Source organism: Andrographis paniculata, unplaced genomic scaffold, assembly GCF_009805555.1.
Source record: "Andrographis paniculata isolate CXL003 unplaced genomic scaffold, ASM980555v1 Contig51END, whole genome shotgun sequence".
NCBI lineage: Eukaryota > Viridiplantae > Streptophyta > Magnoliopsida > Lamiales > Acanthaceae > Andrographis > Andrographis paniculata.
In genome coordinates this window covers 2,705,001-2,763,346 of record NW_026137586.1, presented here as the reverse complement: position 1 = coordinate 2,763,346, position 58,346 = coordinate 2,705,001, and the positions used below count along the sequence as shown (strand labels likewise).

The window sequence follows — 58,346 nt, the reverse complement described above, 5'->3', positions numbered from 1 at the left end:
AAATTAGTCTCTAATTAAATATAACAAACATATCTGCATTTTACATGACACAAAAGTGTGAAAACAACATCCAAAAGTTACAGAAAATTCATGGAACACTCTTTAATATTTTTCGTAAAAAAAAAAGAGTGTATAAATTTAAAAAATCATATAAAATCCATTTGTCTTTCAAATAACTCATATAATATGTCAAAATGAAAATGCGAAAAATAAAAATATAGTTTTTAAAAAATAATTCCATAGTTTAAATAATTGCAATAACTTAAAATAATGTACACATGTTATAAAATTGAATTTTAAGAATAAAGAAAAAAAAAATTGTATGAAAACTTACTTCAAAATCACCTTAAACTTAAGTGGGAGGGAAGGTTCCGTGGCTAGGGTTTCCTAAGAGTGTTTATGGAATGAAATGAATGTTAAATATAAGTGAGAAAGAGATTTTATATTTACAAGTCGAGTTAAAATTGTATTAGCGTTATTTTAAAAATGTATTTAAATATACAATAGACATTTAACTACTATTTGGCTTATAACTCTTTCGTTTGAATACGAATCGACTTACAATTTGTGGCGTTGGAAAACTAACTTAAAAACTTATTCAATAACATAAATTTTAATGAAAATCATATACGAATTCAAAATTCTAGTTTGAAATTGGCGTATTGATAATAACAATTTTAAGATATTTAATTAACAAAACATCTAATATGTCAACTCGATTATGGATCGGACATTACACAGACACACATAGTAAGTTCGTAGTTCTGACTTGATAACTGTGAAGCAGCTCGTAAGTGAATGCGTCACCGGTCAATTACGAGTCATAGTATCACAGTTGGCACACATTGGATGACAAAAACGATATCGCAGCCGTTCCGGTTGAAAATATTACAGCCCACGGTCATGCATAACAATATCTTGCTCATCGTCACTCAAACTATTTATGGATGATATTTTCTTGCAAGATGCAATGTTACACAAAAAAATTAATATCAAATTTATTGAAAAGAATACATATTTTTTTTATATTAAAATTAGATTTATATTTAAAATATTACATCAATATTTATTTATATTATATCAAATTAAAAAAAAATGGTTCAAATTTTAACCAAAATAAATTATATTTTGAACATTTATTTTTACGCTTTGGTTAAGGTGATGATTTTCCCAAAAAGTACATACTAAATATCCATATAGCATTGATACTCTATTTAGTATATATTATGTTCTATATTGTTGTTAATTTGCCAGTTAGCATCAATTTAAGAGTTCATAAAACACTGATCAAGAATTTCGAAAGCATCGATCAAAAGTTTATAAACACATCTTTTAAATATATTATTTGCTATTTAAACTTTTGATTAGTGCTACATGAACTATGCTATATGAAAAAGAATCACATCAATACCGTGATGACAGCCTTATTTCTAGTATTTATAAAAAATTTGTTGTTAAAATCTTTAGATTTAAAATTAGTTTTTATTTTAAATATTGTATTAAAAATATTTTTTGTTTAAAATATATTTTCAATAATTATTTATATTTTTTTCTGTCTCTTAAATTGTGTGTGTTTTTTTTTTTTTAATTTGTCTATTAAAAATTATTACTATCATTTTTTTATTTAGTAAAAGAATACTTTTTATATAAATTTTTTACTATAAATAAAATAAATAAATAAAAATATCAATAAAAATGTTCATACATTAAAATTGATGCCTAAATATTTTGAGCACAAATGTGAGAAAAGAAATGAGTATTGAATTAAATATTCATATCTTTAAATATTTATAGACTTTTATTTTTTTGTCCTTTCCAAGAATGGTAAGTTAGGCATCATGAGTTAAATTAAATTAATTTTTTTTTTATGACACGGGAATCCGCAATCGCTATCCGAAAGTGCAAACTGGATAAACTCCGATCGAACCTAATATCCTGCAATTCAGATACGACAAACTATACTTAACAGATAATCTAGGGGATCGAGAATTTGAACCCATAAACTCGCTGTATCAAGTTCAACCCCACATACTGGACTAAATTTGATTATAGATCTCGTGCTTGAATTTAAGCAGCTGTTTTGTCACAGAATCACCGAAGATGGCGATGTAGGAATGTATCCATTTATAAATATAAAATATTAATTAATTATGAAAGCGACGAAGTAAGCCCTAACATCAGCGGCAGAATGAACCCTAACAAATTCCTGTCAACTCTCAATCTGTGAGAGCCATTAAATTAAAATTAAAGGTTAAAAAAAGAGAGGTTAAAGATAGATAACCAGTAAAATCAACAATGGCGTCGGGCTATTGTTTAGAGAGAGAGAGAGAGAGAGTCTGAGAGTGAGAGGCTCCCACCTTAAATCACCACCCCCACCCTCCACACTTAAATAGCTAAAAAGGGGAAAACTTCATCCTTTACCCATCTTCAAGCTTCAATCGAACTGAACTGAACTGCTAAACTTTCTGGTCTGCGTTTTTCAATGGATGTTCCCTTTACAAGCTTAATTATATAAAGTTGGAGTAAGATTAAAGCTACTCTTACTCACTCTGCCTGCCTGCCTGCCTGCACCATTCTGCTCTGTTCTTCCTTCATTGGGATCATCTCATTTCATTTCTGAGTAAGATTTTTGTACCTTTTGGATCTTTTCTTACTTTACTTTTGTCGATGCTTTGCTTACTAACAACGTTTTCTTTTTAATTTTTTGTATTTATTTATAGATTTACACATTGCAGGTTTACTTGTGAGTAGAGAGAGAGAGAGAGAGAGAGAGAGAGAGAGAGAGAGTATATGTTAGAAAAACAGGAGGTGAGTAATCGATCTATATAAAACGAACTGCACAGATTTTGTTGATTTGACCTATGTTGTTAGAATCCATGGAGTGAGTTTTGATTTAAGGTTTTTGGAACAGATTTGAATTGCAAAAAGTTTGGGGGCTGAAAAATGAAGAACATACATTTGAGTGGTTATTTGGCTGCCGTAGTTATATTAGGCATTTTAGTCGATGCCGAAATATATATGGTGACACTCGAAGGCGAACCCGTTGTAAGCTATAAAGGTGGAGTTGATGGCTTCGAAGCCACGGCCGTAGACTTCGAATCCGATGATGTGAAGATTGATGCCTCAAGGTGCTCTTAATGCATTTTTATAACTAACTTTTCGGAAAGATATATTTTTCTTCGATGCTATCGTTGTTTTTTACAATGTCGATGATCTGCGGTCGTGATTGTGATGGTTAATGTTTGTGAATTGGTGCTCGAAATATTACAGATTGGAACTATTGAAGATTGCTCCTTTGATATATGGTTGTGTATTTTTAAGGATCTTGTTAAAATATATTTAGAAAATATATACTACCTCCGACTCCATCTCCGTTGGCTCTAACGGTCTTGTTAATATTTTAATATTAATTATTATATGAAAACATAGTACAAATTAAGAGAAAATGACAAAAATACTTATATTAGTGTTTTATAATGATTTATACGATACTATAAATATTGAAATAGAGAATTTCAGTTTCTTATCCAGACAGTCTGATTCTTGTTAGTCTAGATTGAATTTGGAAGTTCTGAGTTTTTACTTAAAATAATATTTGATGTGATGTTTTGTGAGAATAAAGAGTCGGAAAATATAGAGTTTAAAGCTTTCTTCCGTGTGGTTTGATCGCAGCGAATTGGTCGTGTCCTACGCTCGCCATCTAGAGAAGAAACACGACATGTTTCTAGATATGTTGTTCGAACAGGGGACGTACAAAAAGCTTTACAGCTATCGGCATCTCATCAATGGATTCGCAGTTCATGTCTCCCCCGAGCAGGTCGCGGACATTCTTTTCATTGTACATTACACCTCATGTCCAACTTATTTCGGCGTATTTTCTTACAGTTTGTTCTTTTAGGCAGAAGTGCTTGGTCGAGCGCCGGGCGTGAAGTCTGTCGATCGAGATTATAAAGTGCAGAAACTCACAACCCACACGCCGCAATTCTTGGGGCTCCCGACTGGAGCATGGCTCACTGGAGGCGGATTCGACAGGGCCGGAGAGGATATTGTTATAGGCTTTATCGACTCTGGAATTTATCCTCATCACCCTAGCTTTGCGTCGCATACAGCCGATACTTACGAACCTCTTCCGAAATACAGAGGTAAGTGTGAGGTCGACCCGAACACGAAACGAGACTTCTGCAACGGGAAGATCATCGGAGCTCAGCATTTTGCAGCTGCTGCTAAAGCTTCGGGTGCTTTTAATCCCGACATTGATTTCGATTCGCCACTCGATGGGGACGGACATGGAAGGTTCGAGTTATTGTATTAATGTATCAATAGCAATTTTCTACAGAATCGAGACTAATTATAGAGATGTCGTTTTACCAGCCATACGGCGGCTATTGCAGCTGGAAACAACGGAATTCCAGTGAGGATGCACGGGATTGAATTTGGCAGAGCCAGCGGAATGGCGCCGCGAGCGAGGTCAGTCAACTCTTTTGTGATAATCCGTCGAATTGTTGATCGTGAATTATCATTTCGTTTCATAGGATTGCCGTGTACAAGGCCTTGTACAGATTATTCGGTGGTTTTGTTTCGGATGTCGTCGCTGCGATAGATCAGGTGCTCTATTTTTGCGAATAAATGAATATTACTACGTCGTATTCGACATTAACATTGTGTAAAATCCACGACAGGCAGTTCACGACGGTGTGGATATTTTGAACCTCTCGGTTGGTCCCAACAGTCCTCCGTCGACTACAAAGACAACATATCTAAACCCCTTCGACGCGACCCTCCTTTCGGCTGTAAAAGCCGGAGTTTTTGTTGTGCAAGCAGCCGGGAACGGAGGGCCTTTTCCAAAAACGTTGGTGTCTTACAGCCCGTGGATAGTAACCGTCGCTGCTGCAGTCGATGATCGTAGGTACAAGAATCATCTCACGTTAGGGAACGGAAAGATCTTGTCCGGAATCAGTTTGTCTCGTAAGTTTCGAAAAAAACTTCTACGCGGCACTATTTATGGAACGTAGATTTTTACGATCGAAAATCTTTGTGCAGCTGCGACGCACGCCAATCGGACGTTCACCCTAGTGGCAGCGAACGATGCGTTGCTCGATTCCTCGGCAATGAAGCGCAGTCCTTCCGACTGCCAACGTCCCGAAATCTTGAACCGAAATTTGGTAGAGGGGAACATTCTTCTCTGTGGCTATTCTTTTAATTTTGTCTCCGGCACGGCGTCGATCAAGAGAGTATCGGAGACTGCTAAGGCTCTTGGCGCGGTTGGCTTTGTCCTAGCAGTCGAAAACGCTTCTCCCGGGGCAAAATTCGATCCGGTGCCTGTCGGGATTCCCGGGATCCTCCTCGCCGATGTCAGCAAGTCGACGGTAACTACTTGTAGCTCTCGATTTATGGCGAAAATATGAAAGTTTCAAAAACGGAAACCTTACAATTCTTGTATATGCAATCGACTTTTTAGGAACTTATCGATTACTACAATCGCTCCACGGCACGCGATTGGACGGGGAGAGTAAAGAGCTTCAAATCAGTCGGGAAGATCGGCGAATGCTTGAGGCCGGTGCTCCATAACTCCGCGCCACAAGTAGCGTTATTCTCCGCTCGAGGGCCTAATATCCAAGACTACAGTTTTCAAGACGCAGATATCTTGAAACCCGACATCCTCGCGCCGGGCTCGCTAATTTGGGCCGCTTGGACTCCTAACGGAACGGACGAGCCAAATTACATTGGTAAAGAGTTCATCGTGCACCATTTTCGTACGTTTTGCCGTAACTTAATGTATATACTTAGGTACTTGTCGATGAAGCAGGCGAAGGCTTCGCAATGATCTCCGGAACGAGCATGGCGGCACCTCATGTAGCCGGAATCGCAGCCCTTTTGAAGCAAAAGCACCCGCGATGGAGCCCCGCAGCTATCAAGTCGGCTTTGATGACTACGTCGATAACTCTCGACCGGGCGGAGCAACCTGTTGAGGCTCAACAATATCTTGAATCCGAGACCATGTCTCTTGTCCGGGCGACGCCTTTTGATTATGGAAGTGGGCATATCAACCCCGGCGCAGCTCTCGATCCGGGATTGGTTTTTGACGCCGGTGAGTTATTTATTGAATGAGTTCCGTGCTTCTGTTTAACTTGTTGGCAAAAATTCCATTACTCTCTTATGATTTCGAAACTCAGCGTAAATCCTCATTTTACTTTAAAAAGTTGCATGACGCCCTCTTATATTTTCAAAAATATTGCATGAAACCTCCTGCCATGCAAAACATATAGATAGGATATCATCTTTGCATCATTTCATGGTGATGGGATTTCATGCAACGTTTTTGAAAGTATAAGAGGGTGCCATGTAATTTTTAAAGTACAATAAGACTTTTACGCTGAATTTCGAAACCACAGGAGAGTTATGAGCAATTTAACTTAATTTGTTTGATTGTTTTTCGTTCGATTCTTAGGATACGAAGACTACATCGGGTTCTTGTGCGCAACCCCCGGGATCGATCCACGCGAGGTGAGAAAATTTGCGCATGCTCCGTGCAACTACACGCTAGGCCATCCGTCGAATCTCAACGTCCCCTCGATCGCAATATCGCATCTCGCGGGCACCCGGACGGTGACGAGGACTGTGACGAACGTCGCTGCAGAAGAAACTTATGTTGTGAGTGCGAAAATGGCGCCGGAAATAGCCATTGAGACGAATCCTCCGGCGCTGACTCTGAGAGCGGAAGCTTCCGGGAAGATTTCGGTGACTCTGACGGTGAGGTCCGTCACCGGAAGCTACAGCTTCGGGGAGGTTTTGCTGAAAGGCAGTCGAGGCCACAAGGTTAGAATTCCTGTTGTCGCCATGGGCTATGATCGATGATCAATCATAAGGTTCTGTTGGGTTGGGTTCATAAATATGCAATACGGTACAATACTATACCATACAATACAATACACAATAATCGATTGGATACAGCAATATGATAGAAATTTTTTGAATTTTTGGATTTTTTTGAATTTTTTGGGGGAGTAATTAATGTATGTCTGAATTAAGCAGTGCTGAGTCGGAAAAGATATAATAATGGCCTTTTTTTTTTTTAAGTATTTTTTATGCCGGGAAAATATATTTTTTCAAAACAAAATTAATATATAACACATACTTATTATTTTTATATTATTTACATAATTTTATATACTTTACATAAAAAAAAATAAAAATGTATATATCTCTTCAAACTATTTCATCAAACAAACACACTCGTAGTTTCCTAGCTATTTTGGCACAATTAAGTACAAATTTAGTTATACATTGTAAAATATCAATGTGAGAATCATTATGAGGAAATATTCAATATCATTGTTGTTAAACCTCCTCGTACTATATTTTTGTTCGTTTTCGAACAAATTCAATAAAAGTATAACTAATTAAATATTCATCCCAATTTTGGATTTAAATTTTTGAAAGATTTTGAAGTCAGGATTTTGAAATTATGTTTGGTTGAGAGTTTGGATTTGTATAATTATGTTGAAAAATATTTTATTTGAACTAATATTATAATTTAATTTTAATAATACTAAATGTCCTATCAATTTTAAATATTGCATCAATATTTCAATTTTATCAATAAAATAATAACTTAAAATAATATTTTTTAAAATTTTAACACAATTTTTCATATCATATATAAAAAAATCAATCCATCTACGCGAATGATACTACTAAATACTAACAAAAAAATGTTAATAAAATGAAAGAAGTATTTTATATTTGAAATACAAAAATAAAAAAGTAACTAATGGAGTGTTTCTTCGTGCTGGTTTAACCAAATTTACTGCGCAATTATTGTGTAAAACTCAGGTAGTTGTTGTATGGCGTGAGAGTAAGGTAGGATGTAGGACTGTAGAATTGCAGTGTTTCTTTTTTTATTATTATTTTTTTAATATATAAGATGATTTGCACGATGTAAAACTGTAACAAATTAATTATTTGATTGTTTTAATAGTTAGAATTTAATAAAAATATATATAATATATATTATTTTATAAAAAATAAAATTTTATATAATATAAATAAAAAAATAACAATTTATTTATAATTAAAAATTAATACTCAAACCACACTATTATTAATTTTGTAATTTTAATTTAATAAATATTTACATCATTATTTTTATTAACTATCACATGAATACACAACAAAATTCTCATAATCCAAACCAAACTTACAAATCAAAAGGAACACAAACTTATCATAAAATTTAAATTTCTATCCAAATTCAATCTCAATTTTCCCAGACTGCCTCAAAAAAATTACGCCCTAATGTTTCTTTAGTAAAATAGTTCCAAATAGAAGCTGTTGTATTGAGCTGTTAAACGAACCGAGCCGTTCGGGTCGATTCGATTCGGCTCGGTTAAAGCTCATCCGTGAACGTTAACGAGCCGAGCCGAACAATATAAACAGGCTCGTTTGGTTAACGAACGAGCCCGAACTTTGTTCGCGAATGTTCGTTTAAATAATATATTTATTATAAATATTATATATACATATAAAATTATAATTTATAAATAAATAAAATATTGATTTAAAATATATAAATAAAATAATTTTAAATTTTCTTTATAATTTATATATAAATTTTAAAAAAAATAAGACAAACGAGCTCGAACGAACTCGAACAAGCTTATTCGAGTCTAAATGAACCGAACACGACACGAGCTCAAACAACAAAAATTCTTAACGAGCTGAGCTCGAACACTACGAACGAGTTCGAAAGCTTAATGAACGAACACAAGCTTTGTATGCAAATATTAACGAACACTTAAAATTTGGCTCGGCTTAGCTCAGCTCGGATCGGTAACAGCTCTACTGTTGTAGTTTACACTGGGCCGGGCCGGGCCATTTTGTTATCATGCAATACAATAGATTCGACTTTACGGTTGGGGTTGGGGACCATTGAACCTTGAAGTATCATCATCCTTTGTGTATCTAAAACATAGATTTCTAAACCTTAACAACGCATACATGTACAAATGCTGAAAACTACTTGTCTAAACCTTTTATTTAATTATTTATTTTTAAGAAATATTAAGTATGTTTAACTGTAGTTTAAAATTGATTTGAAATAAGATGTTAAATTTAATTTTTTATTTAAATAATATTTTGATACGATGTTATGTAATATAAAATAATATATATATTTTCTAAAAAGCCTCCAAAATAAATAGTATTTATTTTAATTTAAAATTACGAAAAACATACTCAATTTAATTTATAAAACATGTTCTCCTTCATATAATAAAATAATAGTAATATTTTAAGTTTAGATCCTCTAGATATAAAATAAATATAACGATAATTTATTATTATTATTATTATTTATAATTCATCTATACATACCGGCAGATTTTCTCAAGCTTTAATATCTTATATTGACATATGATAAAAAAATATATTATTATGATTTATACAAATTAAAATATCATGCAATTTACTATTATTTTTTGTTGAGCTAGATTGAAGCTTGAAAACTTACTTTTTATTCGACGACTAAATAGTCTTTATATAGGCTGATATACAACTGAATACAAAAAATCAGCAACTAAACTGATATTATAATTACTGGAAAATAGGAACAAATAAGATACTCCTAAAAATTATCTAAACAAACTTAAGACTAATTTAACTTATTGAAATTGAACATACCACGTCTAAAATGCCTCCCCTTAAACTGATATTGTCAATTATCAGTTTAAACGAGAAAGTTCAATCTTCTGCATCTATCGAGCAAACACCGAGGAGCTTCCTTAACTTCTGAAATGAGGTAAATTTGAGAGGCCTAGTGAATAAGTCAGCTACTTGATCTTCACTTCTACAGAAAACAAGATCAATTACACCATCTTTTGTGAGGTCTCTCAAGAAATGGTACCTCACATCAATGTGTTTGCTTCTCCCGTGTAGAACGAGATTTCTTGATAGTTTGATGGCTGAATTATTATAACAAAAAATCATCGTTGCTTCTTGTTGTATGAACTGAAGTTGATCAAGAATCTTTCTCAACCAAATGGCTTGACAAGCACTTGATGTGACTGCCACAAATTCAGCTTCTGTCGTTGAAAGAGTAACTATGGGCTGCTTCTTTGATGCCCATGAGACAGCTGTTGACCCAAGCATAAAAACATATCATGAAGTGCTTTTTCGATCCTCAATATCCCCTGCAAAATTACTATATGTAAAACCCAACGACTTTGAGTTTTCTTCTTTTTTGTAATACAACCCATGAGATGTAGTCCCTTTTAAGTAGTGCAAAATACGTTTATCAGCCTGCAGGTGCTCTTCGGTAGGGCTCTCCATGTATCAACTAATGAAACTAAAACCATACATGATGTCCGGCCTCGTTGCTATTAAGTACATCAAACTCCACACAATTTGCTTATACATAGTGGAGTTTACTTTCCTTCCATCCGGATCTTTGGTGAGCTTTAATCCAATTTCAGTGGGTGTCGTAACCGGATTGCATTCCTTCAATTGAAACTTCTCTAAAATCTCTTGTACATATTTCTTTTGGCAAATGAAAGTTCCAGCAGCAGATTGTTGCACTTCAATGCCCAAAAAATAGTTCATCAATCCGAGATCGGTCATCTCAAATTCACATATCATGGATTGTTTGAATGTCTTCATCGTAACACCATCATTCCCTATGAAAATGAGATCATCTACATACAAGCATATGGAAAAAGATTTTCCGTCATGACCAACCTTAATAAACAAAGTATGTTCTTAAGGATACTTGGTAAAGCCTTCTTTCAAAAAATAAGCTTCGATTCTACCGTACCAAGCTCGAGGAGCTTGTCGTAATCCATACAACGCTTTCTTTAATTTGTATACTTTATGCTCATAATCAGATTTCACATATCGAGGGGGTTGATCAACAAAAACTTGTTCTTGGAGATCACCATGTAAAAAGGCGGACTTCACATCTAATTGATGAATCGGCCACGAATTCTGAGTTGCTAGTGCAATGATCAGCCGAATTGTGTCGAGTCTCGCAACCGGTGCGAACATCTCTTTGTAGTTCACTCCATATTCTTGCTTGTAACCTTTCGTCACCAAACGAGCCTTGTATTTGTTGATACCGCCATTTTTATTCTTTTTCGTCTTGTAGACCCATTTGACACCAATAGTGTTATGACCTTTAGGAAAATCTATCAATTCTTGAGTATTTTTCTTCTCAATTGCTTCAATTTGTGTATTCATGGCTTCTCTCCATTTTTCTTCTTTTACTACTTCATCAAAAGTTGTTGGATCACTATCCACAAACAAGGCATAATGGATTAATGGATCTTCACTTTGATCGATTCCAGACACCTCATAATATTGCATCCACGCTGGCCTTTGTCTATGGCAACAAGGACGTTCATTTGGTGTTGGAGCAGGCTCTGGATTGGGCTCTTGCACTACTGCATCAATGAGATCAGAATTAGTATTGATTAAATTCTGATATTGGTGCCCCTCCTTATTATCTTCAAAATCAGCTGCAATTGGTGTTGCATCTTGAACTTGATCATTCCAAGGGCAAAACTTATCTTCATCAAATACCATATCACGACTGATGATAACCTTCTTAGTCATCGGATTAAAGAGTTTGTATGCCTTTGAATGATCACTCACTCCAAGGAAAACATACTTTACCCCCCTTATCATCAAGCTTTGTTCTCTTTTGATCCGGGACATGGGCATATGCAATACACCTAAAAATTCTGAAATAATCTATTGTCGGCCTTTGTCTACTCCATGCTTCCTCCGGAGTCTTGTTTTGAATTGAAAACGTGGGACTTCTATTCAAAATATGAATGCTCCATTGCATTGCTTCCGGCAAGAACTCCTTTGGCACATTGCTTCTTCGTATGATACTTCGCACCATATTCAAGATAGTACGATTTTTCCTTTCACTTACCCCATTCTGTTGCGGAGAGTAGGATGCTGTAAGTTGTTTTTGTATACCATGTAGCTCACAAAAACCTACAAATTCTTGTGAGTTGTACTTGCCTCCCTGGTCACTGCGCAAAACCTTTATCGAGCTTTGAGCTTCATTTTCAACAAGGGCTTTAAAGCTTTTGAAGGCAACAAAAGCTTCTGACTTGTCTTGCAAGAAATAAACCCACGTCTTCCTACTAAAATCATCAATGAACGTTATAAAGTAACGTTTACCTCCATTAGATTTTGGATTAATGGGACCGCATAGATCAGAATGAACCAACTCCAACATACGCTTGGCCTGTCGAGATTTTCCCGTCGGGAAGCTATCACGTGATTGTTTCCCAACAATAAAATCTTCACATATTTCAGACGGAGGATTAAATTTAGGAAGACCAGCCACCATCTTCTTTTCTTGCAAAGTTTTTAGCCATCCAAAATTCAGATGTCCGAACCGAAAATGCCACAACCAAGCGGAATTAGTCAAATACGCAGTAAAACAACAAAAACTGACCTTTTGGAGATATAGAGGAAACATTCGGTTCTTTTTTATGCTAACTCTAGAAATCAAACCCAATTTGTTGTCTTGAATCTTGCATTCTCCATTCTTAATGAGAACTTCATAGCTCTTTTCTTGTAATTGTCCAATGCTCAGTAAATTGATCTTTAAATCTGGAACAAAAAGACCATCGGAAATTGTTTGAGTAGAATTTCCTTTAGTTTTAGTAACCACGATACGATTCATCGAGAATGGAGAAGGCTGACTTGTCTCCGCTCATATGATTGTTGCAACCAGTGTCTAAATACCACAAATCTTTATCGGTTTCTTCTTTGGCATGACAAACCATTAACAAAGATATTTCCTCCTCTATTTCAGTTGCTTCTGCAAAATTAGTCTTTTCCCCACGCAATTTGTTAAAATTCGTGTAACATTCGGAGCGATAATGCCCATACCTATGGCATCAAAAACATTCGATTTTGGATTTGTTGGCTGACTTGGAGCCTATTACACGCTGTCCTTGATCTCCACTTTGTGCATAATCAAAATTATGATTGTTCGGGATGTTGCGTTGGTAGAATCCTCTTCCTTGTCCTCTTTGATCTCTACTTTGTGCACAATCAAAATTATGATTATTCGAGCTGCCGCATTAGTGGAATCCTCTTCCTCGTTCTCGATCATCTCCCTCCTCTTGAAATGAAAGAATGATTGTTGGATGAAGCCTTCAAAGCGTGCTCCTCATTGTCTTGCAAATTCAGCTTCCGCTCATGGATCAACAATGAACCTTGCAATTCATCAATAGAGAGGGAATCAAGGTCTTTCGATTCTTCAATGGAACATACAAAATAATTGTATTTGGCCAGCATGGATCGAAAGATCTTCTCAACAATTGCAACATCCTCAAGTGTGTCTCCATGAATCCACATCTTCTCTGCGATTGCCATCGTTCTTGAAAAGTAATCTGAAACTCTCTCACCAAACTTCATGGGTAAAGTCTCGAATTCACCACAGAGAGCTTGAAGTTGCGCTCGCTTCGCCCTCAAATTTCCTTGATATTTCTTCTTCATGGAGTCCCAAATGTCCTTTGAAGTGTCATTCCTAAAGATCATTTGCAAGATCGAACAATCAATAGCTTGAAACAAATAATTTTAGCCTTCAGGTCTGTCAACTTCAATGCAGTTAGTTCTGTCTTCTCAGCATCTATCAAAGGAACTGTCGTTGCCGGTCCTACGATCCCGCTTTCGACAACTTGCCAATACTCCTTCGATCTTAAAAAATTCTCCATCAGCATGCTCCAATGATCGTAATGACCATCGAATCGAGGAATTGCCGGCTGCACAAAGTTATCGGTCGCCATTGCTGCTGCAACAGTTTCTTTCCCCCACGTATCTCACTTTAAAGAAAATACAAGCTTTGATACCAATGTTGAGCTAGATTGAAGCTTGAAAACTTAATTTTTATTCAACGACTAAATAGCCTTCATATAGGCTGATATGCAACGGAATACAAAAATCCAGCAACTAAACTGATATTGTGTAGGGATTGGATTTGTGACCGTGAGGTCATAGTTTCAAACCCCCGACGCCTCAGGTCACCTGACACACATGGTTCGCCTAGTGTGACTTTTCCGTTGGGCCTGGTTTGCAGGGTATTAGGTTCGGCCGGGGGTTTACCCAGTGCACACTTTCGGGTAGCGGCTGCGGGTTTCCACGTCATCCAAAAAATAAATAAATAAATAAATAGATATGTTAAAAGATATATTTGAAGATATATTATTTCGTTCATCTCAATTACTATGTTCATTTTTTTTTATCCGTCCAACTTATCTTGTCACTTTTTTTTTCAAAAAAAAATTATACACTTTAATTGCATTTTAATTTTTTTAATTTATGATTTTTTTAAAAAAATTTTAATTAGATTAATTAGTTATTTTAATCTTAATTATAATTATTAATATTGTTTGAATATTTGCGAAAAATAGAAATTGTATATTAAGTTAAAAAGAGAGTGCATATATATAGACATATATATGTGGGCCCCAAAAGACAATATATAAAAATATGCTAACACCCCCCTCAAACTCAAGGTGGTAAAGTAGAAACCAACATAAATTTGCTCAACAATGTGGAGAACCAGTCTGAGGAAGAAAAACTTGGTGAAGATATCCGCAGTCTGATCCTCGGAAGAGACAAAAGATAGATAAACAGTGCCTGCACGAACATGCTGACGAACAAAGTGACGATCATTCTCAATATGCTTGGTGCGCGCGTGAAAGACATCATTATGGGATATCTGAATTGCGCTCGTGTTGTCACAATAAAGGAAAGTGGAAGAAGACTGAGGAACTCCGAGATCAGAAAGAAGCTCACGAAGCCAAAGGAGCTCTGAATTCGAATCCGCAAGAGCACGTTACTCAAACTCTGCACTGGAGTGAGAAACGAGAGTCTGTTTCTTTCTGTGCCAAGAAACAAAGGAACTCCCAAGAAAAAAAAACAATAACCTGTGATAGAGCCACGATCAGTCGGATCACCTGCCTAATCAGCATCAAAGAAACTTGCAAGAACCAATGGAAAGTCATCAGAAAAATGAAGACCGTGTAGGAGTGTTCCCTTGACATAACGAAGGATGCTCACCACAGCAGCATAGTGAACTGTCCTGTGATTAGTCATGAACTGAACAACAACATGAACCGCATGAGCTATGTCAGGGTGAGTGACCGTCAAGTATATCAGGGATCCCACTAACTGCAGATAGTGGGAGGGATTCTCTACCGGAGTGCCGTCGAAATGAGCAAGTCGGCAGTTCCCCTCAAGAGGGGTGGATGCAATCTGGCTATCAGTCAGACCTGAACGAGATATAAGATCATATGCATATTTCTCCTAAGATAGATATATGCCATCTGGAGCGTCAGAAATCTCAATTCCGAGAAAATAGCGGAGCTGACCAAGACTCTTTATGTCAAAGTATCGATGAAGGTAGGTCTGTAGATTGGATATTCCAGAAGTATCGTCACCGGTAATAACCATGTCATCGACATAAAACAAGACAATGATGATCCCGGCAGAAGAACGACGAATAAATAGAGCAGAGTCATAGGGAGATGCAGAAAAGCCATACTGAAGGAACGCAACACTAAACTCGGCGAACCAAGCTCGGGGCGCTTGCTTCAATCCATAAAGGGCACGGCGCAGATGACATACCTTCCCTGAAAAATATGAGCCAGGTGGAGGGGTCATGTACACTTCCTCAGACAAATCTCTATGAAGAAACGCATTCTTCACATCCAACTGTAATAATTGCCAACGTCGAACAACGGCAACAAAAAGGAGACAACAGATAGATGTCAAACGAGCAACTGGAGCAAATGTCTCTCATAATCAATACCATACTCCTGCGAAAAAACCATGGCTACAAGGCGAGCCTTGTAGCGCTCAACAGAACCATCGGAGTGAGTTTTGATTTTGTAAACCCAATTGCAGCTAATGGGTTTCTTGCCACGAGGGAGATCGACGATATCCCACGTGCCGGTCTTCTCAATAGCCTGCAATTCCTCAGACATAGCGTCGCGCCACAAGGGATCACAGTTCACCTCATGAAAGGACTTGGGTTCATGGTGAGATAAAATGACAGAAAAACAAAGATAATCAAGTAGATGAGATGGAGGACGACTTACACGGGTGGATCGCCGATCAGTGGCGGTAGGAACTGAAATTTCTGGAGGGTGGGCCACAGGCTCAGGAGGCGCATGAGGGTTAATTGGTGGGGAATGATCAACATCAGACAGACCAGCAGGAACAGATGGTGGTTCGGGACCTGCAGGAGGATGAGAGGAATCCAGAACAGAAATAGAAGGGGGTTTGGGACCTGCAGAAGGATGAGAGGAATCCAGAACAAAGAACGGAGACTCTGACTCAAATGGAATGGAAAATTTAGACTCAGAGGAAAAGAACTTATGCTCCCAAAAAAGTAACATCCCGAGAGATACGTATACGATTCGACACAGAATCCCAACATCGCTAGCCTTTATGTTTTATCCCATACCCTAGAAAACAACACAAACGGGTGCGTGGTTCTAATTGGTTACGTTCATGAGGAGGAAGATGAACAAATCTGACACAACCAAAATGATGAATATGAGAGTAATCAGGTACCTGGTGGAAGAGCCTCTTAAAAGGTGTGGTATCCTGAAGGACAGGGGAAGGTAAACAGTCAATATTATAAACAGCAGTAAGAGCAGCCCCGCCCCAGAACCGATATGGACAATTGACAGATAATAGCATAGCTCGAACTGTATCTAAAATATGACGATGCTTGCGCTCTGCCCTACCATTTTGTTGAGATGTGTAGGGACAAGAACGCTGGACAAGAGTACCTTGGGTGGACAGAAAACTAAGAAAGGCAGACTCATTATATAAGAGGACATTGTCAGTGCGAAAAGTCTGAATAAGACACGAGAACTGAGTTTGCACCATTTTAGCGAATGCAGAATAAATGGAAACAAGTTCAGACCGCTTAGGCATAAAGTAAATCCAAGTAAAGCGAGAGTTATCATCAATAAAAAAACACAAAGTAACGAAACCCAGTATGAGTAGCAACAGGAGAGGGCCCCCAAATGTCAGAATGTACTAACAAAAAAGGTTTATCAGCAATAGACAAGTTATTCAAAAAAGGTAAAGCTGGTTGTTTTCCAATTTTACAATGCAAGCAATCAAAAGAATCAAAACAAACTCTGCCTAAAACACCTGTATTTGCAAGAGACTTGAGTTCAGATAGGGAGACATGGCCAAGTCTGAGGTGCCAGTAATAGGAAGAGGAATAAGAGACTGCAGCGGAAAGAGATGAGGTCTGGTGAGGGCAAAGGTGGTCAAGCTCAAATAGTTGGCCTGTCTTGCGACCCGTCTGCGTGTCCTGAACCTACACACTAGAAGAAGAAAAAATTACAGTAAAATCCTGCTCAACCAACTGACCGACAGACGCAAGATTTAGGGCTAATTTAAGAATGACATAAAAATCATCGAGGTGGGGGGACGATATGTGACCAGTATGGGTAATGCGCATGGAGGTGCCATCAATGGTAAGTATATGAGGGGATGAGGTGACGGGTTGGGAGGAATGTAAAATGCGAGGGTAATGTGTCATGTGGTTACAACAGGCAGAATCAATATACCAACTGTTGTTACCTGATGTCGAGGCTAATAAATGATGAATTGATAAAACCTGAGTGAGCATGTAACGTAGGTCCTCAAGAGTGGGAGGCGATTGAGGCGATTGTGATACACTAGTGGCAGCAACAATGGCATAGGAAGAGCCGGAAAAGGACTGACCAGCCTTAGGATTCTTGGGACAATGCGGACGGATGTGACCTTTTTGATGACAGTAGTGACACTCAACCTTAGGGCAATAGATATAAAGATAATCAGCATTCAGGCAACTGCGACATTTATCAGACTGCGGTGGTCGGACATCCTTAAGATTATCTCTGCGATGAGGAGTAGAAAAGGGAACTGCCAAGGCCGAACCAAAAGTAGGAGCCTTGAACATCTTGAGGCGGGTGTCCTCAAACAAAATCTCCTTCATCACTGTCTCCAAGGAACGCAAAGAATGGCGATGAAACAAGGAAACACGCACAGACTCATATTCCGGATCAAGCTTCATCAAAAGCTGAATCAACCGAAAGTGCTCAATCTGTATGTCGGCCTCATCAATGCGATCCCATAGAGACTGTATAGTAGAGAAGAACTCATTCATATATTGGCGCAAGTCATGTGTCAGTGCATTCAATAACCCTATAAGCTGATAATAATGCATGCCTCCAGTGGCCTGATATCGATGCTGCAAATAATCCTAAACTTTCTTGGCAGTATCTATGCAGCGAAGTTGAATCTGAATGGACTTGGAAGAGGTATTCCGAATCCAAGTAAGAATAATATGGTTCTTACTATCCCACTCATCCAAAACATTCCGATAGTCCGTGAGATCCTTATTGTTGAGGGGCGCCGTAGAAGTGACAAAAAGAGCAACCGGTGCAGAAAAGTCTCCAGTAACATAGTGCCATAGTCTTCATGGATTCAGTCCACAAAACATAATTATCACCAGAAAGAATAACAATAATCCCGGATGCGTCTACACGATCCATATTAAGAGCCATACTATGAAACGAGAAAATCAAGAATAGTATAGCGCGCAAAAGAATCGTGCAGAAAATCAGACTGGGCAAGCCAACCCAGAAACAGTTGCAAAATAAATTCAAGTCAGATGGCAAAACCGACTATACTAGGATATCGGGGATCGAAGCAAGAGACGGAGGCGGAAACCGCCGGACGCGGCAGGAAGGCGGCAGTCGCTGGAGGAATACGACGTCGATTTGCGTCGGAGGCACGTGCGGCTGCCACGTGCCGGCGTTGGCTGCGAAAGCAATGAGAAAATATTATCTCCGTAAAGTTTTTTTTTTTTTTTTTTTTCAGGGTGTGTTTCTATAAACACACTTTGAAAATTTTGGATTTAGATTTGGTTTTTATTTGAAATTTTGAGTGAATTTGGTTTATATGTTTGATTTGGGTTTGAGAAGTTTTTATATGAATTAATTTGATTGATAATGATTGTATTGATTGAAAAGTGTATTGTATGTTGTTTTTTGTTTTAATTTTTCCTTTTTTTTATGTTAAAAAAATAAAAGAATATATTTTTAGGTATTTTGGGTTAGGGTTTTTATTATTTGGCAATAATAAAAAAATCTTGGTTTGTTAATTTTTACCATCCCAAATAATTATTTGTTAAACACGGGTCTTTCGGGGGCAACGACGCTTAGTCTCCTCTTCCGTCAAGTCGACTGTCCGCTCCCCGTGTGCGCTGCTGCCGTCGATTGCCAACCTCTCACTCGCCGGTAAGCACTCCGACTAATTGTCCCGCCACACGCCTGCGGAGTCGAAGTACATTGCCGTGGTGGTAAACTAAAGGTCTAAAATGGGGTTGTGTGTGAACATCCCTCACCGTAACTGTTATTACTGTAAAAAAAATTCAAAACATTAAAAAAAAACGTAGCTTTAGAGTTTTGTAGTTGATTAAAAATAATACTTCATTCGTCTCATCTAATGTGTCAATTCTTTCTATTTTCTATTTTCGTTCGTCTCACATAATTTGTCTTTTTTTTTTGGAAATATAATTATACACTTTAATCACATTTAAAAATTCATAATTTATATTTTAATTAAATTATATAGTTCATCTTAATTTTAATCTATACTTATTTTTATCAAATTATCATTATTTTACTAATACATTTTTTAATTACTTATTAATTACACAATACCTAAATCTCCTTACCCCAGCTAAGGTGGACAAATTAGTTGGGATTGAGAGAGTAATTTTTATTGATTGGTCGAAGTGTCTAAGAGATTTTAATATTTTTGTCATTTGACTTTATGTACAAAGTAATCATATGTGTAATGATATTTTTGTACTTTAGGTAAAAGTTAAAGGTATTTTGGTATTAATTTATATTGTTTTTACAAAAATAGAAATGGGATACTATGGAGTTAGACGAACGAAAATAATAAAATGGATATTTTGAATTGAAACAGAAAAAATATTTTATTTTCTTTTAGTAGAACAAATAAAAATAATGCTTTTAGTGAGATAAAAAATTATTAGGGCATCTCCAACCCCCTTTATAGCGCTGGGTTAAAGATTTAACGTTGGTTGCCCTCTAATAGGCGCCAAATTTGACACAAAAAATTGGAGTTACTAAAGTGCAACATCAATATTGGTGTTTGCATTCATAATTAAAAATAATAATATTAATAATAATAATAATAATAATAATAGTTTTTAAAATTCTTGTATATTATTTTCTTTATTATTTATTTTAAAGATAATATATATAAAAAGTAGTTTAAAATAATATATAAAATGAAATATTAAAAAAATATTTTTTTAGGAATAAAAAAAATAAAGTTGTAGATTAAAGTAAAGAAATTTTTGAGTTCACTATTTTGATTTTCATCTGTCTCGTCTTATTTATCCAATTTTTTTTAGAAAAAAATAATCAAACACTTTAATCGTATTTTAAATTTCATAATTATTAATTTTTTTAATCTTAATTAAATTAATTAGTTATCTAAATTTTAATTTATAATTATTTATATTATATAATAATTATATTTACTAATATACTTATTAATTATTTACTATTTACACTTATCTAAATTCTAGTATCTATGAGAAATTGGACATATAAAATGGGACGGAATGAGCAATATAATTTATGATGTTTTTGTCTTCACAATATTGTCGTCACCACTTCGATATCCATTAACAGAGTTCTGTTTTCGATTTTAACACCGTCGAAAGTTTTATTTTTGACTCTTAGCTCTATTGAAGGCAAACAAGTTGTATCTCTAACTCTAACTAGTTCTATTTTTGACTCTTAGTTTTATTGAAGGCAAGCAAGTCGTATCTCTAACTCTAACTAGTTCTATTTTTGACTCTTAGCTTTATTGAAGGCAAGCAAGTCGTATCTCTAACTCTAACTAGTTCTATTTTCGATTATAATTTCATTGTGATCGAGCAAGTCTTGTTTTCGAATTTAACTTTATTGTAAGTGAGCAAATCTTGTTTCTAATTCAATTGAGAGAGTTGTTTCGGACTCAGACTCAAACTTAGTTGACGGTGAGTTAAGTGAGCAAATCTTGTTTCCATTTCTAACTCAATTGAAAGCTGTTTCGGACTCAGGCTTAAACTTAGTTGACGCTAATGACTACATCACTTCTAATATTGACAAACTCAAATTGATTTGATTTTATCTTGAATTTAAAGAAAAATATTAAAATATATTTAGAAAATACAAATTTTTATGTTATCGATCTTATTTATGGATTTATAAAATTCTTAATTTGTTCAGACTATATATGTACGCTAATACTCGTTCAATTCAAATTCAAAATCAGCTTATATATTACTCATTAAAATACTACTATTATTTATGTTTTTTTAATGTAGTTTAAAAAAAAAAAAATTAGTTTAAATTTGATATTAAAATAATATATGACGTGACATCTTGTAAGAAAAAATTTTTTTACAAAAAATACGTGTTCCAAATAATAAAAACCTAAAGTATGAGATTAAAGAAACATACCCTAAAACAAAAGAAAAGTATATTTTAGTAATAAAAATACTGACAAATAATCCTTGACACACACCTAAAAGGACCGGCCACCTAAAATCCAATTTTAGACATCAATTCAAACCGAACAAAAAAAACAGAAGTGTTTGTGATCGTTCGTTCATTTGTTCATCGTTCACAATCATAATACACATAAAAAATAAAATAAACTTAACAGACAGACAAGCCAACAATGATACATCACCAACATATAAAATGTGTTTTGTTTTATCAAATTAAATCAAATTCATTCTTACTTACTAGTTACTTAACCTGGCGTGGCTTCAACACAACGGTTGAATGCTTCAAAATGTGGAGGCTGAACTGCCCGCCTTTCTCCGTCGTGTCGATCTCCGTCTGCCCGGGCGGCGGAAGTAGCTCGAAGTTCTGCACGAGGCCGCCCAGAGTGATCCCGATGATCGGCATTGCCAGGATGATTCCCGGGCAACTCCTCCTGCCCACGCCGAACGGCAGGAATCTGAAGTCATTCCCGTTCGCCTCGACGTGGGATTCTTCCTCGAGAAACCTCTCCGGCCTGAACTCTTCCGGATTCTTCCATTGCTCGGGATTGTTGGCCAGCCACCATGCGTTGATCAGGATCTTCGATTCTGCCGGGATGTCATACCCGTCGAGCTTAGCATCGTGGAGGTTCATGTGGGGGACGAGGAGGGGGATCGCCATCCGGAGCCGGAGGCTCTCCTTGATCACTGCCTGGAGGTATGGGAGCTTCTGGGTGTCGGGTTCGGTTACAGGGACTCCAGGACCGAGCACCCGGTCAAGCTCTTCCCGGAGCTTGCTCTGGACTTGCGGGTGGTTCACAAGCTCCGCGACGCCCCACTCGATCGACCACAGGGTTGTCTCGATGGCTGCAATCGATCGGTGAATTATAGGATGGTTAGAACAGAGGCGTTAATGGTACAGAGCTGATGATTGATTGCGGGGATGAGAGTTTACCGGCAACGTTGATGTTCTCGACGATGAAGAGGACGTTGTCTTCGTTGATTTCTCCTTTCTGTTGGGCATCAAGAATGTGATCCATTGCACATTTTCCGGTGCCATGGTCGATTTTCTTTGTGCCTGCAAGCTTCCTGCAATTCACAAAGAATAATTATACTGCGCTACAAGGAACAGGACAACTACAAGTTGGATTTCGGGAAAAAGTTGAGCAAAAGTGTAGAACAGAACAGCTACTACTTTGTTATCACCGCCTTTAAGAAACCTTTTCATGGCAGAATCAGATGTGATGAGATCAAATGAAATACATCGATTATAAAAATGAAGAGAAGTAAAGAACAAGGGAAGGGATCTAGCAGCAGCTTATCATATGGTTGAGAGTGGGAAGCCAACATATATCATCTTCCTTGAGATTGAAGTTAGAAATGATTGAGTAATTAATAGCAGTTTAGAGAATATCCAAAGTATGGATATGATCTGGTTCAATATCCAATTAATATTAAGGTATATTTATGGTGAGACAAGAAAGAGTATAGAACACGCTAATCATCAATTAATTATGTTCAGTATATGAGCCTAGGTGTTAGTTCATAAAAGCAATTTAACTATGAAGAAATGAACAGGTGAATCCTGATTTGTGCTAATGGAGGAACAACAGGGTGCAGAATCAGTAATGGAAACAAAGAAATGGAAGAAGCATAAAGTAAACTTACCTTAGCTCATCGACGAAGTTGTCCTTGAAAAGTTGCAATCTCCTGTCCTTGACGTCCTTGCAGACCTTGAGATATCCTTTGAGGAATGGCCTCAAAATGGGGATGAAATCGCCATAGTTGTACTCAAAGCTCTGAGACAATCGGCTTCTCTCCGCGTTCAAGACCTTGAGCTTCATATACAACGGATCGTCCTCGCTCTCGAACCTTCGATTGAACATGATCCTGTACATATTGTTGTACATCATCAACTGCAGTCTCTTCCTCAGCACGATTCCATTGGTCGCCGACTCAGGATTCTTCTTCACATCCTCGACCACCGCCGCGACTTCCGCCTCCCATCCCTGGCGGTACTGCTGCACAACCTTATTGGTGAAGAACGGCACGGTCATGATCCGCCGCATCTTCCGCCAATGCTCGCCGTACACCGTGAACACCATGTCCTGCCCTTTGTTGGTGAAGATATCGAACACCACGTTCCGCGTGCGCGATCCGAACTCCACCCCCTGCGTGTGGAGCACCTCCTTAGCAAGCTCCGGCGACGACACGACAACGAGGTTGCGCTGCCCCATCCGGAGCAGGAAAAGGTCTCCGAACTTCTTTGCATAGTCTTTCAGATTCCGGTGGTTCAAATCGTCGCCGACTTGCAACCAGTTACCAAATATCGGAATCGGAATCGGTCCTGGCGGCAGTTTGAACTTCTTCCCTCGTAGCTTCGACACCACGGCGGCGACGATTATCGCGAAGAACAGAGCGAATAGAGCCTTCTCGACAAGGAGAAGATCCATCTGGAGCTAATCGCCTGGTAATGGCGGTGGATATCGGCGGAGGAGCGGTGGTTCTAGAAAAGTCTACCGGCTGAAGCAGTTTTATGGTTAGCTCGCAAAATGCGTGAATAAATTTATAGAACCGCCGGGGTTAGGTGAGGAAGAAATCAAGAAACTAAATTATTATTTTTATTTTAAAATTTAATTTATTTATAAAATGGTAAGTAGTAATAATAATTGTAATTATCATAATTTGGATTAATTAAGTAATTCAGTAATGCTCTAATTGTCGACAAGCGGCGGAGTTGACAGCGTCAGAGTAAACGGAAAGGCTGGGGGGATGGGAACGGGTGGAAGGTGACGGCGTCAAAGTTAACGGAAGGGTATGGCGGGGTAGGTAAAGGGGGTTTGGTGAGGCACACTATTGAACAACGCTTTCAAAAGCTTGTGGCGATTTCTCAGTGCTCAACCACTTTTCTACATTAGGCTTGCTTTCATTGCATTTGCCATCTGGCATTTCTTCTTCTTATTATTATTAAAAAAATATAGCATTTAAAAAAACATATGTTGAAATATTTGGATTATATGATAAATTTATATTTTTTTGAAAAATATAAATTGATATATTAAATGCAGAAGGTAGACCATAAACGCTTTGCTTTTTATTGGTTGTGAAGTGTCACACTATAGGGTCTTCAAAGTAGTTAGAATGTTCAAACTCTTGTTAATCATATTATGTTGTTTTTATTGATGTAGTTTCTAATCAAATATTTTTTAATATTATATATTCACATAATTAATTTATTTCAGAATATTAATTATTTAATTTCATTAATATTATCAAAATATATATTTGATAAAATAATATTATTTTATACACTTTAAAATCGGAACATTACAACTCACTCCCCTTTAGAAAAATTTCATCCTTAAAATCTAAACTCAAGAGCATAACAACACTACTTAGCTAAACAACTGTGGGTTTGCATCGAACATTCTTGTTCTACTTCTCACGTGGCTTCTTCTACTCTATGCTGGGACCACATTATCTTTACCATACTATTATCCCGATTCCTCATGGTTCGAACCTTTGTGTTCATGATCCAAAGAGACATTTCTTCATACGAAAGATCCTCATTCAGTTTTAGCTCATCCGAAAATAAAATATTAGAAGGATCTGCGATATACCTACGAAGCTGTGATATATAGAACATATTATAAATACATTTCATATAATTAGGAGGTGTCAACCGATAAGCCCAATCACCAACTCGATTAATAATTTCATAGGGTCCAACATAATGCGGACTCAATTTTTCTATAGTCCCAAACTTTCTAATACCTTTCATTGGAGATATTTTCAATAGGAATAAACCTCCACTCTGAAATTCAACCTCACATCGAGCTTTATCAACAAAACTCTTTTGACGATCTTTACCTGTCTTCATCTTCTCTCTGATATCTCGAATCTTATTTTTTAATTCATCGATCATTTCTGAACCTAATATCAGTTGATCACTCATATCATCCCAACTCAAAGCTGTCCTACATTTTCGGCCATAAAGAGCTTCAATATAAGCCATTCAAATACTTGTTTGATGACTATTATTATACAAGAATTCCACTAAGTTCAAGTGGTCTTCTCAACTTCCTTAAAATTCTAATGCACAAGCTCTTACCATATCTTTCAAGATAGAAATAGTTCTTTCTGATTGATCATCAATCATTGGATGGAATACAATACTCATATGCAATTGAGCACCAAAGGCTTTCTGCAATTTTTGCCAAAATCAAAATTGAAAACATGGATCACGATCCAATATGATCACCTCAGAAATACCGTATCATTTAACCACATGATGAATATATAATTTGACCAATTTATGACACTCCAAATCAGACGTATTGGGACGAACATTGTTAATTTGGTCAATCTATCAACAATCACCCAAATTGCATACGTTCCCAACTTTGCCCTTGGAAGTCCTGTCACAACATTCAGTGCAATATAATCCTAATTTCAAAGTGGAACTTCTAAAGGTTATAGAAACCTTATTGGTTTATGATGTTCTACTTTCACTTTTTGAAAATTTAAACATTGTGTAACAAATTTAGCTATATCATTATTCATGCCCTTCCACACAAAATGTTGACGCAAATCTTGATATATTTTAACCCCCCCCCACCCCCCCCACCCCCCGGATGCACTGAATATGGTCTATTGTGAGCCTTACTCATAATTTGCTATTTCAAATCACTTTGGTCCTTTGGAATACAGTACCTTCTGTGAAATCGAAGACTTCCATCTGGAGAAGTGTTAAAATTTTGAGTCTGGTCGTACTAAACTTTAATAGTCATTTTAACCATCTTATTATCTTTTATTTGAGCCGCTCTAATATGATCATAAATTTTAGGCTCAACTTGCATCATTTGCAAATATCACTGAGTCATACCTAGTCCAAGTACTTCAATTTTCATCCGTGCCAAATCTTGGCACAATTCATCAGCAACTGATATGGAACCTAATTTATGTCTTGCTTTTCGACTTAAGACATCAGCTACAAAATTTTCTATGCCTTCGTGATATAAAATTTCAAAATCATAATCTTTCACCAATTCCAACCATCTTCTTTGTCTTAAATTTGATTCTCTTTGATTGCAAATATATTTCAGACTTTGATGGTTAGTAAACTTTTTTCAATGGGCGCCATAAAGGTATTATCTCTAAATCTTAAAAATAAAGACAATTGTTGTCATCTCTAAGTCATATGTAAGATAATTCTCTTCATAGGGTTTCAATTTTTATGATGCATAAGCAATAACTCATCGATTCTGCATTAGTACATATCGCAATCCCTTCTTTGATGCATCATTGTAAACTTCAAAATCTTCACCTTCCACTGGTAAAGCCAAAACTAATGCTGAAGTTAATTGATGTTTCAATTCTACAAAGTATGAATCACATCACGATCCTAATTAATCATTGCATCCTTCTTCAGCAAATTAGTTAACGGACTTGCAACTTTAAAAAAATCAAGAACGAATCTTCGGTAATACCCTGTCAAACCCAAAAAGCTTCTTACTTTTGATTGATTGGTAGATCTTAGCCAATTCGAGATTTCCGCCACTTTAGAAGAATCTACTGAAATATCCTTTTCAGATATGACATACCCCAAAAAGCAACAATTATCAACCAAAGCTCACATTTGGATAACTTGGCATATAATTTTTTTGCACGCAATGTTTTTAGTATTACACGAGCATTCTTCCCATGTGTCTTTTTATCTGAAAAGTATACCAAGATATTGTCGATAAATACCACCAAAAAATGATCGAGATATGGTTGAAAACTCTATTCATCAACTCCATAAACACAGCCCAGCTGAGGGGCGTCAGTCAATCCAAAGACATAATTGTAAATTCATAATGCCTATATCTAGCACAAAGCTATTTTAAGAATATCACACTCTGCAATCCTTAGCTAATGATCCAGATCTCAAGTCAATATTTGAGAATATATTTGCACCTCTCAGTTGATCAAATATATCATCAATATTCGGAAGAGGATATTTGTTCTTCACCATGACTTTATTTAGCCCACGATAGTCAATACACAATCTCAAACTCCCATATTTATTTTTCAAAAATAAAACCTGAGCTCTCAAGGCGACGTACTAGGACGAATGTAACATTTATCTAATAATTCTTGTAGTTTCAGCTTAAGTTTAGCGAGTTCTAACGGTGCCATCCGGCATGGAGCCCTTGACATTGGCTCAACAACTGACACAATATCAATAGTAAAATCCACTTCACGAGCTGGTAGCGTACCTAGAATGTCAAAAAATGCATTAGGAAAATCTCAAACCATAGGAATATGTTACAATCGTTGTTCTCCTTGTGTCAAATCTCTTACCTCACACAGATACATTGGATACCCCTTACGAACAAATGATTGAAATGATAAGGATGAAATTACCTACATAGAAGGTTGTCTTGCAGATCCTACATAATTCACTGCTTGCCCCTCGCTCTAATAAACAAAATTGACCTTTTTTCGACAATCAAATTGAATTTGATATGCAAATAATCAATCCATCTCAAATATTACAACGAACTCGGATAGCTTAATATTTAACAAGTTAGTAGCAAAATCAACTCCCTCAATACTAATCAGAATTTCTATATAAAGTTTCCGGCACTTCAGTATTTCTTTTGATGGAAGTAAAACTTCCATTACCACTTCTACTGATGAATTAAGACCCAATCTTCTAACCAAACGCTTATATATGAATGAGAACGTTGCACCTAAATCAAATAACACAAGAGCAGGAAAACCGCAAACAAAACATCTATCCATTAAAACCTCACATGGATGATAATCAACCTTTGTTTGAGTAACAGTTTATTTTGCCACGCTGGTTAGGTCCTCTATCAGCCTAGATGACGAACGTGACTGACTTCGACCACCTCGTCATGGTGGCGCTAATCCTCTCCCCTGTGGCTATGAAGACGGCTGCTGTTATGACCTAAATTTCGGTTTTGAAAACTCCCTTGTAGTTAACGCACTTTGGCATAACCTAACGATATGCCCACTACCCACACTTAAAATATATCAATAGAACTTCATCAAATGGGTAGCTGAATGAATGTTCCACTACGCTGATAAACAATCTTCAATTTTTTAGACCTCTCTTGACTCGGTTCATTAATTGAAATTTTCTTATACAATAACCCAGACCTAAACATTTTCCACAGTTTCTTTTTACCCTTTGGTTCGTCTTCTACCTTAGCTTTTCCCTTATCTTTAGAATGATGTTGATAACCCATTTCCTTCCCAGTGTCTTTATGCCCGACTTTATGCTTATGATAAAATTCAGCAGCACGCTCATAAACCTCATACAATAAACTGATATCTAATACAGCTAAAGCTTGTTGAATCCTCTGTTGTAATCCATCTACAAAATGATCAATTATGTCTCTCACTGAAAAAGTAGTTATGAACATACATCTCCAGCTCATTGAATTTCACAAAATAGTCATCATCTAACATCGAGCCCTGCTTCAAGTCCAATAGTTCTTTTTTTTTTTTTTTTTTTTTTCGAACATGCAACGGTATAAACCTAGCATTTAATTTTGCTTTGAAATCATCATAAGTCATAACCACTTGGTCTACACCCGCAACTTCCTCACCTAACCACCACCGATTTACTTGGCCTTCCAAGAAATAGGCCCCGATATTAGCTCGTTGATCTAGTGGAACTTACACGACATAAAATATCTTTTCCATTTTTTCAATCCAAAACTCAAGAACTTTAGGCTCCACTGAACCAGAATATGTTGGTGGATTATGCCACTTCACATAATCAATAAAACTCCTTTGTTGAGACATCATTGCAACCATAAATTGTCGAAAAAAATTCTGATTGTGTGCCTCTATTGGTACATGCTCTGGGCATCAAATAGCCTTACGTAAAATACTACATCTAGAATTCAGCAAACTGCCCCAGGCTTCTCTGATTCAACATCAACTCATCAATACAACTAAAATAGGTTTAACAATTAAAATATAAACCATATTAACATAAATGCACCAATAAAACCAAAACATCACCAAACTAATTCAATAACCATATTATCATCATTATTATTATTTTCAAAATATTTTTTTATCCAAGAGTCAAAACCTATCAAACCTAGGCTTTGATACCAACTTATAACACCACAAACTGACTTATACTGGAAATGCTACCGCTACCATTCGCCTATATCCATGTTTTTTATTCTTGATACACAATAGTACCGCTTACTTCGGTTACAATGGTGATTTGAGAAAATCAATATCATAATATTTTTTTCAAAAAGTACCGATAAAAAGTACAAATAACACATGTTCTATGAAATAAGAGAATGTACTATCACAGGTTGATAATTTTGCCCTCGATTTTCGGCCATAGTCCGCCAATGACGGAACTAAATGGGGGTAGGGGCACTTGAACCCAGCCCCCAAAATATTTTTTTATATAATTTAATTAATAAATTTATCTATTTTTAATAATTTGTCTCCTCAAAATTTTATTTTTATTTTTATTATGTAAAAAATAATAAAATTTATATAGTTTTATTGTTTGTCCTTTAGTATTAATTTTTTTTTTTAGTAAAAAATAATAAAATTTATATAGTTATGTTGATATTTTTTTTTCACTCTAAAGATGTACTTCATCGTTCTAAACATGATTCAACATTTATTTTCAGCACGAGAATTTGGGTGGATAATACTCCTATAAATATGATAATTTGGAAATTATGTGGAATGATGAGAGAGAAAAATGTATATTTATTTAAGTGATGTGATGAGATAAAATGTGAGATAGAGATTAAATATATTTAATTATTTCTTATTTTAGAAATATTGCAAGGTGTTTGAAAGTATCAAAAAGAAAATATTGCAGGGTGTTTGAGATTGAGGGAGTACTAGTTTTGTTCGGGCTTTTTTTTTACTATTTTCTTCTTCTTTTTTACACCACTGCACCAAAGAAGAAAAAAAAAACAATATTGAATTAATAAAAAATAAACTTATATTTTGCCCGCCTGAAATTCGGGAGCTAGTTCCGTGAGTGTAGTATGTCCTATTTGTGCAAGTCCTTTGTCCATGTACTGTGTATTGATGGTCTATATCTTGGTGCAAGTATGCGTTTCGCATATATCTCCCATATCGAATGGTATACCCAGGTTTATTGTACACATGTGACGGTGGTCTTGGCCTCTGAGCAGGTAGAGCTTAGAGCAAACGCAATGGTATTTGTATTAAAAAACCTTCAAAGCTTACGTATTACCCACGTGTCAATGGTTAACTTGTCCAGTCAAGTAAAATAAAAAAATGTCACACAATAACATATTATCGCGATGCTCAGTTCTTCTTTCTCCCTCTCCGAACCCTAAATTGGAACCCTAAATTAATGACGAAACATCCAACCAGATCTTCAAATTCCGGTAAGAAAAACTTCTAATTTTCACTTATTCTTTTCTTCTTCTTCTTTTATCCGCTAGTTGAGTTTAGAGATATTGGAAGATTTGGTGTAAATAGAAATTTTCATGGAAGGTTTAGGAAAAGAATTTAAACGAAATCGACTTCTGTCTTGGTAATAATGTTTTTGACAAATATTTCCCTAAAATAAATGTTCTAAACTTGGTAAATATTTCAAAATTTGGATATATACTGATTTTAACGATTACTACTTCACTTCCAAAGTAGGAAAATCATAAACCCTTGTAGTGCTAAAGAACATACCGAATGACAATGAGCGAGCCTATGACGAAGACGATTTCTGTCCCAATATGATCTGACTACGACGATTGCAGCAACGACAGCGGCCGTTGACCACCGTGACGAAGAAGACACAAATTTGTTTTTTCAGAAATAGTTTTTGAGGCAGATTTTTTTGGGGAGAAGAGAAGAGAGAAAAAGAGAAAAAGTACGACCAAGATTACATCTACTGCACGAAGCCGAGTTGAAGAAGCCGGTTCAAAACAACCTGATTTTAATGTCTAATGTGTAATTTAATTTTTTACTTTTGCAAAAACCGCCTCAAACCGAGCGGTTATGCCATCGAAAATATCTTTATTGTATTTGCTCTTAGACGCCGGATGCGTCAGTTTTCGGGAACGTTAAAGTACTATTTATTAATATTTAAAAATATACTTCATAAAAAAGTATGTCATGTATTTTAAAAAGATATATATATGTATATTATAGAATCATATCAGTTATTTTTAGTTCTCCTATATTATATTAATAAAAAGATATTAATAATAATCTTTATATGGAAATAAAGCCTAGTAATTGTAACACTGTCATAACAAATTATTTAGTACATTGTTTAATAATAATAATAATAATAATAATGCGTGTCTGAAGCATCAATGTATATCATTGACAACTGCAGGGCATAAATTAACCACGTGGCAACTATTCGTAGGTTGAAATAACTCTCCCTCTCCCTCCCTAGTTATTAAAATCGATGACCATTGGGGTGCTGCACTGCACGACGTCCTTACAATCTGTACACAAGTGGCTTTTACTTTTATTCAATTTGCTAGTTGACTAATTTCTAAATTGCAAATATTTTAATTTTAATCAATTTTTTATATACTTCCTTGTCTTATTCTAATGTTTTTTTTTTTTAATTATATAATAGATTAAAAAATAATACTCTCTCCGTCTCAGATATCGTGTCTGCTATACTGTAGACACGGTATTTTAGGAGTGGTGTAATTAGTAGATAATTAAGAATGTATTAGTGAAAATAATTATCCTATAATATAAATAATTATAAATTAAAATTAAGATAACTAATTAGTTTAATTAAAATAAAAAAATTTAAAATTTAAAATGAGATTAAAGTGTGTAATCATTTTTCAAAAAAGGAAAGTGACATGGCATGTGGGACGGACAGAAACGGCAACGTGGACATGGTATCTGGGACGGAGGGAGTACTACCTTCGTCCGATTCTAAAGTCTCATTTATTTTTTTGTGTGTTGATCTTTTAATATTAATTATTATATCAAAACGTAATACAAATTAAGAAAAAATTGCAAAAATATTTTCATTAATGTCTTATAATACCGATAAAAGAATATTTGTACAAAAAATTATACAAATATAATGATATTTTTAATGTTAAATACAATGACAAAAAAGTTAAGTGTGACCCTTAGAGATGGACGGAAAAATTAATATTTTATTAGTTAATTGAATTATGTAATATATTTTGATATTTTTGCTTTTTAATTATATATATAAATTAATTGTATCTATAATCAAATATTTTAATTTAGGTAAAAGTTAAAATAATTTTGATATTAATTTATAATTATTTTTACTAAAATATAAAAAATGTTTTGGGTGAAACAAACAAAAATAATGAAAACAATAATTTAAATTGGGACTGCCAAACACTTTTTATTTTTAACTGTCCCCTTACAAAGATTACCTAAATGTTATTTCAATCATATTTATTTATATAAATATCAAAGAAATTAAAAAAGATATAGTGTACATATACTCAATTATTAGTTTTGTTTTTTAATTGTCATCTTAATAAAATATATTGTATATATCTTACAATTTCCTTGCTTTAATATATTGACCGCCCGTAAATTTCTATTCCATTTGCGGATGTTATTCTCACTTGCACTTAATGGATACCCTAGCAAAATATATTCTAAATATGTCACAATTTTGCTAAAAATATATAGTATATATTTTATACTCCCTCCGTCCCATAATAATTAACACATTTTTTATTTTTATTTATCCCATAATAATTAACACATTTCTATTTTAAGTAAAATTTACTAAATTAAAACATACTTAAAAAATATAAATCAACTTAATTAACTACATAATATATAAAATATCATAAATCATGTAGTACCTATTCAAAACTCTTTTATTTAAATATTTTTTTTTTAAAAAATAGTTTAATCTACATTAAAAAAATTCACCTCTTTATAAAATTAGTTTATATAAATTCTAAATAAATAAAAGTATTTTATTATTTATTTCTATTATAAAAATTTTTATTATCTACAAAATATCATCCATATGGCATATAGTTTTTATTGCGGCATTAATTTTTAAAATATTTAAATACATATTTTAATATTTTAATCATAGATATTACATTTATTTTAACACTAATTATATAAAAAAATAGTAAAATAATATTATAATTCAATATTATAAAATAATTAAACAACATTTTCTTAAATACCATGTCACTAATGAAAATGTTCAATTATTTTGGGACGGAGTAAATATCAAATACATATTGTGTAACGTGTCATTCAATAGCAGCAACACTTGGATTTTACAATTTTTTAAACTCATGCGCAAGCCATACTACTGAAATAGCGAATATATATTTTGGTACGATGATAAATAAAATACAAAAATTATAATTAGGTATATATATTGAATATTTTTTATAATTTTCTCTAGATTGCATTATAAATAAATTCATAAATACATAGTTGTCATTTCACATAAAATAATACTCCAAACTATTGGTTGAAATATTATATTTCTTAATATTTGCACAAAAAAGAATTATTACTCTTGTAAGTGGACCTGGTGAATAATATTTCTTATGGAAAAAAATATAATGAAAAGTGCCAATTTTGGAATATGTTTATTTATATAATGCAATTTTTTTTTGATAAAATTATACAAAATTCACCCGTGATTTCGCGAAACTAAGGCCAAATCTTATATTTTAAAAACTGCGTCAGATTTCTTTATGATTTCATAAATTCTAGTCATTTTTATTTAACGGTGTTTGATCTACACACACGCTCAAATTGCAAATGAGTTTTAAATTTTTTTTTACTATCTTTTAGGCTATTATATATATATATAATTATATACGTATATATTATTCCCTCTGTTTCAATACAATAGTCTTATTTATTATTTTTGTTTGTCCCAAAACAATAATCTTATTTCTATAAATAATCATATCACCGTAAAACTACCCTTACTTTTTCATTTTTGTTACATAATTGTCACTACTTTTTACACTATACATTTACAAGAATAAAAAAGTCTTTTATCCATATTTTTTACCAACTATCAATATAATATCAATATTCTTTAAATCTCATGTCCAACGTAACTAAAACTATATTTATTGGACGGAGAAAGTAGAATTCTAAGATATTTTATAGTCGATGGCTCTTGGGTTTTCTATGTCATTGTATGGAAAGGGACATGTCTTTATATGACATATCCATTTCATAGTTCGATTATAATAATAATAATAATAATTAATGATGTAACATATTTATAATATCATACTTTGTTTGTGTTTTTAGGGTTTTTTTTTTTTTTTTTAATCAATAAGTGTTTATTCCGTAAAATTTTTAATAAAAATATACATTTTTCGTCCGCATCTAAGGTGATATTTACTTTTTGCGTTATTATATTTAACATAAAAAATATTATTGTATTTATATAACTGTTTTTACAAATATCATTCTATTAATATTATAAAACACCAATTGAAGTATTTTTTCAATTTTTTCTTAATTTGTAGTACTACGTTTTGGTAGTAATAATTAATATTCAAATATCAACATGCAAAAAGTAAATGGGGCCCTTAGAGACAGATATAGTATTATTATTTTTTTTACAAAATATCACATTCAAAATACTATTTAAACAAACATTGAAATCAATATCTCATTTTAAATCAATTTTACCCCACAACCAAACAAAGGTACAATATTGTTAGATATTGAGAATTGTGATACAGTGATAGTATTATTATAAAATACCATTTATTTTTATTTTTTTAAAATATTTTATAAAAAAATAGTAATAAAAATAATATAAAATATTTTGTGAAAGTAAATAGTATTTGATAAATAATTTAATATATATGCAATTTATATAATTAAATAAAAATAATTGTATTATTATTCAAGAGTATATATTAATTGATATAAATGCAATAATTCATATTTGGTCTGACCAATTCAGTCGTATAAAAAAAATAAATACAAAAACATTGACTGAAAGGCACGACTTGATCGAAGGTCCGATCGTCAAAACTAAACTCGTGGTTGGTAACAAAACGACGTCACATTTGATTAGTTATTTGTGATTGGAATGGCAGATATAATAACCACATACCATTTTATAGCTACCATTCATCCCCTCTCTCTCTCCTCTCTCTCTCTATATATAAATATATATATATATAAATATATTTATAGTATATTATAAACACTGGGTGTGTTTCTTTTGGTTAAATTTAAAAATAAATTGGTTTAAATTTTGTATTAAAATAATATTTAATGAGATATTTTGTAAAAAAAATATATATATATATTTTTCGAAAAAAATACAGAATCAAAATAGTAAAATTTAGGAAAATTTATCTAAAGAAACACACCCTATATATATTGGCAATACATAATACGTATACAATAGTCCTATTTACCATTTTTGTCCGTCCCAAAACAATAGTCTTATTTTCATAAATAATTATATCATCATAAAACTACTAATATTTTTTATTTTTATTACACAATTGTCACTACTTTTTACACTAATAGACTCACATGAGCAAAAAAGTCTTTTATTCATACTTTTTACCAACTATCAATATAATATTAATATTTCTTAACTTTCGTGTCCAACTCAATTAATACTATATTTATGGGACGGAGGAAGTATATGAAATAATTCAATATTCCCTAAGTCTCACAAATAACAAATTTAATTATACTATATTTTTCAATTCCCACCTAAGAAGCAACATTTAAATTTCACTATGAAAATTTAGAGAAATAGAATAAAGTGAACCATTACAATTAATTTTTTATTTGAATAGCGTGACGAGATAAAGTGTATTAATTATTTTTTATTTAAAAATATTATAGAGTATATGAGACGGAGAAAATACTATTAAATAACTAATATTTTTAAATTTATTATTTGTTCGATTGTAAATTTGAAAGTTGAATCAGAATATTAAATAATAAAATTTAAAATAATTATTTAATATAATATAAATAGATATTTATATAACGTTTAACATTTTAAATAGTTTTTTTTTAATATAATATAAAAAACATAATATTTGATTTGATATTTAATGAGTGAAAAATTTGTTAACAGCGACATTTGATTTTAATTTTTTTTGTTAAAAAAGATAAAACAAAAAAAACAAAACTCATTTGCGGTCCAAAATTATAACATTACTTTTCAGTTTAGTATTTCGGCATAAAATATTATATTTTGATATCGTGTATACAATTTAAAATTGATTCGGTACCGAATTTTTTAGTTTGTTTATCGATATTGTACCAAAAATTTGGTATATATCGAAATATCAATTTTTTTATTTTTATTTTTTGTATATACTAAATATATCAAATTGTATGTTGTTACAATACCAAAAAAGTTTGGTATGGTATCACATCATAATCATACCGAAAACTAAAAATTTTTGGTATTTATTTTTTTTTATGCGGTATGCGTAATATTTCAATATCGGTATTTTTTTCATCAGTATGTTCGGGATACCAAATTATTGATATGATATCGGAATGGTAAAATATCAAACCAAAAATTTGATACAGTATACAATATGAGGTATAAATTTCGGTATGTCATAACAAACAATTTCTACAAACAACTAAATTCGAAAAATTTAATGTATAATTTATTAGATTTTTTATAATTATAATTTTATATTGTGTTAATCACATTTAAAATATTAAAATAAATTTATTTTTTAATTATCTAATTGTACATATTGATTTACAATAGATACACTATTTAAAAAAATATATATATATTTATGATCATTACTATTTTTTTTTTATTATTATTTTTTTTTTTTACGGTAGTGATAGTATGATGCGCTTTAAGAAATCAACCACCCGCTGAATTGAGTCGTAGTCTTCTCTCATTTTATTTAAAGAATATTTTTTTAAATTTATAAATTTTTTAATTTAGTATTATTTAATTTAAATAAAATGTATTTATATAATGCATATTAAAAGAATAGTAGCTTTTGGTCATAAAAAATATATATTTACGATTATTATTGTTGGGGCAAGAGCAAGAGGTATTAAAGGTTCTGAATTTATAATTTGGGAAAAAATTATTTTAAGTTTTAATTCAATATAAAAATCTTATCAATTTTGGTTCCAATATAACCAAAACTCATCATTTTTTGTCACAATATAAATTTTTTTATCAATTTTAATCCCAATATAACAAAAACTCATCATTTTTTGTCCAAATATATTCAAACCTTATTTTTTTTGTCCTACCGTCAACAAACCGATTGAAAATGCTGACGTGAAAAGAAATCAAACTTTATATTTATATTTGAAGAAATTGCACAATCTTGCAAGTCCACGTCAGCATTTTCTGCCGATTTGTTGACGGTGAGACCAAAAAAGATAAAGTTTGATTATATTGGGACAAAAAATAATGAGTTTTTGTTATATTTTGACTAAAATTGATAAAATTTTTATATTGGGACCAAGAATAATGAGTTTTGGTTATATTATGACAAAAAATGATGAGTTTTGATTATATTGGGACCAGATAAAATTTTTACATTGAAACTAAAATTGATAAATTTTGATTATATTTGGACAAAAAATGACTTTTTCCCTTATAATTTTAAAGTTATGAGTCGATCTTCGTACTAACAAATTATTTTTTAAATGAATGAAAAAAAATGCTTATTAGATGGAAGTAAAGTAAATTAAAATGGAATTTTATGTGACAGTACAAATCTAATCAAAATTTCTCATTATGTAACTTTTATAAATCACAATTGTTGGGAATGTGTAAAAAACATTTAATTATTTATAATATTTTTATAGCTAATTGTATTTAACTCATCACACTAATTTATTAAATTAACTTTTTACTAATTGTTTGCTTACAACTGAAAAGTTATTTTTACTCTTATCCTTAATTACCATTCATTCTCAATATTTTCATTTTTAGTTATTGTATTATTCGCGCGCGCGAAATGTAATATTCTCCTCCCGACTGTCAATTTTCTTGCACGGATGCCGATTGTCGGAAAATGATCCTAAGCGATGAATTTATGATAATAATAATAATAATATTTTTAACCCAATGTCGTAACTACATGGGGGCATTATTTTTTTATTTTAATTTATATAATTTTAAAATTATATACATTAAAAAAATTAAAATTTTTGATATATAAATTCTTTTGTACCAAAAGATTTTATTTTAAAAAATACTGATATTTTAATACAGTATATTAAAATTTTTGATGTGATCTAATATCATATTAAATTTTTGTAGTACAATAATAATAATAAGCGATATTTTCAGTATATTTGTATATATAAATAATTTTGGTATGGTATCAATATATGCATTTATCATACTAATTTTTTGGTATATCGAATTTTCGAAAAATAAAATTTATTCCCCCTTTTATTCTCGATCTGGTTCCGCCGCTATTTTAACCTATCTATTGCGCTCCGCATGGGCTGGAGTCATCGAACTTTCTCACAACTACGTCGTCGCATTTATTCTTGCGTGTGTCTTTGTAGTTGAATCAGTCATTGTCTGAAATCATAAGTCCAATTGGAATTCATGTCTTAAATCAAGAACTGATCTAATAGAGTGTTTGTTTGTATTTCTTTGGCCCTTTTCAAACTTCTACTTGTTTTTGATTTTTTGATTTTTTTAATATATATAATTTCTAGACTTAATTAGATTATTTAGCCTTTTAATGTGCCAAATTTAACACTAAAATAACTTTTTTTTATTGTCCCTAATTTCTTGATTGTATTCTTGACTAATTATTTGTAAGAGAATCCAAAATTATCACACAATGTAGCACTAGAAGAATTCATTTCACGTCCCAACAAACAACTCATATCTTGTCCAACATTTTCATAGATAAACATAAATTTTTACAGTATATTTGGGAAAATATTTTGTAATATTTTATTTCCATGCAAATGCTAGAACTGTGAATCTCTTGTAATTCTTTACCCAAGATTGTGTGATTGTGTCATTCGTCGTATCCTATATTGTATAATAGCTCTATGTATTCAAAGTCTTTCGACTTTCATATTGCATGTTAAACCCTAAAGCCTAATCCTACAACATAAACCTTAACTTTATTTCGTAACCTTAAATAGGAAACATTTGAGATATCTATATAAATCATTTACATGAATAATATCTTAGCACGCGTAACTTTAGAATTCTCTCAAGTAGACTCCCGAAAAGAAATTTACACATTGTTTGCATAAATAATCTAATCAGCATATTTTAAACTCTACTTATTTACACTCAACCTCGGGGTATCACATCGCCCTCCACCCCCAAAATACGTCAACTGTTATGTTTTTTAACAATCCGGTCAATGACTATGGGTTATTGCAGATTTGGTTGGATACCAATTGTAATACAAAAAAATATCATTTTTGTAATGAGGTTTTTTTTTTTTTTTTTTTGTCTCTAAATCCACTTTTTTCCATTATTAATGACATTAGAGACGGAATTAGATATGAAATTACGTTAGTTACGTGAACTTTAGGGATAGAATTTCATTATAAATATACTATTTTTTTTGTAGTGACCTTAGCTTGCAAGATAGACGTGTTGGGATTGTATACTGGTTCCACCGGTCAACAGAGACGTTTTGTTCTCACTCACCGCACTCTGGGACTGAGAGTCATCTATTTTGAAATTACCCTAATGTAAGTATGTTTAACTTTATAGTTCACTCAAGTGAAATTTCGAAAAAAATATGCATATTGTTGACATAAATAGTCTAATGAATTCCATTAAATTCTACTCATTTCTATTTAACATCGGGGTATCACACAGACTATAATCTTTAAACCCTTAATAGCTTCTCCAATTGATCAGTCAAATCCGCTTGGTCATCCATAAGATGGTCCAATTTTATTAGTTATCTCTTTAGAAATATTTGATCTCCTTCGTTGACCCCTGCCATACCATGTCTATATTTGTTGCGCTTCTTTCTTGATTGTATTCTAATTTACACAAAGCTTCAAAAAATAGTAATCTTTCTTTATATATATATATATATATATATATATGCAGAGGCGGAACCAGGATGAAATGGGGCTAATTTTTAAAATTTTGAAACGATCATCATCTATTTGTTATCTAATAATTTTATCAATAGAGTTATCATATTTCGAAAATCTTGCAAAATATCAATCTACATTGACAACTTTATATTACAAGATGAATTTTGTATTATATGAAATTGATAAATAATAAAAAAATTTATTAAAAAAAAAGAGCTGTTAAAAATATCATTTCCTGTGTATTTGGTTGAGAAATTTTTGAAAATTTTTCTTTAAATTATTATTTATTACTTTTTTGTTCATATCTATTTTTATATTATCAAAAAAATTATTATGATATAATTTTTTTTTATTATTCAAAATTTAAATTTTCACATAAATATTCTATCAATTTTTTGCAATTTTTTAATTTATTTATTATTTTGTATATTATAAAATAAAAACAAAAAATTAAAAATTATAAGGGGTGGGGTGGGGGGAGGGGGCCCTTGCCCCCACATACATCCGCCCTGTATATATGATATATAAAATAAAATATATGTCTTTATATATACTCCCTCCGTCCTATAACAAAGTATCCATTTTTTCATTTTAGTACGTCCCATAACAAAGTATTTATTTCCTTTTTAGCAACTGTACTATCTACCTAACATTACAAATACCCTTACAACTTACAATATATTACACAAATGTCATTATCTTTATATCACACATTATAGCAACGTTATTATTAGTCATTTCTACTTTGTTCTTATTATATCCCAATATAATACTAATATTTCTAAAACTACGTGCAAAAAGTAAATGAATACTTCTTTTTGGGACAAAGAAAGTATAATATTTTAAAAATATTACTCTTCATCGTGTTCATCAATTTTATACTTATTCAAACTAAATACGAATTTTAATGAATATAGTATTATAAATAAAAACATTTTAGTAAATATACGAGTGAATTAATATCGTAAAGCATATTTTTAAATAAGTGAAATATTAAAAAAGATAGATTAAAAAGTATTTAGAAATTATTTATTATAAATAAAATATTCATATTTTATAAAATACCAAAAAAATAAAATTTTAATTGAAAACAAAGTGTGTTTTTTAAATTATTTTTCGACATATTTTTCCAAAAAATATTAATATATCATACATATTTACACCTTCCGTCCCAATAAAATAGTCTTGTTTATTATTTTTGTCTGTCTCAAAACAATAGTCTTTTACTCTTTCATTATTATTATTATACAATTGTTACTATCTTTTACACTAATACACTCACAAGGACAAAAATGTCTTTTACCTGTGCTTTTTATCCACTATCAATATAATATCAATATTTCTTAAATATCATATCTAACACAACCAAAATTATAGTTTTGAGACGGAGGGAGTATTATTTTTATACTCTATACACATTTCCCCATAGGTCACGTAAAAAGTTAATCCTTTAAATTATCTCACAAAATAAACGCATACTAATAAACCCTTCTACCTTATTCTTATTGTGAATTATTTATATAGTTTTTTTTATTTACTAAAAATTATGTAAAGGAAGAAATTTCAAATATAAAAGTCAAAAGAGCAATGGTGGGTAGATCACATATAATAAATTAATATATAAAATAATAAAAGTCAAAATAGCAAACGAGAAGAACGGGTCTATAAACCTAGGCACATGATAGTTATTATTATTATTATTATTTATTATTATTTATTATTATTATTATTTAATAAAATAATAGTAGTAATTTATACACCTATTTGTGGTTGAGACTGATAACTACCCCTTAGAAAAGTCATTGGGTATTTTTTAATTAAATATTATGCAATAATTTTATTTACAAGAATTAAATAATCTGTATTATATTCCATAAAAGTATGAATACAAACGTAGATGAATGCAGTTTTGATTTGAAATTTAAATTTTTTATATGAATTTTTATTTAAATAATATTTTTTATGATTAGAAATTTTGTAATTTTTATTTGAACTTTTATTTAAATAGTATTTTGATTTAATATTTTATAATAAATTTTAAAAATTATACTAGATGAATAATCTTAATTTATTTTTGTAGTAAAATAAATCATATTTATTACAATACAAATTATAATTAATCAGCACAATATTTACAATATATAGAATATACATAAATAACACATGAGTTATATATGGATAGTATTTGACATATATTAATATAATATAAATAAAATACATAAATTGATCATACATACTATATAACAAATACTCCTTCCGTCCACATACAAACTAAACATTTATTTTTGGCGCATAGGTAGTTAAAAGTAGTGAAATGACATTTTTGCCCTTGTTTTTTGGTGTAAAAGTAATGATGTGATTTAAAGTAACGGTATTTGTGGAAAAAAAGTGAGGTATTTAATGAAATGTTTACTTTGTAATTGGACGTCCCAAAATAGAAATATGTATACTTTTTAGCTGAACGGAGGGAGTAATATAACAACCAATACATACTAATAATTTATACTCCCTCCGTCCCAATACAATAGTCATGTTTACCATTTTTATCCGTCCCAAAACAATAGTCGCATTTTCATAAATAATCATATCAGTATAAAACTATCCTTACTTTTTCATTATTATTACACAATTGCCACTACTTTTTACACTAATGCACTCACAACGGCAAAAAAATATTTTATTCGTACTTTTTACCCACTGCCAATATAATATCAATATTCTTTAAATTCTGTGCCAAACACACAACCCAGACTATAGTTCTGGGACAGAGGGAGTATAACATTTGTTGTTTCATCGCTACAAAAAAAAATAGTATATTTGTAACGGAATTCCGTTCCTAAAGTTCACATAGCTAACGTAATTCCATCTATAATTCCGTCTCTAATATCATTAGTAACGGAAAAAGTGAATTTATGAACAAAAAAAAACTTTGTTACAAAATTGATAATTCCTTATAGTGTGATTGAGACTAATAAGCACAATACTTATATAGTTTATATAATCAACATGGCTCAATTTTAACTACAAATAATTGCGTTATCCCGGCAAGTAGTTGAATTTCATATAATTGGTAATAATTAAGGAAAAGATTATTATTGAATATTGTTAATACAACATGTGTAAAATAAAATAAATATCATATGCTAACAATATTTATTGAACGTATTATATGTTCTATTTCTATATGGTGATAGGGGCTAATAAGGATGTTCCTTTTGTTTTATATTTTCTCTATCTTAATTCAATTATTATTTTTTATCATTTTCTTTTTATTTTATTTTTAATAGTAAAAGTAATTCATATATAAATATCAAAATATTTTTAATATTTACAAAAACATTCATTTTGGTTTTTTGTATTTGTAAAAACAAAAATATCAAAATCATCTAACATATTTTCACTATTTAACAAATAAAAAAACTATTACATTTTAAATTTACTACAAAAGAACTATTTTGAGTGGGAACAACGCAAATATAATTCACATACTTTGCATATAGAAATGTATGTTGGGAATTAAAAATAATCAACAAAGCGGAGGCTGCACAGAAGATAGTTTTTGCTGTATAAAAAAGATATTTATTAATGATTTATCTATACAAATATGATTCAAATTTAATTTAAAATATAACGTATTTTTTAATCATATCTATATGTATAAATGTATATTTTATATTCAATTTCAACCATTAGATTTATCTAAATTCTCATATCCAATTTCAACAAAATGATTGATAAAACATTAATATCTTTTTTAACTAATTTTCTAACCAAACTAACAGAAACAAAAATTCTTTCGGCAATACATCAATTAAATTATTTTAACTATTCAAATTTTCAAGTGACACTAATCCTATAAATTTTAATATTGTATAAATATAATAAAAATTACATAATATTATCAAAATTTATATAATTAACTAATATCTTAAAATTAAAAAATAATAGTATTATATACAAATATTATTTATTATATTATTACACAATAAAACTGTATAAAATAAATAAATTGTTATAAAATAATAAAATTAATGAATTGAATGTGATGATGCTGATGACAAAGATAAACAGGGTTAAGGTAATAAATGGGCCGTCAGTATACAAGCCCAATTCAGCCCCATTACATAAATTGGGCCAATTTGAATAAAAAAATAATTCAGTTCGGCCCCATTACATAAATTGGGCCAATTTGAATAAAAAAAATTAATTCAGTTCGGCCCCATTATTTATCAAACTTTCACTTGGACCAATGAATTGGCACAACTATTACTTATGTGTATAATTGTGTATACATACATATTAAATACTCCCTCTGCATCAGATACCGTGTCTGCTACACTGTAGACACGGTATTTTAGGAGTAGTGTAATTAGTAGATAATTAAGAATGTATTAGTGAAAATAATTATCCTATAATATAAATAATTATAAATTAAAATTAAGATAACTAATTAGTTTAATTAAAATAAAAAAATTTAAAATTTAAAATGAGATTAAAGTGTGTAATCATTTTCCAAAAAAGGAAAGTGACATGATATGTGGGACGGACAGAAACGGCAACGTGGACATGGTATCTGGGACGGAGGGAGTAATATGCTACAAAAAACGAAACACCCAATGGGTGTGTTTGTTTCGGGGGATTGGATTAGATTTCCACTATTCATCCCATTTTTTTCCCCAAAAACATCAAATCAAACACTTATTTTTTATTTTTTATATTATACTAAAAATCAATTTTACATTCAAAACATTACATCAACACGTATATATTTATATCACATCATACAACTATTCAAATTCAAAATTTTTACTATTCAAATCCCAACTCAAAATCCAAATCCCCAAACTTTTTTCAAAACTTTATTTTATCATTTGAAATATTTCAAAACTTCTACAACTTTTATCAATTTACAAAGTTTTTTTCCACTTTAAATAAAAAGTTATGATAAAATTATTATATATATATATATATATCTCAAAATTATATCATTGAAAAAGCCAAGGAAGCAACAGAATTAGGAGACGAAGGTAATAAACATTTAGTCCGGTAAGGAGTGGCTTGATGGTGTAGGGGTTGGACTTGTGACCGTGAGGTACACCTCAAGTCACCTGCCACACATGGTTCGTCTAGTGTATCTTTCTCGTCGGGCCTGGTTTGCAGGATATTAGGTTCAACCGAAAGTTTACCCTGTGTGCACTTTTGGGTAGCGGCTACGGGTTTCCACGTCATAAAAATAAAAAATAAAAATAAAAATAAAAATCTAATGAATAACCTTTTAAACTTTTTTATTTTGTTGACTTTTTATAAAAAAATTTGTGATATTCCTGTACCAATAAATTTACATGATAATACTCATGGTATAAGTTGCAAAAATAAATTTAGTGGATTCTTTTAGTTACAACTATTGTATTTGTACTTAATTGCCATGAAAAATTGCAACATTTAATTTTCCACGTTTTATTAATTATAAACATTGTAACAATACTATAAAGGCATATTTACTTTTAAGTGATTAAAAGAAAAATTACTCCCTCCGTCCCACATAATTTGTCCATATTTTCTATTTTCGTCAGTCCCACATAATTTGTCCATTCTTTTTGGGAAATATAATTATACACTTTAATCTTATTTTTAATTTTAAATTTTATAATTTTTTTAATCTTAATTAAACTATTTAGTTATCTTAATCTTAATCTACAATTATTTTTATTATACGATAATTATTTTTACTAATAGATTTCTTAATTACTTACTAATCACACTCTACCTAAATTCTGGGATCTACAGTAATAGACCCATAATACATGGGACGGAGGGAGTATATTGTTTTATTAAACCAAATAGCATATTTATTATGTATTATTATAGTTCGGGATAAACTAAAGTTAAAATAATAGTAATACAAATAAAAATTATTAATTACTTTCTTGTGAATGAAATCCGATGCTACATTTCAAAGTCAATTGGTGATAAAAGAAGTTATTCTAACTTTTATAAACAATAAATGTTTAAAGAAAAATAAAATAAAATATGCATCTAATCATAGTTTAGTTTATTGTTGTTAGATAAAATTTTGTTTATCGATGTATGCGTTGTTAGTTTAATTAATTAATTAATCATATTTGAATTTTGATTATTTTATATAATTAAATTAATCTTAAATTGTGGCTTACTTTTCTCCCATTAAGTCCATCACATTCAAAATATACCTGAGAAATGACAGAAAAATCGTGATGGACGATTTTTCTTTTTAATTATAAATACTCTCACATACAAGTTACTAAACCTGCTCTCAAAAAATTAAAATACACCATTGCTATTTGAGAGCCGGGTTTGGCAACGTCATCCTAGGGTTCAGGATCTGACAACATCTTCCTAAGGATTCCAGAGTTTAGCAACACCGTCTTCCTACGATTCCAACCTACTGTTTGCTTGAAAAAGAAGATCTCGAGAACAAATTTAATTTTTAACAATGGCTGGAGGTTTGTCTAAATTTCATTATTCGCTTCCGCTAACAATTTGATAATTATTTCTAACATGCGTTCCAAAAGTTACACTGAAATTTGATGGCGGTTGATATTTGTTGTCGCATCAACAGATCACTTGAGCTAAAGATCTTATTTGATTAATTATGTAAAAACTTTAAACTTAGTCTACCAACTATGATTGATAACAAATGGAATAGGAAAACATCTAGCTGTAAATGATAAATGACTATATTACTCAACAACATAGTAATATCTTTGGCATTATTTTAGAATTTCTTTTAGATGGATACTTGCTTTTTGCTGCCTATTTATTTACATTAACATTGTTTGTTGAACAAAAAAATACTCCCTCCGTCCCATATAATTTGTTCCTATTTTCTATTTTCGTTCGTACCACATAATTTGTCCTTTTTATTTTTGGAAATATAATTATGCACTTTAATTGCATTTTAAATTTTAAATTTTATAATTTTTTTAAATTTTAATTAAACTATTTATTTATCTTAATAATCTATAATTATTTTTACTAAATAATAATTATTTTTACTAATACACTTCTTAATTACTTACTAATTATATTTTACCTAAATTACCGTGTCTATAGTAATACACCCATATTAAATGGGACGGAAAGAGTAAATAAATTGAATTACTATAACCTATAGAAACTTTAATCGAAATATAAGTTTTTATTAGATATATAATGATTTATTTCCATTTGATACACAAATTTTTCATTACTCACATTTATATCATAAAAACTACTTTGCATGAGTCAATTTATTGATTTATTCAACAATTCTTATCGAACATGACCAAGTAGGAATGCATGCTGTGAATTTGCCTTAAAACTCTTACAACTTCAATATTATATAGACATCCTGCGTTAAAAATAACAAATAAAATAAAAATCCCATAATAAAACAAAAACATAAACATAAACATATCATGCAAATGCAAAAAAAATATACAATCATGCATCTATTTTTCCATCTTCATCAACCTCATTTATCCCCTACAAAAAAACTAAAGAGTAAACTGTTTTTTTAGTCCAGTAACTGGACTCTTTTATCATTTTAGTCTATTAAGTGAAATATGTCGCAAACTAGTCTCATAAGTAAAATTATTTCATTATTTTAGTTTTCCGGCGCCGGAGAGACCCGCGTGGCTCGCCGGAAGCCACGTGTCCGCCAGGTGTTCCGCCAGATCAGCGACACCTGACGGACACGTGGATTTTATTTTATTATTTATTTTTTTTAATTTTTTAATTTTTTTTTTCAATTGAACCAAATTAAAAAATTACAAAATGCAAATAAAATTAAAAATAAATTTTTTTAAAAATTTAAAAAATAAAATAAAATCCACGTGTCCGTAAAGTGTCGCTGAACTGACGGACACATGGCTTCCGGCGAGCCACGAAGGCGTCTCCGGCGCCGGAGGACTAAAACAGCGAAATTTTTTCACTTATGAGACTAGTTTGCAACATGTTCTACTTACGGGACTAAAATGATAAGGGTCCTAATTACGGGATTAAAAAAACAGTTTATCCAAAAATAAAATAAAAATATAACAATCATCCATGAATAATATGTAAACCACAACAAACTTCAATATAAACTAAATTTAAAATACCGTATCACATTTCATCCCAAGAATTAAAGTACATGCGCAAAATAAGATTTTGGAGTCGGATAATTTAATATCTCAAGAACAAATTCCCACGCAAAACTACTCCTACTTAAATAAACTATGCTTCAAGTAGCACAAAATCATTACATTCATTTTCAATAATTTTCATCTCATCTATTTGTTATAGTCTATCAATTTTATACTATTTTACGGGATTCACAATAATTTATTTACTTCTATGTATTTATATTGTTTAATACTCCAATAATAAATATTACTGGTGCAATATTTATTTTTTATACACAAATGTAGTTAGCATTAAGTAAAATAATTTGAAAATTAAATGATGTGATGAAAAAAGAATATTTATTTATTTTTATTTAAATATGTGATGAGATAAAATATGTCGTAAGAATATATTTTAACAAATAAAAAAAATATTACTGGAGAGTATTTATTATATAAAATTATGTTTTAACTTCTAATTAATTTTTATTGTTATTTCGACATACTCCGTGCACCCGAGTGTAATTGACATTTTTTGTGGTAGACACGGTATTTAGTGTTTAATTAGTTAATAATAATATGTTATTATATTATTTTATGTAATTAATAATATTAGTAGTTTTAAAATAAGGAATATATATTTAAATTATATCATAATAAAAATATATACAATATGAATATAATTTTATAGATAATGAAATTTTATACAATACAAGTAAATAAAAAAAATTCAATTTATTTATTTATAATTAACCTAAACTAATTTTATAAAAAAAATGAAGTTTTAAATATAAATAAAAATATTAAAATTTTTTTAGAAGAATTAGAAATAAAAGAGTTTTGAGTGAGCTTATATAATTAATTAATTTGATTTATATTTGTTAAGTATATTTAAGTTTAATAAATTTTATCAAAAATAAAAAAATATCAATTAAAATGAAACATATAAAAATAAAAATGTGACCGTTGGAATATTAAAAAATTATTTAGATCACTACAACAAATATAGTATATTTGTAACGGAATTCCGTCACTAAAGATCACGTAGCTAACGTAATTCCATCATTAATTCTATCTCTAATATCATTAGTAACGGAAAAAGTGAATTTAAAAATGAAAAAATTTCGTTACAAAAATGATATTTTTTTTTTAGTGGATTGATGGTATTTTAAAATATAAATGGGTGAAAGAAGTTTGATTTGATGTATCATTAGAAGAAGTTTTGAAGAAATCATTATTTATATAGGTCATTTTGTTGTAATTGTACATGAAAAATTAGGAGTAAATGAATGTGGTTTTGAACCGAACTGGAAAGTGCATGTCCGAACCCAGTCCAGGACGAATTTGTGCCAGACCGGACCGGCCCTTTTAGTTAAATATATATATATATATATATAGTACTTCTTTCGTCCCAAAACTAGAGCTGGTAATGGGTCGATTCGCATCGGGTTCGTATCGGGTTGAATACTTTAAACGAGTTAAATTACTCAACCTTAATCAGACTCGTTTATTATCGTGTCGGGTTCGTGTTGACCCGTTTATTATCGTGTCGGGTTCGGGTTGACTCATGTTGATCCGTATACATAATTAAGTCGAATTTATTGATTCAAATTAAATAATTTTTATTATGTTGTCGTGTTATATTCGTTTTTATTGGTTTGAGCGTAAATTAGGTTGAATTTTTTAAAATTGAACTTAGTTTAAATTAATTTATGAGAAAATTATTAAATTATGATTATTTTACATATATAATAAATATATTAATCAATATTGATATATTATAATTGGGTTGTAGCGTCGGGTTCGACTTGATAGCCTCAACCCTAATCCGACCCGTTTACTATCGTGTCGGCTTCGTGTCAACCCGTGTGCGTAATCGGGTTGAAATCTTTGACCCAAACCCATATATTTCGTGCCGGGTCAGTTTTTGCCAGCTCTACCCAAAACTACAGTCTTATTTATTTGGGTTGGACACGAGATTTAAAAAATATTGATATTATATTGATAGTTGGTAAAAAGTATGAATAAAATATTTTATTACCCTTGTGAGTGTATTAATGTAAAAATAGTGACATTTGTGTAATAATAATAAAAAAATAAAAATAATTTTATAGTGATATGGGTATTTATGAAAATGAGATTATTGTTTTGAAACGGACAAAAATAGTAAACAAAACTATTATATTGAGACGAAGAGAATATAATTTAATAAATATTTTTATAAAATATCTAGGATATGATATACAAAGAAAGAGCTTAACCACTAGACTATATTCCTATTTCAAAAATAATTTTACTTGTTAAAATATTTATACAAGTTTCTAATTAAAAATATTAAATTTTTTAAATGTGGGGGCCTGCTTTTGTAGACCCGGATCCGGCATGATTTACTAGACATATAAAGCTGTGTTGGCTCGGAAATTATGAGATTTTTTTTTTTTTTTTTTAAGGTTAATAAATGAATTTTTTTCTGTATTGATTTAGAATCAAACTTTTGAGTTATATGTATTATTTTAATATTAAATTTAAATTAAATTTTAAAATAATTTCTAAAAGAAACATATTCATAACAAATTTATATACTCTATTAGTATTGAAACTATAGTCTTGGTTGTGTTCGACACGGAATTTAAGGAATATCGATATTATATTGATAGTGGGTAAAAAGTTATAGATAAAAGATATTTTTGCCTTTGTGAGTGTATTAGCGTAAAAGATAGCAGTGACAATTGTGTCAATAATGAAAGAGTAAGGGTAGTTATATAATGATATGGTTATTTATGTAAATAAGACTATTGTTTTGAAACGGACAAAAATAGTAAATAAGACTGTTGTATTGAGACGGATTGATAAAGTATTTTATTAATAATTTACAAATTATATTAACTAAATATAAAATATTATAACATATACAAAATATATAAAAAAAAATTATATTAAATAAAATAATAATTTATTGAAGTGGAAAAGAGAAATTTTAAAACTTTTATTTGAGTTCTATACTATCAAGTAAGAACCTAGTAAATTATTAATAAGATCTTAAACTAACGTGGCATCACCTGACTGGAGACTAAGGTGACATGACCTGACTCGAGATAAAATATAAGAACAGTTCTTACTTATTTTGCATTGTGAATGATCTAAGGAGGCACAAACCCCAAGTTTCGAATTATATTTAATTTTTTAATGTATATATATATATATATTTTTTTTATAATATAATTATGTTAATTTGTCGCTAAAAATTCTAAAATTATTGTTATTATTATTTTCATCCGTTACTATTTTGATAAGAAGACTAAAAAAAATATATCGACGGTTAGCTCTAAAATTCGAGGATAGGCTTCATAGTTGAAAGTATGCAATGTGATATTTAAAATAAGTTCAACAAGTTGTATTTAAAGATAAATTTAGTTGAATTAAAATATCTAAAATTTTAAATATTAATTTTTTTTTGATAATAATTAATTATATTTTTATTTTCATTGAATGTAATTGGTTCTTTGATAAAGCAATATTTATGAACTTATATATTTTGAATAGAAACAATAGATTATATTGCAGAAAAACTGAGAATAAAATTAAAAATAAAACAAAATAAAGGAAAAAAAAAAAAACGATAACAAATACTCTAATAATAAAATTCGGATTAAAAATTTACCTACAAAGATAATTGAAAATACAAAAGAAACACAGATTGATTAGTAGGGGTGTCAATTCGTGTTTTTGGATCGTGTTTGTATCGGGTTGAGCCTGGGGATAACAAAAAAACTGTCAATCCAAACTCGACCCGAACCCGAAATCTGACCTGATTACCTAGATCCGAACACGACACGAATTCTTTTAGGTCAGGTTCAGATTGACTTGAAATAGTTTCAGGTCACCCGAAACCCGAACAAACTCGATACGAACCCGACACGAAACAGACCCGAAAATTTAAAAAAAATTAAATTGACCTAAAAAATATCATTTTTATTTTAATTTTTATATTATTTTATATTTAAAATAATCTAAATATTATAAATTAAAATAATAATAATAAAACTTTCAGGTCAACCCGAAACACGAAACCCCAAAGTCTAACCTAATTTTGATATTTCAGGTTATCAGGTGAACCGGAAACACGACCCGAACACGATACGAGTTTTTTTTGTTTCAGGTTCAGATCGATCCGATTTTTTTCAAATCCGAAATACCTAAACTCAAACCTAAAAAATTTCAGGTCGAACAGGTTCGATTTTTCGGATGGATTTACTTTTGACACCCGTATTGATTAGTGCGTGGCGGCGGCTATATGTGAATTATTTAGAGGGTGCGGTACCTTTCAAATCTGTTTTGGCCACCAACCATGGGGCCCACCATATCAGTCCTTGTGTTTATCCACACTTTTTATAGAGAATAATATAATATTTCTTTCGTCTCATAAATATATTATTAATTGAGTTAGATACGAAATTTAAGAAATATCGATATTATATTAGTAGTAGGTAAAAAGTATAAATAAAAGATTTTTTTACCGTTATGAGTGTATTAGTGTAAAAAATGTGACAATTGTGTATTAAAAATGAAAAAGTAAAGGTAGTTTTATGGTGATATTATTATTTATGGAAATAAGACTATTGTTTTGGGACGGACAAAAATGGTAAATAAGATTATTGTATTGGGACGGAGGGAGTAATACTTCATCCGCCCCATAAAAATGGTTCTAATTTTTATTTTCGTTCGTTTCAAAACAACGGTACCATTTTCTAATTTAGTAATTGTACTACATATCTATCATAATAAATACTCTTCAAACTTACTCCCTCCGTCCAAGTAAGAAGTATACATTTACTTCTGGCGCGGAGTTTAAGAAATAATAGTATTTTAATTATAGTGGATATGTAAAAGTAGTATAACGACACTTTTGCTTTTACTTTTTGGTATAAAAGTAATAATGTTATATCAAGTAAGAGTATTTGTGAAAAAAACTGGGGTATTTAATGAAATAGTTACTTTGTAATTGGACGTCCAAAAAATAGAAATATGTATACTTTGTAGTTGAACGTAGAGAATATAATATATTACACAAATGTCATAACCTTTGTATTATATAATACTAATAATGATATTTTCGTCTTTTTTACTACAACTCAATATAATAATAATATTCAAAATTCTACGTGATAAAAACAAATGTTACTATTTACATGGGACGGAAGGAGTACTTCCTTTACCTTTTCCTTTTTTATTTTTATTTTTTATGACGTAGGAATTTACCGTTATATTTCTTTTGCCTTTGGTCAGACGTTTATTTGTCTAGAAATACAATATTTTGCATATTAATAAGATATTAATAATATATTATGATATTATTTTATTATTTTTATATAAATAATATTGTATTTTAAATATTTTAACAATTTATATCATTAAAATATATACAATATGAATATTATTTTAAAATAATTTTTTATATAATATAAATAAATAAAATATATATTTATTTATAATTAATTTAAAATTAATTTTATTAAAAAAATGAAGAAGTTTAAATATAAATAAAAATATTTATTTATGAAAAAAAATATAAATAAAAAAATTTTGGATGACTCTTAAAAAATTTAAAATTTAATTAAATTAATTTATATTATATTTAAAATAATAAATTTAAGGACACAAAATAAAAATAAATAATTATGACATAACGAGGAAGTATAATAATAATAATAATAATAATTAAAAAATAGTAATAAAAATGAATATTTTTAAATAGATCAATAGTTTAAAAAAAATCAACTGTAATAGTATATTTATATTTATTATTTACATTAAAATTATCAAAAACTTAAACACTAAAATAAAATAAAAATAAAATAAATAGATCTTTTTAAATAAATAAATTTTTTTTTTTTCAGAATCTCTTCCATTTTTTATTTTTAAATTTTACATTTTTTTTAAAAAAAATATATTTATTTTTATAAAATATCATAAGCAAATGCTCTCTTCGTTCATTTCATTAAAGACAGAATATTTAAAGGAATTAATATTTAATTAATTAATAATAGTAAGTTATGATAATATTTTATTGATAGTCTTAGAATAAATTTAAAATATATGATAAAAAAATTAAATTACGTATTTAAATATTTTAAAAATTATTTCACTATATGATGTTATATGTTATATAGTTAATTAATTTGATTTATATTTGTTCAATATATTTTTATTAAATAAATTTTTAGATAAAATATAAAGATGTTAACTGTTGTTAAACAAATAAAAATAAAAATAAAAATAGTGTCAATTGTAGTGGGACTGAGAAATATTATTTTAATATTAAATTTAATCCAATATTTTATATTTTTACCAAAGAAACACGTTGTGTGTTTGTTTTAGTGTGTATATTTGGATGTAAAAAATGAAATGGGAAACAATTTTTTAAAGACTTATTTCCTTAAGTTTTAAGTTTGAATTTTAGATTGAATAGTGATTCATTGTAATATTTTATAAAAAAATAATATATTTTTCTAATTGTAGGCTCCAAATTTGATAAATAAATAATAATAAACAATCCGTACAAAAATAAATGCAAACAAATTTATATAGATAGATTTAACCACAGATAATTCGTACACCGATTAAACATTATGTACACCCTGTAAACAATAATATAGACGCACAAAATTATTAACCGAACAATAATTTACACCCTTATTTACAAGTGAACTATATCATTCATTCCTCAAGACAGGTTAATCTCATCTCATCTTAAGTTCCTCAATCAGTCATTAATACACTCTATCTCATGCTCACCATAATTCTCATTCAACTTTATCATCTATAATAATCTCAACAAAATAATATAGCAGACTATATTCTCATCGAATGTTCACACTCACCACCCACACGGCTCCATTAAGTTTGTTATAACATATATCTGTTTTTTTTTTTTTCAACAGTGAGGAAACCAACCACTTACTACATTGACATTGTTGGGTTGTAACCAAATTACTCAATATGGGCTTGGAGAAACAAATTGCATTTGGGCCTTCTTTAATTCTGTTTCAGCGGTTGAGAGAGCAATGTTGTTCTGTTTCTTAAAAAACTAACTGATTATATTGTTGCCAAAGTAGAACCACCCAAAGTACTTTTCGATCATCACAATTGCCCATCCAATCCGCATCCGTGTATCCCGTCAGATCAAGAGATTCCCTTAAATACTACAACTTTAAATCGGTAGTGCCTCACACATATCTCATGATTCATTTGATAGGTTTTATGTGAGACTTTTTCAGATCAATTGATATCGAGCGTACACCCCCACACTAAAACTGATGTTTGGTCTACTAGAAGTCAAATATAGAAGACTTTCAATCATGATGCGGTACTACTTTTGATCGGCAGAAACACCATCCTCATCTCTCTGTATTTTATATTGGCAGCCCATAGGTGCTTGAATTGATTTCGCATTCTCCATATCGATTTTTTTCAACATACTTGTAATGTACTTGCTTTGATTCATGAAAATCCCTTCTTCATATTGCTTTATTTGTAATCCTAAAAAATACTTAAGTTCCCCCATCATTGACATCTCAAACTCAGTCATATGCTAAACAAATTCATCCTTTTAGTGTTTTGAGATCGATTTGAACACTATATCATTCAAATAAATTTGTGCTATCACCAGATCTCTCTCAGTTCGTTTAAAAAATAATATTTTTTCAACCAATCCTCATACAAACCTTTAAGACAAAAGAAAGATAGATAGGCGTTTCTACCAAGATCTCGGAGCTTGTTTTAAGCCATACAAAGCTTTCCTTAGTTTGAACACATATTGTGGATGTTTTGGGTCCTCAAACCCTTTAAGTTCTGCAACATATACTCTTCATTTAACCATTCATTCAGAAAAGCTCTTTTGATGTCCATTTGAAAAAGCTTAAACTTAATAGAACTGGTGATTGATAGCATAAGTCTTACAACTTCCAATCTTTGTTACAGGAGTGAAGATTTCATCATAGTCAAACCCTTCGACTTGAGCATATCTATGTGCCACGAGCCTAACTTTATTTTAATTGATGTTCCACTTCTTATTTTTCTTGTTTCTAAGAACCCATTTGGTTCCGATAATATTGACACTTGTTGGAGGAACAATCAACTTCCACCCCTCATTTCTTTCAAATTGCATAAGTTTTTCCCGCATTGCAGCAACACAGTACTTATTCTTCAAGGCTTCAATGACTTTCTTTGGCTCAATCTTAGATATGAAGCAGTTTAACCCAACAAGTTCTCTGAAATTTATCGATTTTCCTCTAGTTACCATAGGTTTATCTCGATCTCCAATAAAGATATCTGTTAGGTTATCTTTCCTTGCCTTTAGTACAATTTTTAAATTTTGATTTCGTATTGCTTCCTTCTACAAGTTGTTCGTCTGGACTCTGGAGTCTGAACATTCTCTGACTGTCCTTCACTATTGTTTGCATTTTCTATGTCTTTCTCAATATGTTTCTCAAGACAACCTAGTTCTGCATGATCTTGACTGTGATTTCTTTTCTTAGATATTTTATTTCCAAATTTCACATTCACTAATTCAATTATCTTATGATTACTCAAATTGAACCCTCTATATGCTCGACTATTTATGGAGTATCCCAATAAGATTGCTTCATCGGCTTTGTATTCAAAATTTAATAACAGACTTATGTTCTTCAGCACATAGCACTTGCATCCAAATGTTCGAAAGTAAACCACGTTTGGATTTTTACCCTTCTAGATCTTATATGGTGTGGATGATGTGAATGGCCTCAGAGAAATCCGATTTATAATGTAACACACCATACTGACTGCTTCGACCTATAGATTCTTTGGACCCTCATTTCTATGCATCATACTCTTTGCCATCTCTTGGAGACATCAATTTTTTCTCTCAACGACACTGTTATGATGTGGTGTCTTAGGCACAAAGAACTCATGGACAATGCTATTCTCATTATCATATTCTTTGAACTCTTTATTTTCGAACTTTCTTTAATGATCATTATGAGTTTTTATTACCTTGGACCCAACTTCATTGCTATTCTACCTGCACAACACTTTGAAGGATTCTTGCGTGTCACTTTTCTATCTAAAAAATCTCACCTAAGTGAATTTAGAGTAATCATCTACTGTCACAAAAATGTGTTTCTTTCCGCCTATACTTTCTACTTCCGGTGGACCCATGAGGTCCATATGCAGGAGATCCAAACATTTGTTCGTTGAGTATTTTTCCAACAACTTATGTTTTGTTCTATGATGTTTTCCTTTGCAAAAGTTCCCGCAAATAAAATTTAGAATTTTTGAGAGCTTAGGCAGACCACGTACTACTTTCAAATTGCTTATTTTCACTAAATACCATCCATATATCATGCACTTTGGACTTGATATATATTAGATAATACTAAAAAAAACAAAAAGAACTTGAGTAAAGTATCCACAGAAAGATAATATTTTTGAACATTATATATGTATATTTCTATGTTAAAAGGTTTGTTGTCTAGTAATATTATTTTGTTGAGTATATAGTG

At 31.1% G+C, this 58,346-nt stretch overlaps 3 protein-coding genes across 6 annotated transcripts; 1 reads left to right on the top strand and 2 right to left on the bottom strand.

Annotated features, from left to right (window-relative positions):
• Positions 1-2,287: 2,287 nt before the first annotated feature.
• Positions 2,288-7,056, top strand: LOC127253926 (subtilisin-like protease SBT2.5). Of its 4 annotated transcripts, none has more exons than XM_051278747.1 (12): positions 2,288-2,620; positions 2,736-2,808; positions 2,912-3,128; positions 3,673-3,817; positions 3,899-4,293; positions 4,372-4,467; positions 4,533-4,605; positions 4,680-4,965; positions 5,041-5,366; positions 5,459-5,726; positions 5,807-6,088; positions 6,449-7,056. In XM_051278747.1, the coding sequence occupies exons 3-12, from the start codon at positions 2,944-2,946 to the stop codon at positions 6,853-6,855; spliced, it is 2,463 nt and encodes an 820-aa protein (XP_051134704.1). In that variant the 5' UTR covers positions 2,288-2,620; positions 2,736-2,808; positions 2,912-2,943; the 3' UTR covers positions 6,856-7,056. The 4 variants fall into 4 exon arrangements, with proteins under 4 accessions (XP_051134704.1, XP_051134700.1, XP_051134702.1 ...); XM_051278743.1 differs by having other exon boundaries at positions 2,721-2,808; XM_051278745.1 differs by having other exon boundaries at positions 2,721-2,808; positions 2,899-3,128.
• A 6,069-nt stretch (positions 7,057-13,125) lies between these two features.
• On the bottom strand, positions 13,126-13,805 carry LOC127253561 (uncharacterized). The gene is made up of 2 exons (XM_051278209.1): positions 13,618-13,805; positions 13,126-13,546 (listed from the first exon to the last, which is right to left on the bottom strand). The coding sequence occupies exons 1-2, from the start codon at positions 13,803-13,805 to the stop codon at positions 13,126-13,128; spliced, it is 609 nt and encodes a 202-aa protein (XP_051134166.1).
• A 7,907-nt stretch (positions 13,806-21,712) lies between these two features.
• On the bottom strand, positions 21,713-24,158 carry LOC127253696 (trans-cinnamate 4-monooxygenase-like). Its single transcript, XM_051278411.1, has 3 exons — positions 23,276-24,158; positions 22,563-22,696; positions 21,713-22,474 (listed from the first exon to the last, which is right to left on the bottom strand). Exons 1-3 carry the CDS (start codon positions 24,058-24,060, stop codon positions 21,873-21,875), a joined length of 1,521 nt encoding a protein of 506 aa, XP_051134368.1. The 5' UTR covers positions 24,061-24,158; the 3' UTR covers positions 21,713-21,872.
• Between the last annotated feature and the right edge of the window lie 34,188 nt (positions 24,159-58,346).

Excerpts from the sequence above, each read along its gene's own strand:
- LOC127253926 (XM_051278747.1), top strand. The coding sequence starts at position 2,944 with ATGAAGAACATACATTTGAGTGGTTATTTGGCTGCCGTAGTTATATTA. Across the intron at positions 3,818-3,898 it reads TTCATGTCTCCCCCGAGCAG|GCAGAAGTGCTTGGTCGAGC; the intron begins GTCGCGGACATT and ends TTGTTCTTTTAG. Across the intron at positions 4,468-4,532 it reads GGAATGGCGCCGCGAGCGAG|GATTGCCGTGTACAAGGCCT; the intron begins GTCAGTCAACTC and ends TTCGTTTCATAG.
- LOC127253696 (XM_051278411.1), bottom strand. The coding sequence starts at position 24,060 with ATGGATCTTCTCCTTGTCGAGAAGGCTCTATTCGCTCTGTTCTTCGCG. Across the intron at positions 22,697-23,275 it reads AACTTCGTCGATGAGCTAAG|GAAGCTTGCAGGCACAAAGA; the intron begins GTAAGTTTACTT and ends TGTGAATTGCAG. Across the intron at positions 22,475-22,562 it reads CGAGAACATCAACGTTGCCG|CCATCGAGACAACCCTGTGG; the intron begins GTAAACTCTCAT and ends GATCGATTGCAG.
- LOC127253561 (XM_051278209.1), bottom strand. The coding sequence starts at position 13,805 with ATGGCGACCGATAACTTTGTGCAGCCGGCAATTCCTCGATTCGATGGT. Across the intron at positions 13,547-13,617 it reads ACAGAACTAACTGCATTGAA|GAATGACACTTCAAAGGACA; the intron begins GTTGACAGACCT and ends AATGATCTTTAG.